The 63595-nt window shown below is 43.4% G+C and overlaps 1 protein-coding gene across 4 annotated transcripts; it reads left to right on the top strand.

The window, feature by feature from the left end:
- Positions 1-15079: 15079 nt before the first annotated feature.
- On the top strand, positions 15080-60915 carry LOC120048263 (ubiquitin carboxyl-terminal hydrolase 45-like). 4 transcript variants are annotated; one of them, XM_038994107.1, is made up of 18 exons: positions 15080-15332; positions 16390-16498; positions 16751-16920; positions 17126-17226; positions 17526-17626; positions 39696-39847; positions 41379-41474; positions 41779-41909; positions 48498-48585; positions 53077-53158; positions 53388-53479; positions 53910-53966; positions 54110-54235; positions 54331-54967; positions 55918-56015; positions 56229-56315; positions 56531-56678; positions 57914-60915. In XM_038994107.1, exons 2-18 carry the CDS (start codon positions 16396-16398, stop codon positions 58042-58044), a joined length of 2400 nt encoding a protein of 799 aa, XP_038850035.1. In that variant the 5' UTR covers positions 15080-15332; positions 16390-16395; the 3' UTR covers positions 58045-60915. The 4 variants fall into 4 exon arrangements, 2 of the variants coding, with proteins under 2 accessions (XP_038850035.1, XP_038850034.1); XM_038994106.1 differs by having other exon boundaries at positions 54328-54967; XR_005476996.1 differs by lacking the exon at positions 57914-60915 and having other exon boundaries at positions 54328-54967; positions 56233-56315; positions 56531-56565.
- Positions 60916-63595: the final 2680 nt, after the last annotated feature.

Genomic DNA, 63595 nt, shown 5'->3' with positions numbered 1-63595 from the left:
AAAGTATTCACACCCCTGGTGAGGCCAATGGTGACTTTAAAACAGTTTAATGGCTGTGATAGGAGAAAACTAAGGATGGATCAACAACATTGTAGTTACTCCACATTACTAACCTAAATTACAGAGTGAAAAGAAGGAAGACTGTACAAAGTACAAGTATTACAAAATATAAAACATGCATCCTGTTTGCAATAAGGCACTAAAGGGCCAAATTTTTTGGCAAAGACAAAAACTTTGTCCTGAATACAAAGTGTTATGTTTGGGGCAATTCCAACACAACACATCACTGAGTACCACTCTTCATATTTTCAAGCATGGTGGTGGCTGCATCATGTTATGGGTATACATGTCATCGACAAGGACTGGGGATTTTTTTTAGGATAAAGAGAAACGGAATAGAGCTAATCACAGGCAAAATCCTAGAGGAAAACCTTGTTCAGTCTGCTTTCCAACAAACACTAGAATAAAAATTAACCTTTCAGCAAGACAATGAACTAAAACACAAGGCCAAATACACTGGAGTTGCTGACCAAGATAACATTGAATGTTCCCGAGTGGCCTAGTTACAGTTTTGACTTAAATCTGCTCGAAGATCTATGGCAAGACTCGAAAATTGCTGTCTAGCAATGATCAACAACCAACTTGACAGAGCTTGAAGAATTTAAAAAAGAATAATGTGCAAATATTGTACAATCCAGGTGTGCAAAGCACTTAGAGACTTAACCAGAAAGACTCATAGCTGTAATCGCTGCCAAAGGTGATTCTAACATGCATTGACTCAGGGGTGTGAATACTTATGTAAAATTGGATATTTCTGTATTTCATTTTCAATACATTTGCTAAAATTCTAAAAACATGTTTTCACTTTGTTATTATGGCATATTGTGTCTAGATGGGGGAGAAAAAAATAAATGTAATCAATTTTTAATTAAGGCTGTAACACAACAAAATGTTGAATAAGTCAACGGGTACTAATACTTTCTGAAGGCATTGTAAATTACTATAGCTCTGCACGTCAAATTGTCCAAAAATATTTCTTACTTTCTGTTTTTGGCTACGTACCCTTTCATGAACAGGGTTCGGGTCAATGCCATTTATATTCAGGAAGTAAACTGAAATTCCTATTCCAATTTGCCTCAATGGATCTCTATGCGAAAAATGTGTATTTGTAATGACAATTTACCTCCTGAAATGGTATTGGCCCCAACCTTGGTGATAGATTAGTTGAAGATGGCAACGCAATTAAATAGAGAATGCTGAGCCAGGAAAATTAAGAAGACACAGACATTGTTGCTTCTGAAGCAATTCTAAATGATCTGCCTCTCATTATTGGCCTGGATTGTGTTTATGGTGGTTTGTTAGTTGGATGAAGTGGAGAACCACTAGGCGAAAAGATGCCCACGGCTATGTATTTGTGTACAAGGACTGATGAATTTGGCAACAAACTTGACACATCTGTCATTGATGACAAAGGAACTAGTGAATGCCTTCTGGAGGTTATGTGGCAAATTCATATGGAGAGGTATTGGTTATTTGAAGTGGTTATTACATACAGTATATCCCCCCAGTGCACCAGCTTTCTACATGGTAGGGATTACGTTTCCAATACCTTTGTCATAACAGACAAATATCCTAATTTAATTCAGTTAAATAGCATTTTATATGGTCATGTCTGTTATTTAATGAGAACCTGTATTTCCCTAGTAAATAATGTTCTTTGCACCTTGTTATAGATTTTGCCTAGTTTCCATTGCTCGATCCTCAGAAAACCTTTTTGACAATAAAAAGACACCGGTAAATCAATGTGTTTATTTAATTTCATACAAAGCTAAATAAAATAGTTTATTTGATCAGTATATGCAGCACCAACCTACCTAACTATCTATATTATATCCAATAAATTAGCCTTCAACGCATGTTGTATTCACCAATGCTCATATTTACATCACAGGAGAGACCTGGGCGACGTGGATTAGGCAAACATTATGGAACGTTGCAGATAGAAATGTCACGAATTGATGCAATTCAATATTTTCCATGTCAATCAAGTTTTTACAACAGCAGTTGTCACACAGTGCTTTACCAGAAGCCAAAACATATCGCCAGATTACCATATCAGCTACCTACAGTACCCTGCACAAAGTACAACGTTAACAGTGACATACTCCACCAATAGAAACACTAATTTGGAGTTGATTATTAACTTTATACAACAGGTGGGTCTAATCCTGGATTCTGATCGGTTAAAACTACGTTCCAGCCGGTGTCTATTCCACAAGTTACCAGCGGCTAAATCTATGACGTTGAAAAGCCTATTTACTCTGTTCAATCTGACTGTGCAATCCACTGTCTCATCAGCCCAGCCACACAATTTATACACTAGATCTACACTGTAAAAAGCATCTAGACATTATCTCCCATTTCTTTTAGACTAACAATTGGTTTTTAACAGTGGAGATTTTTATTAACCTTGCGGTCTCTCCAACATTTGCAACATTGTTTCAATATTGAAATTCGATCTCCAGCTATCCCATAGTAATGAACGTGTCGGGAGTAAGGACGAAACAAAGGCTGGCCGCTTTTCTCAGCCAGTCGAAATCATGAATCAACATAATTTTTATGGATATATACAAAGAAATGTCAATAGAAAAAAACTAAATGGAGCTGGCTTTCTGTCATTGCAGCTTCAGTTTGAAGTGAATGTTAGTTGGCTAACGTTTCACAGCTATCTCTTCTGAATAGTGGCCTGGCGAGAGAGCAAATACATTACATGACCAAAAGTATGTGGACACCAATACGGAGTTGGTCCCCCCTTTGCTGCTATAACAGCATCCACTCTTCTTGAAAGGCTTTCCACTAGATGTTGGAACATTGCTGCGGGGACTTGCTTCCATTCAGCCACAAGACTATTCGTGAGGTCGGGCACTGATGTTGGGCGATTAGGCCTGGCTCGCAGTCGGCGTTCCAATTCATCCTAAAGGTGTTTGATGGGTTGAGGTCAGGGCTCTGTGCAGGCCAGTCAAGTTCTTCCACACCGATCTTGACAAACCATTTCTGAATGGACCTCGCTTTGTGCACGGGGGCATTGTCATGCTGAAACAGGAAAGGCCCTTCCCCAAACTGTTGCCACAAAATTGGAAGCACAGAATTGTCTAGAATGTCACTGTATGCTGTAGCGTTAAGACTTCCCTTCACTGGAACTAATGGGCTTAGCCCAAACTATGAAAAACAGCCCCAGACCATTATTCCTCCTTCAAACTTTACAGTTGGCACAATGCATTCGAGCAGGTAGCGTTGTCCTGGCATTCGCCCAACCCAGATTCGTCTGTCAGACTGCCAGATGGTGAAGCGTGATTCATCACTCCAGAGAACGTGTTTACACCACTCCAGACGACGCATGGCGATCTTATTCTTGTGTGCAGCTGCTCGGCCATGGAAACCCATTTCATGAAGCTCCCAAATCAAATCAAATTATATTTGTCACATACACATGGTTAGCAGATGTTAATGCGAGTGTAGCGAAATGCTTGTGCTTCTAGTTCCGACCATGCAGTAATATCTAACAAGTAATCTAACCTAACAATTTTACAACAACTACCTTATACACACAAGTATAAAGGAATGAATAAGAATATGTACATAAAAATATATGAATGAGCGATGGCTGAACGACATAGGCAAGATGCAGTAGATGGTATAGAGGACAGTATATACATATGAGATGAGTAATGTAGGTTATGTAAACATTATATAAAGTGGCATTGTTTAAAGTGGCTAGTGATACATTTATTACATCAATTGTTTTCATTATTAAAGTGGCTAGAGATGAGTCAGTATGTTGGCAGCAGCCACTCAATGTAATGTGATGGCTGTTTAACAGTCTGATGGCCTTGAGATAGAAGCTGTTTTTCAGTCTCTCGGTCCCCGCTTTGATGCACCTGTACTGACCTCGCCTTCTGGATGATAGCGGGGTGAACAGGCAGTGGCTCGGGTGGTTGTTGTCCTTGATGATCTTTTTGGCCTTCCTGTGACATCGGGTGGTGTAGGTGTCTTGAAGGGCAGGTAGTTTGCCCAACGAACAGTTCTTGTGCTGACGTTGCTTCCAGAGGTAGTTTGAAACTCAGTAGTGAGTGTTGCAACTGAGGACTGACGATTTTTACGCGCTACGTGCTTCAGCACACGTCAGTCCCGTTCTGTGAGCTTGTGTGGCCTACCACTTCGTGGGTGAACCGTTGTTGCTCCTAGACGTTTCCACTTCACAACAGTTGACTCGGGCAGCTCTAGCAGCGCAGAACTTGTACGAACTGACTGGTTGGAAAGGTGGCATCCTATGACGGTGCCATGTTGAAAGTCACTGAGCTCTTCAGCGGTCATGGCAACGGAACATTTAGAATGAACGTGTAACGGCTGTCTAATGCCTCCTCCTCGGATGAGGAGGAGGAGTAAGGGTCGGACCAAAATGCAGCGTTGAATGTAGACATAATGAATTTATTTGACAAGACGAACACTGACACGAACTACACTTGATAATTAACAAAATAACAAACCAACGACGTAGACTGACCTGAACATAAGAACTTACATATAGACACGAAGAACGCACGAACAGGAAAGACTAGCCAAACGAATGAACAAACGAAACAGTCCCGTGTGGTGCAACGGACACAGACACAGGAACAATCACCCACAAACAAACAGTGAGAACAGCCTACCTTAATATGGTTCTCAATCAGAGGAAACGTCAAACACCTGCCTCTAATTGAGAACCATATCAGGCAACACATTTAACCCAACATAGAAACACATAACATAGAATGCCCACCCCAACTCACGCCCTGACCAACTAAACACATACAAAAACAAGGAAAACAGGTCAGGAACGTGACAGAACGTCCATAGACAAAAGGACTTAATGACTGGGTCGATACTCTGGCAATCGAACCGAAAGAACGAACGACCAGCCGACTTGGGTAGTAACCCTAGATTTGTGTCGGGACTATATCTCGTGGAATAATTAAATAGTATGAATAAATTCATCAAAATAATGTTTAATGAAAATATGTCAATCATTATTTGAATATGTTGGTAATCCGTTGTATACAAATGATAATGCCCTCGAAGCCGGTGTTTGGAGGATATATTAGCATGGTTTGCTAATAATACCTGTGGCAATATATCCTCCAAACACCGGCTTCTCTGGCATTATCGTTAATTAAAATATTATACAACTTATCAGTTTTATTTGAGAATCTATGTTAAGGAATATATACTGTATATAATGCTACATGTCACAGCAAATTCTCCAGTGTTAAATAAACTCTGACAGTGCTAAATTCAACAACGTGCCAGTGTCTATACGGGTCCACACTTTTTAGTGTTAAATTAACACTGTGCTTAGTGCTGACGCTTTTATACGTATCTGTCAGTGTTAGGGAATACAATAACACCTCATATAATATTTTTAACAGTAGGAAGTGTATATAGTTTACACCAATGGTGTTTTGCAATAACACCTCATATAGTATTTTTAACCATTACACGAAGAGGTCCATATCGACAGGACATTACAATAATATGTACTTTATTACTACATGCTCTTTCGTAAGCATTTATTTAGAATTGGCAGTAGACATGCGTAAACTTTAATTAACATAACCACAGACCACTTAAAATAGTATAACACTTCCACTCACGGGTTGCCAAAAATAATTTATTGAAAGCCACACCCCAACTAAGCCACGCCTACAATATAATTTCCCAGTGTGGCTTGTATTTTGAAATGAATTGTAGAGTTACCACCCATGACTGGATTTGTTAGTGGTTGTTGAATTTGTTCATTTTCAAGACATGGTTGTTGAAATCATTCATTTTCAGTCCTGTGCACTTCACCAAGTGAATTCCTACTGTCAGGGGAATGTTATCATTAAAATTGAATTGTTTATGAAAATACATTACATAATGCCTTACTTTTATGGCCAAGTTTTACACAAACACAGTGGGGTTAGGAACCTCCTGGTTTACAGGCCACACCAGGCCTGCAAGTCTCATTATGCTGGCTTACAAAGTGATGAGTAATTCCTATTCGAATCTAGCCAGAGTTAGGACATCCAACAGCTGGAATTTTTATTCACCCATTTTTATTCACCCGCAACCTGCATTCAGAATGACTGTCAGGGATAGGAGCATTAATAAAAGGAGACTGCCTATACCATTTAAACTGGAACAACCATTTCAGTAACAGGTGCAATAAATCAAACTGATTAGATTAGTTTAGTTTATTTATCTTTGTGTAGCATAAGATTTTGAAATTAATCAATGTACATGCAAAAACACTGACATTAAAAACAATCATTTTTTTCTGCAGTAGAGAATGCTGGGAAAAATGATAATGATGGGAGTGAATTTGATGGTAATGTTTTACTCTCCACAGAGTAAAACTGACACAATCACACTTGAAACTGGTTATTAACACCAACAATGGGTTTATTTTAAACCACAGATTCAATTTCACTCTTGAACCAACAGGTAACTGTGGTCAATTTGCTGTGTACTTTCCCTCTTTAATGATATAAAGCAAGTTGGCTATTTATGGATTACCTTCCATAATAATCTGAAATGTCAGATAATAGCTCAATCAATTGATTAAATAAAACCTTAAAACTTATCTGCTATGATTAAGCAAAATGACGTCCAAGAACGGCACAATTCTTGAGCCTCCCGGAGAATCAGCTTTCCTGTTCACATTTTGCCCAATCTTGCCACCCCCTGCATAGTGTTGTACGCTAGAAGAGATAAAAGGGTTGAGAATAAGTGAGCGATTAATGTTTTAAATAACTGATATAATGAAACAGTCCCTGTTTTTCATAACTACAGCATACATAATAAGTAAATATTTCCTTGTAATTGATCAGATGTTTTGGTACTGTATGTGGCACTTCCCCATGGTGCTGAGCATGCTGGGTAAAGCACTGATGTGTAAGGAAGTGAGATAAAACAAGGAGTTCCCTAAATGGGCCTTAAACAAAATTAAGTCAAGCTGAATTGTATTTTCTACAGCATGAAAAAGCCTGACATGAGGAAATCTCTAAAGTGAGAAGTTATTTCGAGCCTATGCATTTTGTCAATATGATATAGGCCTGCAATGTATAGTATGGTACTACTAGTAGTGTGTGGATAATGCAGTCTCTCACTCTTTATATCCTAGAGAGACGGCTTGGTCTAGGGCTTTTTGGCTCCTGATCCCAGCCAGGCAGGAAAAGACAATGTGGTCTGTCGGCTGGGGCATGTCTCCACCATACTTCTCCTTGAACTCCTCAGGGTTCAGCTGGAGGGCAATGTTCACAGGTCCCACTGAAATGGAAAAGAACAGTATACAACAGAATTGCGGCATAAAGAGTAGACTTTTTTACACAATTGTGTCCTATGTTTAGAATTTCTATCTGCAAATCTTATCAGTAGCCTATGTCCCTAACAGTGTCCTAGGAATGTCAAAGAGTTTGGTGGAAGTCCACGAGAGCTACTAGAAGTTGTCATAACGTGTTTGTTTGCATTGAAATGCATTTGTTTTTGTTCCAGAAAATCATATTGTAAAAGAAAAAGAAGAGCCGCACAAAGATGCAATAATTTAATAACCAACGTTTTGACAGCCAAGCGGCCTTCATTAGGATAACACTGCGGATCACTAGTTTATATATACTGAACAAAAATATAAACACAACATGCAACAATTTCAATGATTTTACTGCATTACAGTTCATATAAGGAAAATCAATCAATTGAAATACATTCATTAGGCCCTAATCTATGGATTTCACATGACTGGGCAGTGGCGCAGCCATGTTGGGCCCGGGAGGACATAGGCCCACCCACTTGGGAGCCAGGCCCAGCCGATCAGTTTTTCCCCACAAAAGAGCTTTCTTACAGACAGAAATACTCCTCAGTTTCATTAGCTGTCCGGGTGGCTGGTCTCAGATGATCCTGCAGGTGAAGAAGCCGGATGTGGAGGTCCTGGGATTGTTTGGTTTCTATGTGGTCTGTGGTTGTCAGGCCGGTTGGACTTACTGACAAATTCTCTAAAACAACAGACACGGCTGATGGTAGAGAAATGAACATTAAATTCTCTGACAACAGCTCTGGTGGACATTCCTGCAGTCAGCATGCCAAATGCACACTCCCTTAAAATGTATACATCTGTGGCATTGTGTGTGACAAAACTGCACATTTATGAGTGGCCTTTTACTGCCTCCAGCACAAAGTGTACATGTATACTGTAGTTTGAAAGGACACACACAGGTGTCTGTAATCGTGGCCGGTTGTAGCTTGACTTCATTGGTGGATTTACAGATATAAATAGAACATATAACAAAGCATGAATGATTGCATATGATCATAAGCAAACAGGAAAACGTTCATCCAGAGGCAGCGCTCCTAGTGGCCGGGGACTTAAATGCAGGGAAACTTAAATCAGATTTACCTAATTTCTATCAACATGTTAAATGTGCAATCAGAGGGAAAACAATTCTAGACCACCTTTACTCCACACACAGAGATGCGTACAAAGCTCTTCCTCGCCCTCCCTTTGGCAAATCTGACCATAACTATCCTCTTGATTCCTGCTTACAAGCAAAAAATTAAGCAGGAAGCACCAGTGACTCGGTCTATAAAAAAGTGGTCAGATGAAGCAAATGCTAAGCTACAGGACTGTTTTGCTAGCACAGACTGGAATATGTTCTGGGATTCTTCTGATGGCATTGAGGAGTACACCACATCAGTCACTGGCTTTATCAAATAGTGCTCCGAGGACGTCATCCCCACAGTGACTATACATACATACCCCAACCAGAAGCCATGGATTACAGGCAACATTCACACTGAGCTAAAGGGTAGAGCTGCCTCTTTCAAGGAGCGGAACTCTAACCCGGAAGCTTATAAGAAATCCCGATATGCCCTCCGACGAACCATCAAACAGGCAAAGCGTCAATACAGGACTAACATCGAATCGTATTAAACCGGCTCTGACGCTGGTCGGATGTGGTAGGGCTTGCAAACCATTACAGACTACAAAGGGAAGCACAGCCAAGAGCTGCCCAGTGACACAAGCCTACCAGACAAGCTAAATAACTTCTATGCTCACCTCGAGGCAAGTAACACTGAAACATGCGTGAGAACATCAGCTGTTCCGGACGACAGTGTGATCACGCTCTCCGCAGCCGACGTAAGTAAGACCTTTAAACAGGTCAACAATCACAAGGCCACAGGGCCAGACGGATTACCAGGACGTGTACCGCGAGCATGCGCTGACCAACTGGCAAGTGTCTTCACTGACATTTTCAACCTCTCCCTGTCTGAGTCTGTAATACCAACATGTTTCAAGCAGACCATCATAGTCCTTGTGCCCAAGAACACGAAGGTAACCTGCCTAAATGACTACCGACCTGTAGCACTCATGTCTGTAGCCATGAAATGCTTTGAAAGGCTGGTCATGGCTCACTTCAACACCATTATCCCAGAAACCCTAGACCCACTCCAATTTGCATACTGCACCAACAGATCCACAGATGATGCAACCTCTATTGCACTCCACACCGCCCTTTACCACCTGGACAAAAGGAACACCTATGTGAGAATGCTATTCATTGACTACAGCTCAGCATTCAACACCATAGTGCCCTCAAAGCTCATCACTAAGCTAAGGACCCTGGGACTAAACACCTCCCTCTGCAACTGGATCCTGGACTTCCTGACGGGCCGCCCCCAGGTGGTAAGGGTAGGGAACAACACATCCACCACGCTGATCCTCAACACAGGGGCCCTTCAGGGGTGCGTACTCAGTCCCCTCCTGTACTCCCTGTTCACTCATGACTGCACGGCCAGGCACGGCTCCAACACCATCATTAAGTTTGCTGATGACACAACAGTGCTAGGACTGATCACCGACAAAGATGAAACAGCCTATAGGGAGGTCAGAGACCTGACCGTGTGGTGCAAGGACAACAACCTCTCCCTCAACGTGACCAAAACCAAAGAGATGATTGTGGACTACAGGAAAAGGAGGACCGAGCATGCCCCCATTCTCATCGACGGGGCTGTAGTGGAGCAGATTGAGGGCTTCAAGTTCCTTGGCGTCCACATCACCAACAAACTAACATGGCACCAAGACAGTCGTGAAGAGGGCACAACAAATCCTATTCCCCTCAGGAGACTGAAAATATTTGGCATGGGTCCTAAGATCCTGGAAAGGTTTTTCAGCTGCACAATTGAGAGCATCCTGACAGGTTGCATCACTGCCTGGTATGGAAACTGCTTGGCCTCCGACGGCAAGGAACTACAGAGAGTAGTGCGTACGGCCCAGTACATCACCGGGGCCAAGCTTCCTGCCATCCAGGACCTCTATACCAGGCGGTGTCAGACGAAGGCCCTAAAAATTGTAAAGACTCCAGCCACCCTAGTCATAGACTGTTCTCTCTGCTACCACACAGCCAGCGGTACCGGAGTGCCAAGTCTAGTTCCAAGAGGCTTCTAAATGGCTTCTACCATTTTCTACCATCTACCCCCAATCCATAAGACTCCTGAAGAGCTAATCAAACTGCTGCTACTCTTATTATCTATGCATAGTCACTTTCAGAACTCTACCTACATGTACATATTACCTCAATTACCTCGGCACCGGTGTCCCCGCACATTGACTATGTACAGGTACACCCTGTATATAGCCCCGCTATTGTTATATAATGCTGAGGTTTCATTATTTGTTATTCATACCTCTTACCTTTTTTTGAGGGGGGGGTATTTTCTTAAAACTGCATTGTTGGTTAAGAGCTTGTAAGTAAGCATTTCACTAAGGTCTACACCTGTTGTATTCAGCACATGTGACAAATAACATTTGATTTGAGATGGAATTTGGCTACATTGGCCTACAAACATTATTTATAAAGACTAGCAAAAACACAAGAATCACAAGAATGGCTTCAGATCAAACTCTACGTCATATTGTACCATGTTGCAGCACATTTTACAATATGCAGATTTGTTCTTTAGAGGTTGAAGTCATGAGACAGGTCCTAATGAAAAAGATAACTCACGAGGTACGTTGATTGACCTCGGGATGTTTCCGTATTCTTGGAGTTCCCACGGCTCCCGGACAACTATTACTACACTTGTTCGGGTTGCGAGTAGTTTCTTTAATGTTTCGTAAGAGACATCAGTTTCTGGCATTTGGGATAAGCTGAAACTAGGTAACACGTACTCTTTGTGGGTGGCACGGATATCTGAATGATATAAAACACCGATTGTTGACTAGTGAGCAAAAATAAGCATTTTGAATTAGTTTTATAGTGTAAAAGCGTCAGTACAAAAGTTTAAAATTAAGCCTCTCATTTTCAACTTCGCTAATTACACAGCCTTAAGACTAGTTATTCATTTCAACACATGCCAAGCAGACTACATGATGCACATCGGGAGTGAGTACCCAATGTGTTTGACAGTGCTCTTCTTGAGGCTGGAATCGCTGCAGCAAGCTTTCTGAGCCATGTCAATATTTACACATGTAACTAAATCAAAGGTTTCAAAACGTCACTACTGTATTTTTATGCGTGTTCACTGCTCCAGCACGGTCGTTTTCTTCTTCTTTGGGTTTAATGACGAACTACACCACCAACTGGACGGGGGTAAAACATTTACAAAATAAAATTCAACCCCTCCTGTCTCAGCCTCCAGTATTTATGCTGCAGTAGTTTATGTGTCGGGGGGCTATGGTCAGTCTGTTATATCTGGAGTATTTCTTCTGTCTTATCTGGTGTCCTGTGTGAATTTAAGTATGCTCTCTCTAATTCTCTCTCTCTTTCTCTCTCTCGGAGGACCTGAGCCCTATGACCATGCCTCAGGACTACCTGGCCTGATGACTCATTGCTGTCCCCAGTCCACCTGGCTGTGCTGCTGCTCCAGTTTCAACTGTTCTGCCTGGGGATATGGAACCCTGACCTGTTCACCAGACTACCTGCTACCTGTCCCAGACCTGCTGTTTTCAACTCTCTAGAGACAGCAGGAGCGGTAGAGATACTCTGAATGATCGGCTATGAAAAGCCAACTGACATTTACTCCTGAGGTGCTGACCTGTTGCACCCTCGACAACCACTGTGATTATTATTATTTCACCCTGCTGGTCATCTATGAACATTTGAACATCTTGGCCATGTTCTGTTATAATCTCCACCTGGCACAGCCAGAAGAGGACTGACCACCCCTCATAGCCTGGTTCCTCTCTAGTTTTCTTCCTAGGTTCTGGTATTTCTATGGAGTTTTTCCTAGCCACCGTGCTTCTACGCCTGCATTGCTTGCTGTTTGGGGTTTTAGACTGGGTTTCTGTACAGCACTTTGAGATATCAGCTGATGTAAGAAGGGCTTTATAAATTTGATTTGAACTCCATGCGGGAAGCAAAGATTTACATAAATCCACACGCACTTGGATTTAAGAAAGGAACAATCATATACACATTCCCGTCCCTTCAGTCTTTGTGTTATGGCGTGTACTGGAGGCGAAGTCAGGTGCAGGAGAGCAGAGTATAGTTAACAGGCGCACATTTATTTTCCGTTCCAAAACGAGAGCACTACAATAATCAAATGCGCTCAAAACACGGAACATAAATAAAAGACAAGCGCATAAATCAAACACCACATAACATGAAACAATTACACACAAAGACATGATGGGAAACAGAGGGTTAAATGCATGTAGATTGATTGTGGAAATGAAAACCAGGTGTGTATGGAACAAGTCAAGACAAATGGACATATGAAAAATGGAGCGGCGATGGCTAGACATACGGTGACGTCGATCGCCGAATGCCGCCCGAACAAGGAGAGGAGCCGACTTCGGCGAAAGTCGTGACACTTTCAAAAACTGAAATACCCTACTCAGGCAGAGAAAGTATGGGTAAGTGCATACTTGGAGTGTGTCTGAAAGTGGGCGTTGCAAAAAAAAGTGGGTGGATCAACAGCCATGGGTGTAACATCAGTGGGTGGATCAACAGTGATGGGTGTAACATCAGCACTCCATTATTGGTTAGACCAGCCATAGCCAGGTGCAACGTGGCTTAATGTCACCCGGAGCGAGCGGACCACAGGGGAGTGCCATCACTTACCCCTGGTTCTAGGGCTCCTTTTGTGCCTGCTTGCTTCTCAATTTGTTCTTCCTCCCTTCTGCAGAACCAGAACCAGTCCCAGCACCAATCCAGATCCCATTGGCCGGTCCCAGCACCAGACCACGAGGTGCGGAGTAGGGAACAAACACCAGACCTTCACCCGGAGCAAGCGGACCACAGGGGAGTGCCACAATTGACCTCCAGGTCTAGGGCTCCCTTGTGTCTGCTTGCTCTTCAGGTTGTCTTTCCTCCTCTCTACAGATCCCGACCCAGCCCCAGTTCCCAGGGCCGGGTTCCTGTTTTCTCAGAGGCCCACAGTCCCAGCACCAACCCCTGGATTTCCAGCCCTGTTACGACCACCATTTCTAACCTGGCCCCAACACCAACCCAGGTTTTCCTGGTCCCAGGCCCAGCACCAACCCTGGACAGAGCACTGACCAACCAGAACTGCCACCTTCATCCAGCAACTGCCAGCTCAACCCTTCCCCTCCCCATAGACACATTGTGGACTGACTGACTGACGGACTGAATTGACTGACAGATTTTCCTCATTCCTGTTTTTATTTAATGATTGCTTTGTTTCTTTTCTTTTTTCCCCCTCTTTACTTTCGTTTGATTGGATGACTATTTGGTTTGCTTAATTTTAGTTGATTACTTATAGTTTGAATTGTTGATTATTTTGAATTTTGAATTAATGTTGGACTGAATTTTTACTTGTTGAACATTTTAAACTGTAATGAATTTTGGAATAACTCTTGCTGCTGGTGATTCTCTGATCCACCTCTACGCAGTCGACACCATTCTGTATACTTCTGGCTCTTTGGACACTGTGTTAACAAACCTCCAGACGAGCTTCAATGCCATACAACTCTCTTTCCGTGACCTCCAACTGCTCTTAAATGCAAGTAAAACTAAATGCATGCTCTTCAACCGATCGCTGCCTGTACCTGCCCGCCCGTCTAACATCACTACTCTGGACGGTTCTGACTTAGAATATGTGGACAACTACAAATACCTAGGTGTCTGGTTAGACTGTAAACTCTCCTTCCAGACTCACATTAAGCTTCCTATTTTGCAACAAAGCATACTTCACTCATGCTGCCAAACATACCCTCGTAAAACTGACTATCCTACCGATCCTTGACTTCGGCGAAGTCACCCAACTACCTCATCCCCATATTGTTTTTTTGCTCCTTTGCACCCCAGTATCTCTACTTGCATCTTTCATCTTCTGCACATCTATCACTCCAGTGTTTAATTGCTCAATTGTAATTATTTCACCACTGTGGCCTATTTATTGCCTTACCTCCCTAATCTTACTTCATTTGCACATACTGTATATAGACTTTTCTATTGTGTTATTGACTGTACGTTTTTTTATTCCATGTGTAACTCTGTGTTGTTTGTGTCGCTTTGCTTTATCTTGGCCAGGTCGCAGTTGTAAATGAGAACTTGTTCTCAACCTCCCTACCTGGTTAAATAAAAATGTTTACATAGCAGGTTAAAATAACTAATGTAGCAGGTTATGAGAATTAACGTAGCTGGTTATGATTATTAACGTGGCAGGTTAGGATAATGAGGATACGGTTAGGAAAATGGTTAGGTTTAGCTAAATGTAGCTCTTCAGATGCAAAATCGTTCAATCCCAGAAAGTGTTCAACTGCAAAACAATCAAGTACCGTCCTTCTGACTGACATGCGCAACATTGGGCGTTCGCCGAAGTGTACGTATCACACAAAAGACAGTAAAGCGAACTTCTCAAATCAAATATGTAGTATGTTTACACAAGCATACGCTGATCATACATATTTTCTTAAGAATTAAGCTCCATAATTTACTTTCCTACCATCATAACTTCGCCTTTCCTGCTAGCTGTGTTTAACCTGAACGAGCCACCGTATTGCGTCACATGTTGACTTCAGCAATTTGACCATGTGACTTTGTGGGTTCAGATGCTAGCTTTCGATGTTCCCGACAGTTTTAGAAAGTCAAGATTATAACTGAAACTGTATTTTGCGTTTTGGACACTAGCTACAAGTATTGTATGGACTTCAATCGAGTTTCTTGTCGTGTATGACATACAATAAAGTTCTCAATCGTTTGAAATAAGCTACGACGCTACAGTGTGTTGACATATTAGCTAGCTAGCTAACTTGCTAGCTCATTGGCCAGTTTAAGGGCAAAATCAAAGAGGTGAGTTGTTTCATGTTAGCAACATCATATTTTTTAAATCTTCAGAGGCATTGTGGCATGCCAGCTAAGTAGCTAGTAGTAAAAAGCTTTTAAAACCACGAACTCCCAAGTTAACTTGGCTAGCTAACGTTACAGTCTATATGGCGACCAATTTGACAGTACTAGTAGCTACCTGTCACGTTAGTTAACTTGTCATGCACTGCGTTAGCGAAACGTCACCGTGGCTTGACTTGGTTTTATATTGTTATATTAAGTGTAACCCAGTTAAAATAGATTTGGAAACACAATTAAACGTATTATTTTGTGTTTTTGTAGCTATGGCCTTCTACAAAATAGAGCTGTGTCATATGCTTTTACATCATGTAGAAATTGATGACTGTATAAATTAGTTGAATGAGCCATTGTCGACATCTTTACAGAACAAAACAGATTTCAGCTATTGTCGTTTATATTATTGTGTGTGTGACTGTGCCCTCCTAACGTTAGTTCACTCTGAAGACCAGGCATCATCAGTCTGGCCACTTTACAGCTCTTACCCACACTAGATTAAACAAATTCTAATTTTGGTGGCAATTCAAGACCATGACTATGTGATTCTTTGAATCTGGTGGTGTGTTGGGGCTGGGCTGAAACAAAAGCCTGCACATACAGCAGCCCATCAATGCCAGAGATGCCCAGTAAGTAAGTAACCTTGTACAAGTTAGAATAGATATCCTGTTTCTGTAGCGTGAGGCAGGTTGATGAACAAGTATATCCCCTGGACATGACGCTAGTCTATCGCAGGTCCTTACCCCCAATCTATCTACTTAATGCGGGGTGCCAAGCAGAGACACACTGGGTCCCATTTTTACTGGCTTTGGTATGACTCGGTCAGGGATCGAAATCCCAACCTTCCAATCTCAGGCGGACACTCAAACCACAAGGTCACTGAATTGGTTAGAGTTAACCAGCAAAGCTCTTAGATTTGCCTTCAATGTTTTCTCTTGGCCCGGTTGGTTTTGGGCGCTGCTTAAAACCCAGAGTAGTACTGATATTCCTATGTCTCTCCAATCTACAGCTACAGATGCGGCTAAAGGATCCCTTCTCCTTGAAAGCTGCCGACATGACTAAGCGGACTAACAAGCCGAGGAAGCCTCGAGATGAGGAGTCGTCGGACGAAGTTAGCGGTAAGATCATGGGAAGCTCATGCTCCCTGTTGTGATGAAAAAAACATATGTTTCTATATAGGCTGCCTAAATAAGTTTAATTGACCCAATAAGCCTTCTGCATGTTCTGCTCTAGTAATGGCTAGTCCAATCATGTCTGGTTCATTCTATGGCAGGGGATTCGTGTAGTTCAGATTATGCCTTTATTTGACATCTATTGTAAATCTTGGTCATTAAGGGATTTGTAAATCTATGTGACTTCGTGCTCCTCAGGGCTGACCTGCCAGCATGTCAGCAAGGCAGTGGACCTGAGCTCAGTCAAGAAGGCAGTGACCTCGAGCATGTGGTCGATGTGTTCAGATTGCCTGAGGGAAAGGACTATGATAGATGGGGAGCCAGCCAGTGGCCACGACATCCTCGTATGCCTCAAGTGCGGCTTCCAGGTGAGCTTGGACTTTGAAAGCTTTTATCTAAGGTGGGAGGATGAAGGTTTTGTCAATATTTTGATATATGAATTGCTGCACTTGACATGTGTTTCAGAAATTAAACACTGTTTGTTTCATTTGTAACAATCTGACCGGCAAAGTGTATGGATGGTGGTAGCCTATCTAAGAAATGGTGATCCAGTGATCTTTACCCCTTTCACAGGGCTGTAGCCAGTCAGAGAGCCAGCACTCTACCAAGCACCACCAATCCCTCCACCCTGAGTCCCACTGCATCACCATCAGCCTCGGCACCTGGAAGGCCTGGTGAGGACCTTACAGCAATACATGGAACATACAGATTATAACAGGACAACACATTTTTTTTACAGCCATTCTGCCGTTCCAAATAGGCTAATGTAGCACTATTCCTGTCCCTTTGTGTTCGTTGTAGGCAGAGGATCTTGAACTGAAAAGTTATTTGAATATTTACGTTTTGCCTCAGAATATCTCCAGTAAATGTTGTGAGCAGTAGTTATTCACACCACTTCAAAGAATGACAATTCCGTATCAGTAAGCTGATGGCTTTGTCAGCTGCTCTTTCTATCTCTCCAATTCGTTCACAGGTGTTTTGAATGTAATGAAGAGCTCTCCACTCACTGCAATAAGAAGGCTTTGGCCCAGACCCTGGACTTCCTACAAAAGCACTCTGTCAAGGCAGCCTCAGGTAACACATTCAACACACCTGACAAGGCCACGGGTTGCCAGCCACTCAATGAAAGGTGATCAATTTTAGGTATATTTGTGTAGACTAAGAGAACAGCAGGCTACCACCTGAAATGAAAAGGGGTGGGTAAACAGGGCTATACCGTACAAGGTGCTGCTACAACTCCCACTTCTTTTAAAATTTAATTATGAATTTTTCTTGGCTTTGACAAAGGCGCTGGACTGAATGAAAAGCTGAAGAATTGAATAAATGAGTACCACTATCAAAACAAAAGATTCTGTCTTCTAGGCTAGAGCCTAGATTTCCAAGAAGCCACTTCAGCTTCCTTTCACTTCTGTGTATTTTGAGTGCAATTGCTATTGTTTTTTTACAATATGTGCTAATACATAGAGATACAGGTTATTACTGAATGCAGAAATCCTCTGTGGAGACTCTTCTCCTCTTCTCCTGCAACACACCAACTCCCCCTGGTGGCCAAGGCTTTTTGGATTCCAGAATCCAGACACATTTTTCTTTGCAGCTGTGGCCTATAAAATTGTTAACTAAGGATGTGGATCACTACTTTCATGAAAGATTCGATACACATCTAGCTGCATGGGCTCCGATATGATACAGGAATGATGCGTTTTACTTAGAAACGATTTGGTTTGATTTGGGGTGCGAAATAATGTGAAGCGATTCGATGCACTAAAATTTATTGCATTAACACATTTCTATTTAAATTAATTTATGCTGCTGAAGGGAGCTCAGGAACTGGATCTGTCTGAGGTTACTTCTTTAAGCTGAGTGGCCCTCTCTGTGTGTGGGTGTGGGTGTGGGTGTGTGTGGGTGTGTGTGTGGGTGTGTGTGTGTGTGTGTGTGTGTGTGTGTGTGTGTGTGTGTGTGTGTGTGTGTGTGTGTGTGTGTGTGTCCATGGTGTGTGTAGGCAGCTGAGCCCAGACTGAGCATCTACCACCCCACTGTCAGATTAGGGGTGGTGGAAATGTATGCTTTTTGTCCCCCTACTTTTTATCTGAAATCACCATCACCCACTAATTAACTTGTCATTTTTACAGATTCAAAATGTTTTGAGCTAGTACTATGTCAATTAATATTATTTAGCCATCAAAAAGAAAGGAGGACCAAGGCACTCTTCATATAATTAATTAAAATGCCTTTATTAGTATGGCATGTTCAATAGAAACAAAGTTGTTTAAAAACCGACGCGTTTCGGCTGCATGGCCTTCGTCAGGGAGTACAGAAAAAGGAGAATACAATGTCCTCTTTTGAAAGGCTTTTCCAATTAGCCCTAATATTATTTAGCTTTGGATTTTACCCTGTCTCGAAAGCGAATGGTTTAGACAGGGTTCGTCAACTAGGTTATGTCTCGGGCCAATTTTTTTCTGAGCTAATAGTCTGCGGGCCAGAACATAATTAGTATATAAGTATATTAGCACAATTAGTTGGTCTACACTACAAATTGAACAACATTTTTAACACATCTGATTAGTACATAATAAATTCAGTGACAATAACATAATAATTTTGATCTGATCACGCTCATAAAATCACCATGCCTCTTCAATTATTATTTTTGTCTTTCTCTGTGTGTTGATTGGTGGGGAAAAACAGGTCTACGTAGCCTACTGTAGACTACACTACTTTTTCTAATGTCAACATTTGTTCAGAACAATTAGCTTGATAGCAAGAGAAAATGTCGCTCAAAAAGTATCAAAAGAAAAGTGGATAATGAAAATGGAAGTTTCAAGGAAGAATGTACAGAGAGATATGCGTTCATCTTACCATATTTTCCCAATGCCAAGCCAGTGTGTCTTAGTTGCAATGAAAATGTCGCTGTTTGCAAAGAATTCGATCTCAGACATCATTATGAATCTCAGCATGGAACTTTCAAAGTGGCCTTCCCGACCCAGACAGAGGCCAGACGCAGAAACATTGAAGCCTTAACTGCAAGTTACACACACTGCTTTTTGGGTATTCTGTCACTTAAACAGGTTTAATCTGTAGTTACAAGGAAGAGGGAAAACTGTTGTGGACATGGTGGATAAACTTGAGGCCTTTACTTCGAAGTTTGAGTTGTTCGATTTGGACTTGTCATCTGGAAGGCTACTGCACTTCAGCACACTGAAGAAACGACTGTAGGCCGCAGTATTGTCACAGAGGTGGTGGAAGATCTCATCAAGCACCTGAGGGACAACTTCTCCACCAGATTTGAAGACTACAGCATGCCCAAAGATATCAGTGCGTTAGTACGTGATCCTTTCACAGTCCGCCCAGGTGGAGAATCCTCCTCCCTTGCTAAGAAAACGATACTCTCGCTGGATGAGGCCTCAATTCAAACTGAGCTGATTTGAATTCCAGACATCCAGCCAAATCAGGGATGCACTCAGGAATGCCGAGTCCTTGTGTGTTTTGGGTGGGATGCTCAGAGGAATACAGCACAATAAATAAACTTGCATTTTATGTGCTAACAATGTTTGGATTGACTTACACCTGTAATAGTACTCATTTTCCTCTGTACGCAATATAGACTCACGACAGGAACCGGCTTTCACATAAGTCAATCGAGGTCAAAATCACATCCATCTCACCCAACATCCACAAGATCGTGACCGAGGGAAAATACTACTTTTCCGATTGAGTAAGTAGCTTAGTGGCCTATATGACTGTATTTAGTAAATACTAACATTATCGTGAGTGCTTATCCAGGGATATTTAGGTCTCAAGCTGACAGGATTTTCTGTTTGTTCTGTCGTTACGGGAACAGGCTATCCCGATACCTTTTCTTCTTTAAATTATTGTTTTATTTATGCTACATTTTTGTCCGTTTAGGCCATCATTTTTTTTTTGTGGAAGATGCTGTTAAGCGTCGTAGTCTAAGCCTACCTCAGCCAGTTGTTATTTTACATAGGCATAGGCTCGGAAGAAATAGACTCCAATTAAGCCCTCTTGTTGTTTGTGAAGTCAAATTAGAATGAAGATTATTGTTTAAATGAATTACTCGACTGGTGTAGTTTTTCTCTATGTTGCCGTGCAACACTTCCATAACAAGTTAGCTATATTATCAGCACCAGGCGCTGTTCACCTCCTATTGATTGCACTGCGGTTGCAGCTTTACGTTTCAGCAGCACAACAAAATGTTCCGCTGCCTGCTTTATTAGTTGACTGTCTCCTGCATTCTCTCCTTATGAATTAGGTTAAAATGTAACTTTTCATTATTTAGGTAGGGTAACTTCCATCTTGGGACATTGCATTTGGGAGTTTTTGCATCTCGGGTGCGAGATAAAAAAAAAATATATATATATATTTATTATTATTTATTTATTTTTTATTTAAAAAATATTCATAATTCATTTGGGGGGCCAGTTGGGGAACCCTGGTTTAGAACGTTTGGAATTTAATCTCTGACCAATGAATGCGAAATGATTGCTGTCCTTTATGAAGTTACGCGGTTCATGTAAAAATGACCAAATACACTGACACTTTAAAGCAAAACTATTTCTTATGATGAACCTGAACAATCTAAATAAAATCTGAATGATTGAAAACCCCAATCAGCAGTTGGATCGGAGTTGCTGCTTCCACTCCCGTAGGCTACACAACTCCGGTAAAACTCCTGTACAATTGTCTACAGCGCATTTGGTAACAATGACCTAACAATTTACATTGGTTGTCACTCAACTAAAACAGCACTGTGTGCACAGTTGTTATCTGACAGTTGTATGCACTTACATGCATAAAAGTTCGATAGGCTACTAACTGAAGGAGAGGACGCAACAGTTCAGTCACAACAGATTTTTTAAATGTTGTATTTATTTTTGGAATAAAACAATATGAGTAAAAAACATCCTTAGTGAAGGCGATTCTTAACATTTGAATGGGTTTTCTGACCAATGCATGCTTAATTTGGATCGGTTTGTACTGCAACAGATGCACTCATATCTTACGCATCAGTCCCCGGTTCAAATGTTTATTGGTGAGTCATTACATCCCTATTGTTAACCATCATGTTCCGCATGTTCTGTGATGGGTTCCCCATTCATGTAGGTCATGGCCACAGTATGGCTTAACTGCTGACATCACTGAAATGAAAAGCTGCTGTTTGGAGGCCACACAGGTGGCAACAACTGAAAACTTGTAAAGCTGATTCATTGTACAGCTTTTTCTCCTATTGAAATGATATGTAATAAGCGATTTGGTAAATTATTTTGTGAGGGGGCTTGTACAGGATTCATTTCCTTGGACATTTCTGTATTCTGTCTTTTCTGCACTCGCCATGACTGTTTCCTGATTCTGCCTCTTCACAAAAGTGGTTTTGTAGCCTAGCCATGCGTATCCCACACTGTACAGACCAAGCCAATTCCACCTTATCCCAGCCAGCTGAGCCACCCTCACCCAGTCCACCACATTCTCCTAGACCCCCACCCCCATCTCCCGTATGGTAGATTCACATTCCTTGTGATGCCCTGTTTAATAAAGTTCCCTGGCCTAAAGACTACCAACTGCCCTTACTGATCTGCCCTGTGGATGTCTCCTGCCTGTTCTGAGCCTCCTACCTCCAGCTCTGCTGCTCTTCCTCCCGCCTGCCCCATGTTCATGTCCAAGCTTAGGCTGGTCCACCACAGTCAGTCAGGCAGGCTGTAGTGTTGCGGGAGTGACGCTCCAGTTCCCCGCCTGTGCCGCATGGCCACACTCATTAGTGGCATTATTCGCTTGAGCGGCGCTTCCCGGCTGGGTTCCCTGAAGAACGAGAGCAGCTGTGTGGGGTCCGGCCACTGAGCTGAGCCCCCCCCCCCCCCCCCCCCCCTCTCTCCCACAATCCCTCCCACCTCACTGTGCCCCCTGTCCAACGCTGCATGTCTCAGCACCTCTGGGAAGGGCCTGTGGGTCATGCTTGTGGGAGCCAGGGTCCAACAACGACTCCAAAGTGCTGGAGATAAACAGCTGCTGCGCGTTCCCAGGGATGAACACACTCAATGACTGGACACACACACACACACACACACACACACACACACACACACACAAATTCCTTCAATTGACAAGCATTTCGCTTTACCCACAATAACATCTATTAAACACGTGTATGTGACAAATCAATTTTGATTTGATTAGAACTGTATAGAATGTGTGAATAGGTACATTATATATATTTTTTGGTATCTGAGTTTGTTTGTGTTGGGCTTTACAAGTCTCTTCCTGTGTCTTAGAAATCACAGAATGGTGCTGTACCTCCAGTATTATTTCCCCAGCTTCAAGGGCACTGCGGTTTGAACATACCAGTATCCAATTAGATTCTCCAGTCCTCCTCTCACTAGCCTTGACAAAGCGTACAGGACTACACAGAACTGAAATTCCATCTTGTTCCCTCATAAATTACTTTCACTCTGGTTGTGATGGCAGATCTGGGCATTCCTTTTCATGAAACATGGTGTTCTCTCTAGATAACTTCCTGTCACCCATCTACTCACTCAGTGGAATAGACAAAACCTGCACGATGCATCAGTCACATGTCGATGTCCCTGATCCTTTGTTTTTTGATCAGTCCCTTTGAGTCTGTGGGGGTGGCAGGGGTCCAGTGTTGAGGGGTCACAGAGGGTGAACACTGCTGGGCGCCAACATCCCTTCCCCTTTACCTTTACATTACCTGTTACCTTTCTTCCCACCTGATTGTTCCACACCGGCTGGGAGAGAAAACAGGCAGCCATTGTTGTGGTGAAAATGGACTGCTGCTGTCAGATGGGGAGCTGGTGAAATTGCATTTCTGCTTGAAGGCCAGGTTTTTAGGCAGAGTCTGTTTTTGTATTCTCTTTTTACCATAGACCCCAGGCACAAAAGAGCCCCAGCAAGAATTTTTCTAAATCCATAATAGTTTTTACAACAACAGCTCAGGGAAGAAAGAAAATCTATTAACTGTACTCTCTCACCAACAAGGCCTTCAGCTCAAGTACCAGAGTCCCACTAAAAGGAGACATGACCTCAGGGAGCTAGTCTTCGGCTTTTAACACAGCTGGGGTGTCTTTGTGGAGGAAATTAAAATGTTTCCTTTGAATAGGCATCAGAGCTTGGTGCTCGCTGCGTTTTGCCCATTATTTTCTGGTAGTGAGAAATGTTTCCCCCTCTCTTTGTTATTAGTGTACTTGCAAGGACACACACAATTGTATGGAATCTTTACTTATTACTATTATACTATTATATTTTTCTTCCACATGCCTTTCCTACTCATATACCGAAACCGATGGCTATACGTTTAATAGATTGCTTGTGCTTTTTGAGCTGATACTTTTAATTACATTTTTAAGACCAGCATACAATCTCATAACGTCTCTATGACCACAATATTTCAGTATTTAATGGTCAATAGAATTTTTTGAACCACAGCTCGATTTCTAAAGCTGATGACATAGAACTGGGGATTCTTCAATACCAAACGAGAGAACCCATGTCAACTTTGTTAAAGGGACAGTGCAGTCAATAACATGATTTTCATGTTTTCTTAATGATATTTCCCCACTATGAGGTTGAAATAACTTATGATAATGCCATTTTACTAGTGTAAGAGCTTTTTGTATTTGAATTTCAGCATGTTTAGGTGGGATGGAGTTTTTGGCCCACAGCATGACATTACAATCTGATAGTATTATTCTGACAAATGACCATGTCATAATTTATTTGCATAATGTATCCTCGTACTTTGAAGGGGTAAGCGGGGTAGGCTCTAGACTAGAGTCTAGTTGATCCTATCTGCCAATCAGGGCTGTGTATGTAGAAATATTGATATTTGTATCGACATACCGACGCGATCAGTGTGACGACCCTCCCACTCTGTCTGCCGAATTCTTTCTCTTTGCTCTTGTTTTCCTTAATAGGATGTCGGTGGGCGGAGCCGGGAGTGTCGTCAGAGAAATGGGACATACCTGGGCTCGGGTGTGTCCCAGGATAAATGCTCCTCTTCCCCATTTAATGGGGGAGACTCTCTCTCCATGCAGACACCTTTATAGATTTTGTTGTGGTATTTTTGTGGCCTTTTGGTTGTTTGCTTTGGCACCTTTCAACACACCGCATTATCACATTTATGCATGCAAAACACTCACCTACATTACTGATTACACACACCATTGTTAATTGTATCGAGTTCACTTTAATAAATATATTTTGTTATTCCTTGTCTCCACGTTGTCTCCCTTTTGTTACGAACTTCGAGCCGGTTCGTGACAAGCGGGGGCTCATCCAGGATAATATGGTTGGTTCCTAGACATTTTGGCGTATAGCATTTTGTTGCGTTATGATGGACTAATACTAGTGTTGTTTGGCTTACTAGTATGTGTGTTGTGTTTGGGAGAAAACGTGGAGTTAATGTTAAATTCTGTAGGTGCTTTGTTTGCATCTTTTGTTAGTTTTTGAGTTTGGTAGGCCCAGTATTGGTTGCCTTTGTTTGTTTTTTGGTAAACTTGCCACTGCGGTGGATAGTTGTGTGCTGCATTGGAGAGAGTACATTGGTTAGTTTCCAGGCCCCTGCCCAGCCTGGAAACTCTTGTGCTACTCGCTGTTGGGACATCGGTCTGAGGTGAGTATAGTCGGCTGTGTACCTCAGCGGGAGATTTGGATAGGGTAGTGATACTTGCTACCCAGAGCTCTATAGCCTTTTTCCCCTGTTAGGCTTAGCGATGTGTTTCATTTTGGAATACGTTGAGCATGGTTATTTTGTTCTATTTTTGTGTGATGTCTGTGGACTGAGCAGTTGTCTCGGGGCACATCCGTGGCTTGGGGGAATCTGCCAGCATGCTAGGTGGTTTATTTCCTTGCCAACGGGCTACAGTGCGTAATTACCCACCGCAATTCTGCACGAAGACTAGGGTTGAGTTACTGTAGGTTTTGGGGAAGCTCCATATATATATCTCATCTCTCTTCTGTTGTGCCCAGTGTGATTGTCACTTCTCTTGTGGTCTGGTCTATTAGGTTAATATTGAAGGCCAATCTGATGGAGAGTGTTATTCTTGAAGTTACCACTGGGGTAGCCTCTGCCGAGGACTCGCCGTCTCCCCGTAACGTTACAATGGCCACTCCATCTGTTAGTCCTAGTAGTCTTCTTTTTGAACAGCAGAAAGAACTGCTTCTGTTACAGCTAGAGCATGATCGTGAGAAGCTAGAGCATGACCGTGAAAAATATGAAAAGGATTTGGAATTTAAACAGGATTTGGAGCTTGCTAAAATCAAGCTGCAACAAGAGCGACTAGAGCTGGTTAGGGAAGTTAAGCTCTCAGGGGAGAGTTTGCTCTGGGAAGACCCAGATTTACCTAGGGGTCGTTCCTCTTTTGGTCGTGCCCGGGACACATTTTCATATCGTTGGGAACTTACGGTTGTTGCCTAAATTTAATGAGATGGACCCTGAGACATTCTTTTTGTTGTTTGAGCGTGTTGCTGACGCTAGGAGTTGGCCTGATTCTGACTGCACTTTAATGTTGCAGTGTGTTGATTGGTAAAGCGCAGGAAGCATATTCAGCTCTTAGTGTAGCCGACGGTGTCAGTTATGATAAGGTTAAAATGGCTGTGTTACAGATTTATGAATTGGTCCCTGAGGCTTACCGCCAACGATTTCGAACTTTAAAAAGGGATAATAAACAGACTCATGTTGAGTTTGCGCGAGAGTTATCTTCACAGTTTAATCGCTGGTGTTCCGCCTCTGCAGTTATGACTTTCCAAGGGCTGTGTGATCTGATTATGCTAGAGCAATTTAAGGACACAATCCCTGATCATATAGCCACGTACATTAACGAACGAAAAGTAAAGACTACCGCTGAAGCTGCGGTTTTGGCGGACGAGTATGTTTTGATTCACAAAAGTGTCTTTGCAGAGCCCCGTATTTGGAGTGAGTGGGGGCGTTTGGAGAAATTTGGGCCTCGTTCACCGAGATACTTTGGTTCACGGGCAGAGTTCCATTCAACTAGGGTTGAGCCTGACTCCCGTGGTAAAGCTGACTTTGGTCAAGTGTGTCACTACTGTCAAGGTTCAGGTCATCGGGAAAACGAATGTCCGGTTCTCAGGGGGTAAATTCAGTACGTGTGCTTACGTTAAATCTAAGCCTACGGCGTTGGCTGCGCCTGTTCCACATCAGTTCACTCCTGACACATTGTCTCGTGCTCAAGGTGATGTGAAAGTCCATATTGACCCAGACTATTTACCTTTCATTACGGAGGGTTTTGTGTCTGTTAGGAAGTAAGACCCTAATGCCAGTGAAGATCCTGAGAGACACAGGTGCCTCTAAATCGTTTGTGTTGGAGTCTGTTACCCTTCTCTGCTGAGACTGACTCGGGGAATAGTGTTCTAATTAGGGGAATAGTTTTGAACACACTGTCAGTCCCATTGCATAAACTGATGTTGGATTGTGGACTGGTGACAGGTGAGGTTGTTGTGGGGGGTGCGTCCTTCATTGCCTATTGAGGGTATCAACGTTATCCTTGGGAATAACTTGGCTGGTGAGCGTGTATGGCCTGTCGTTTTTCCATCTCTAGTGGTTTCCGCTAAGCCGTCATTTGTAGGGATTCCTGATGAGAGTGCGCAGAGTTTCCCAGAGGTGTTCTCTGCGTGTGCAGTGACACGTTCTATGAGCCGTGGCGACCTGGTTGTTGCTCCGGCTAAGGAGAATACCACAAAGAAATTTGTCACTACTGTCCCTGTTATCCCGTTATCTGTACCCGGCTCCGATCTATTCAAGGCGCAACGGGCTGACCACACATTAGAAGAGTCGCGTGACCAAATTGTGCCTGTGGAACAGTTGGGAGATTGGCTATTTTCTGCAAGAGGATGTCCTGATGAGAAAGTGGGTGTCTCATGGTAGTTGTCTTCTGGGGGAGGCGATTAGTCAGGTTGTTGTACCAATTAAGTTTCGTGAGTTGGTTTTGACAACTTCCCACAATGACGTTGCTGGACATATGGGTGTGAGGAAAACCTACAATCGCATATTAAGACATTTTTTGGGGCCTAGGTTAAAGAGGTATGTTTATAAGTTCATCAAAACTTGTCACACCTGTCAATTAACTGTTAAACCTAATCAAGCTATTAAGCCGGTACCACTGTGTCCTATTCCTGTACTCAGCCAACCTTTTGAGTATCTGATTATTGACTGTGTTGGTCCTCTGCCTCGTTCTTTAAAGGGTAGTAGTTACCTGTTCACTGTGATGTCAGACCACTAGGTTTCCTGCTGCCTATCCTCTCCGGTCTATCACGACTAAGTCTGTGCTAAAAGCTTTGACTCAGTTTCTCTTACTGTTTAGAATCCCTAAGGTCATTCAGAGTGATCAAGGATCTAATTTCACCTCTAATCTGTTTGGTCAGGTTCTCCAACAGCTCCATATTAAACACAATTTGTCTAGCGCCTGTCACGCGCAAAGTCAAGGAGCGCTGGAACATTTCCATCAAACACTTAAGTCTTTGAGAGCTTATTGTACTGAGATGGACTGGGAGGAGGGGTTGCCTTGGTTACTGTTAGCTGCTAGGGAGGTTTCACAGGAGAGCACGGGGTTCAGTCCAAATGACCTTGTGTTTGGACATGGGGTGCGTGGACTTCTATCTGTTTTCCAGGATGACTGGAAGTCTCCCGAGCCACCTCAGTCCCTGTTATCTTATGTGTGTGATTTCCGGCGACGCCTGTACGCCGCTGGTGAAATGGATAAAGAGAAGCTAATATCTTCACAGGAGAGGATGAAAGGCATATTTTTATCGGCGAACTGAGCCTCGTCACTTCAGTCCAGGTGACCAGGTTCTTGCTCTGCTGCCAATTGTTGGATCTTCTTTCAAGCCAAGTTTCAAGGTCCATATACGGTTGTGCGCCTGTGCACTGAGCATTTAAATGGCAAAAGGAGGCTCAGGGAAATAAATAATACAAATATATATTTTGAGTTATTTTAATGAAAAACACAGTGATGATTTAAAAATAAAGTGAAAACGACTGCGTACGGGCTCTAATATGGCTGCTCCCACCTCAATTTTGCCATTCATACAAAATATATTTGCTATTGTTTCAGCGAAAACTTTAACTTTCTAGTTACTGGTGTTATTTTTTGTATTTAGAAAGAAGAAAGCTTTCACCGGGTACAGCAAATGTTTTTTTTTCTCTTGACAAATAAACACAATTTGTACTATAGAAATATTTCCCTCCCAGAAGAGACAATAAATACCATATTGTGCAATGCATTCCATTTATGTAATGGAGCTAGACACTCTTTCTCTTTTTGACATTTTGGTTTTATGTGTTCAGCCTTTTTCATCTAGGACCTTCAGCCATGAGAAAACAATCTATTTATTCTATGTGCCCATATACATGGCATCTCTGAAAGGATACAACTCAACTCTTACCATGTGACATATTGGATAACCCTCTAACTCTGTAGCGTTACAGTTGACTAGATTTTCTGTTTTTGGGGGGCCCCTGGTCAACCCATAAGACCCTTGTTTAAATCCAGGGTTCCTGTTCTACATGTGATGTGGTGTTGGTCTACAGTCAGTCTGGGTAATGTCCATAAGAAAAAAGCTTTTACCCTGGTGGTCCCTTTTATGAAGCTAATCAAGGGTGCTTCTGTAGTTTTTCCCACCACTGCACACTAATGTAGGCAAGCTATGTGGCCAGCAACAGCTTGGAAAGTGTGTGTGTGTGTGTTTTGCATGTGTAGGTTTAACATAGCAGTGGGCTCTTTTGGCCTCAGATGGCAAGAAAGCAGGCTTTTCATGCCCTGCAGTCACAACAAATGTACAAATTAATAAGACATTTGGTGTTGCCCAGCCTTCCCCTTGACTGCCTGTTTACTGCTGTATGACGAGAGCAGTCCTTGGCTCTCCACTACGGTCCCATTCTAAATGGTGAAATTAATCAAACATGCCTCTTACAAGTATCTGCTTCAGTGTTTTAATGTGAGGACACTGCTTCATAGGCTTTTGAGGAAGTATGTCAAATGAGAGGTCATTTATCTTGTCTGTTGATAAGTTAGGTTTTGGAATTCAATTTTTCTTTAGCCTAGCCCTATGCTGTGGCTGGTGTATTCAAGTTTTCAACCATAGTTACAATACTCTGCTCTAGACTAATAGCTACTGTAGTGATTATTCTATGTCAACATCCCGAATATGTTTCATACAGCGCATCAATCCAGTGAGTCTTGTAAATTCAATTTATAGTTCAAAATTGTTTGTGGTGGAATGGCGGTATATTTGATCATATGAATAACCTCTATCGTCTTGACAGATTTGCAATTTATTTTGTGAACAATTGTTTTTATTAGATTACAAAGGCAATACAAAAATGTTTTTTTTTTTTTGCATTTTCCTCATTTTTAACCCCGCCACCCTAATCCCTAGCAACGCATACTATAAAAAATGTGACTCCAACATAACACGTCCTGAAAACAAGCCAACCATTTCCTTATATGAAGGTCATGTGGTGGCAACCAGTGCTGAACAAGTTTTTTGGCAGCAGTCAGCCAAATCTTGCACTGTTTGTTATTCAGCTGCATACCTTATCTGTCATTAACAGAGGAATTTGTTCAAGGGGTACAGTTTTATCAATCGTGTCAGAGAGAATACTGTCCTCCAGAACTCATCAGGACAATCCCATATCATATGTTTATATGTGCCAAGTGTATTGCGGGAACATAGGTCACAGTTTGGGCTTGGAGTCTGTTTTGCATGAAATCTTACAAGTGTTGTCAAGTATGACCAATGAGCTTCAAATGTATAAACTGATCGTTTGGGTTCTTTGAGTGAAATATATTCTCCTAGACATTCTCCCAATCAATAGCCACATCAGTAGTCATATCCTTAAACCCACGCTTTAACAATTGAAAGATCTTTCCGCTTTAGTAATTGAAGATAAGAGTAATTAACTGACACATCAGAATGAATTTTTACATTCCCGTCCAATCACAGGATGCCTTCCCAAACGCATACCCCATGAAGCAGATGCTAAGCTACATGACTGTTTTGCTAGCACAGACTGGAATATGTCCCGGGATTCCTCCGATGGCATTGAGGAGTACACCACATCAGTCATTGGCTTCATCAATAAGTGGATCGACGACGTCGTCCCCACAGTGACCGTACGTACATAAGCCATGGATTACAAGCAACATCCGCACTGAGCTAAAGGCTAGAGCTGCCGCTTTCAAGGAGCGGGACTCTAACCCGGAAGCTTATAAGAAATCCCGCTATACCCTCCGATGAACCATCAAACAGGCAAAGCGTCAATACAGGACTAAGATCGATTCGTACTACGCTGGTCGGATGTGGCAGGGCTTGCAAACCATTACAGACTACAAAGGGAAGCACAGCCAAGAGCTGCCCAGTGACACGAGCGAACCAGACGAACTAAACTACTTCTATGCTCACTTCGAGGCAAATGGCACTGAAACATGCATGAGACCAGCTGTTCCGGAAGACTGTGGGATCACGCTCTCCGCAGCCGATGTAAGACCTTTAAACAGGTCAAGATTCACAAGGTCGCAGGTCCAGACGGATTACCAGGACGTGTACTGTGACCAACTGGCAAGTGTCTTCACTGATATTTTCAACGTCTGTAATACCAACATGTTTTAAGCAGACCACCATAGTGCCTGTGCCCATGAACACCAAAGTAACCTGCCTAAATGACTACTGACCCGTAGCACTCACGTCTGTAGCCATGAAGGGCTTTGAAAGTCTGATCATGGCTCACATCAACAACATTATCCCAGAAACCGTAGACACACTCCAATTTGCATACCGCCCCAACAGATGATGCAATCTCTATTGCACTCCATACTGCCCTTTCCCACCTGGACAAAAGGAACACCTTTGTGAGAATGCTATTCATAGACTACAGTTTAGCGTTCAACACCATAGTGCCCTCAAAGCTCATCAATAAGCTAAGGACCCTGGGACTAAACACCTCCCTCTGCAACTGGATCCTGGACTTCCTGATGGGCTGCCCCCAGGTGGCAAGGGAAGGTAACAACACATCTGCCACGCTGATCCTCAACACAGGGGCCCCTCCTGTGCTCTGATGACTGCACAGCCAGGCATGACTCCAACACCATCAATAAGTTTGCCAATGACACAACAGTGGTAGAACTGATCACCGACAACGACGAGACCGCATATAGGGAGGAGGTCAGAGACCTGGCCATGTGGTGCAAGGACAACAACCTCTCCCTCAACGTGATTAAGATAAAGGAGATGATTGTGGACTACAGGAAAAAGTGGATTGAGCACGCCCCCATTCTCATCGACGGGGCTGTAGTGGAGCAGGTTGAGAGCTTCAAGATCCTTGGTGTCCACATCACCAACAAACTAACATGGTCCAAGCACACCAAGACAGTCGTGAAGAGGGCACGACAGAACCTATTCCCCCTCAGGAGACAGAAAAGATTTGGCATGGGTCCTCAGATCCTCAAAAGGTTCTACAGCTGCACCATCGAGAGCATCCTGACCGGTTGCATCACCGCCTAGTATGGCAACTGCTCGGCATCTGACCATAAGGCACTAAAGAGGGTAGTGCGAACGGCCCAGTACATCACTGGGGCCAAGCTTCCTGCCATCCAGGACCTCTATACCAGGCGGTGTCAGAGGAAGGCCCTAAAAATTGCCAGACTCCAGCCACCCTAGTCATAGACTGTTCTCTCTGCTACCGCATGGCAAGCAGTACCGGAGCACCAAGTCTAGGTCCAAGAGGCTTCTAAACAACTTCTAACCCAAAGCCATAAGACTCCTGAACAGCTAATCAAATGGCTACCCAGACTATTTGCATTGCCCCTCTCCCCTCTCCACACCACTGCCACTCTGTTGTCATCTATGCATTTAGTCACTTTAATTAACTCTACCTACATGTACATATTACTTCAACTAACCAGTGCCCCCGTACATTGATACTGTACCGGTACCCCCACGTGTATAGTCTCGCTATTGTTATTTTACTGCTGCTCTTTAATTACTTCTTACTTTTATTTCTTATTCTTATCCGTATTTTTTAAACTGCATTGTTGTTAGGGGCTCGTAAGTAAGGATTTCACTGTAAGGTCTACACCTGTTGTATTCGGCGCATGTGACTAATAATATTTGATTTGAGTTCAATACATGTATTTCCCCTAGATTATCAACCCCTTTTGCAGACCAGACTTGACTCAAATGCTTTAGTACCTGAAGTAACAGCCTGGTTATGCCACAGAGGGGTATGGAGATGCATCTTCCAGTTACCACCTATTCACTTCTCAACTCTCCTGAAATTATATTTTGTATTGGAGATAATGGGACCATAATATAACATGCATTTCTTAATAGTTATACCAGAAAATAACACATCTTGTAATCTAATAGGAAAAACGAGTTCCTCCTCAATAGTTCTCCGAGAGACTGATGTAGACTGATCGAACCATGATCTAAGTAGGCGTAACTGGAAAAACTGGTGGTAAATATAAACATTTGGTTATGCAATTCCCACATTTCCCTTCGGTCGTTGTAGTAACTGAAACTGAACATTTACAAAAGAGGTTTCAGTTTATGTGACAAAACAAGCAAGTATAGTGTAGAGGATTATTGTACCATCTAAACCACTGTGAAATATATATTCCAATAACCATAAATATTGTATTTTCATCTGTTTGGATGTGGTGTACAAAACCGAAAGTAAAAGACGCAAAAACAAAACTTAAGAACGGGAAGCATAGAAATAGCGCACATAGAACAGATCTATAACACACATTTCTATGTGAATTTGGCCGGGTCGCCATAAAAAGTTACATATTGCAGCTTTAATGCCCAAATAAGTGGACTGGGTTTTAACAGGATTTGTTGAGTGAAGTGACACTTTCTTGGCTGTTTCATTGATCAACATTTAATGCTGATTTATATCCTGACATCAATTTGTAGTCTTCAAATGTGGATAATAAAGATGAGATTGAATTCTCAATATCTATCATATCTAAGAGGATATCATACGTGTATAGAGCTATGAGATGATGATTTAATCGGTATAGGAGAAGCAATTGCATTCTGCCTCAAATGCGGCTCTAGAGAGAGAATGAATGTCGGGGATAAGCTGTCGCCTTGTCTACATCCACGAAAAATAGGAAATGGACTTTATTGTATGTCATTTGTAGACATCATGGCAAAAAGTTTAGCGTACGAACCATATCCATAAAATGCTTTCCCAAACCAAATTTCCTTAAATCCGCCAACAATACTGCCATTTGAGCCTGTCAAAATCCTTTTTGGCATCTAGTGACAGCACAGCGCACGGTGTGTCCAACTGTAGTTTCATGTATTCCGTGCATTAAATGATGGACTTGCGCTATTGAATTTTTGCGATAGTAGCTTGTGTCCACAAATTCCGATATAAATTAAACCTCAATATGAATGCAACATTCAGGCTTGCCTGCTTTCTGGTCCAATTCCTTTCAAGTTTTTTGTAGATATTAAAAATAAAATAAAAAATTCATAAAGAAAGCAAACAATAGCCAATTTTTTTTCTCTCACTTGTGTGAAAAAGAGCTGGGAGTCGAGAGAGTCAGCAGGAGGGGGGCAGACAGGGATCGTGATCGTTTAGTCTGCCCTGGGGACAAGCTCCACAGTGTCACTGCTGCCCATATTCGGTGGCTGAGCAAGGAGGGCCAGGTGGTGGTGCCGAGCGCGGCACAGTCAAGCGTGGACGCAGCGCATGCTGACATTTTGCCTTCCCCGACTGCTGCAGGGGGAGGAAAAATATGCTTTTCCATATGCTTGTGCTCGTTGCACCCCCTTCCCGGGTCCCTGGCAGATGGCTCCCTGAACATTGTTTACCTTCAGTGGCGGTCCCAGATGAAGAATGTGTCCATTGGCATTCCTATTCCGTCCAGTTTTCCCCTCTCTCTTTAGCCAAGGAGCCGGTCGGAATACTCTCTCTCACACACACACACACACACACACACACACACTTGTATAAACAGGTACATTCTCACAAAGCTACATACCCATCTCGTCACATATTCCCCATCGCTTACAGATTCCAGAAAAAAACGTATCGTATTTCTCTAACTTGTTCTCTCATTCTACCAGGAACTACACTGTCCACACTTGTTTGCAATGTGTTGTGTAGTGTGGCCATATGGGCCCCTCCCTGATGTCTGTTTAGTTCCAGACAGACAGACCTCCAGATGTTTCCAGTGTGGCGGTTGGAGGGACAGATGCTTTTGGCTGGACTGGGTTGGACCAACACTCTATTCAATGGTCCCAAGGCGGAACCCTGCCCCGCTTGGTCACAGAGACCATCACAGTGCCAGGCAAAGAACATCCATCTGCCATAAATCCGAGTAATTATCATCAATATTTGATGATTGACATTCTCAGTCGATGTTTTAGCTGGATCACTAACTGATTCTGGGAGACCGTTCACATCCTCAGCCTGCCATAGTTACACACTTGTCCTGATCTCTGTTATGGGTTTACAAACTGGGTCATACTCAATTGTAGTGATGGGGGGGGAATCATGATATTATATTGATATTTGACTAAGTATACATTTGTAAAATACATTTATACTTGGTAGCGGTAGCTAGCGCTAGTCGGCTGTACCTGCGCCAACATGTTTCATCCTATAGCTTGGTCTCCATCTTTTTAAAGTGAGCCAACATGTTTTCAGTACTTATTTCCTTGACTGATCAAAACTAATTTTCTCATGGTCTCTCTTGTCCCTCTGCAGCAGACATATTCTGTATAGTGAGCAATATGTTTGGAACATCAAATCGCAATAAAATCACAGTATCGAATCGCAATACATATAGAATCATGAGAATCGCAGGGAGCATTTCATCAGGGAGCATGTGCAAGGCCTATTTTTGTTTTTTGAGGAGAGAAAGGGTGGGCAGGAGGGTCGGTTGTTTTCACAATGAAAACTTTGGGTTAAGGATAATTTTGTCCATGTCTCTCTCACCTTGGCCTTGTCATGCTGGGTCAGAGCCAGAAGCGGACTGGCCTCATTGGCTTGGGGATCAGGGCAGCAGCAAGGGGTCCACTGCTAACTGAGCCGTCTGTCTGGAAGTGCTGTTGACAGATACCAGAATACATGATCCTGAGTCCTCAAGGTAGCTTAACCTCCTCTAACCAAGCACATGCTGGTTTGGTTTACTTATGGTACATGCAGCTATGGCAATCTCCATTTAATACCATTTATATGATGAAATAGGTAGGTACTGCAGGTAGCCCCGTATCCTGTCACCCAAATAATAACAATGTCATATAATTATAGTCATAAAGATAATGTCACATACTGACATTGAGGACCTAAGATGATCACATTTCTCATGTCTTCCCCATTTTTAGAAAATTTCAAATCAACAGAGAGAGACTGACAAAGGCATGGCCACCCACCTTTTCCCCTCTCTGGTAGTCGTGTAACACTGATTAAGGTACACATGAGAAGTGTGCGTTAATTCACGGTTAAGCAGCTTGCTGTCTCCCGGAGCATGAAAGAGAAGGGATAAATTGTGTAAGTGGTGTGAGTTATGAGTTAGGGGAGGGGGGAGGGGCAGGAAGGCAAACAGGCACAAAGGGTGCTTTCTCTCATCTCAACAGCCTTGGGTCCTCTCACTTGTTTTGTTCATTAATGCCTAATGTGACGGAACAGCACTTGTCTCTCCCTTCACAAATGACACTAATGACAACAGAATAGGAAAGGATGGCCTGTAACGTTTGTACTAGGTCCTAGCATGACAGGTGTATAAAATCAGGCGCACAGCCATGCAATCTCCATAGATGAACATTGGCAGTAGAACGGCCTTCCCTGAAGAGCTCAGTTACTTTCAACGCCGCACCGTCATATGATTTCACCTTTCCAATAAGTCAATTCGGCAAATTTCTGCCCTGCTAGAGCTGTCAACTGTAAGTGCTGTTGTTGAGAAGTGGAAACATATAGGAGCAGCAATGGCTCAGCCGCGAAGCGGTAGGCCTCACAAGCTGACAGAACGAGACCGCCGAATGCAGAAGAGCGTAGTGCGTCTGTCCTCTGTTTCAACACTCACTACCAAGTTCCAAACTGCCTCTGAAAGCAATGTCCGCACAATAACTGTTCATTGGGAGCTTCATGAAAGGAGTTTCCATGGCCGAGCAGCCACACACCATACACAATGCGAAGTGTTGCCTGGAGTGGTGTAAAGCTTGCTGCCATTGGATGCCAGGAGAACGCTACCTGCCTGAATGCATGGTGCCAACTGTAAAGTTTGGTGGAGGAGGAATAATGGTCTGGGGATGTTTTTCATGGTTCGGGCTAGGCCCCTTAGTTCCATTGATGGGAAATATTTATGCTACAGCATAAAATTACATTGTAGATTCTGTGCATCCAACTTTGTGGCAACAGTTTGGGGAAGGCCCTTTGCTGTTTCAGCATGACAATGTCCCCGTGCATAAAGCGAGGTTCGTACAGAAATGGTTTGTCGAGATCGGTGTGGAAGAACTTGATTGACTTGCACAGAGCCCTGACCTCAACTCCATCGAACACCTTTGGGATGAATTGGAATACCGACTTCGAGCCAGGCCTAATCCCCCAACATCAGTTTCCAAACTCACTAATGGTCTTTTGGCTGAATGGAAGCAAGTCCCCGCAGCATCTAGTGAAAAGCCTTCCCAGAAGAGTGGAAGCTGTTATATCAGCAAAGGGGCGACCAACTACATATTAATGCCCATGATTTTAGAATGAGATGTTTAACGAGCAGGAATCCACATACACTACATGACCAAAAGTATCTTCTGCGTGTGTTTGTGTGTTTTTGTGTTTGATTTCATCAAGACAACCATGTATACTTAATGATGTCAGATGTGTCAAGAAGAAGTATCTTATCACTCTTTCGCCTCTTAGGGGCCCGATTTGCACTGTGTTTCAGTGAGAAAGGTTCCTGACTTTCCTAAAGTGTTTCTTAGCATTCCATCCCCCTCGTTTTGTAGATAAGAATTTTGTAGAGAGATGTACTTAGTTTGTCTCAGCCAGCCATGCTTTGAGTGTTAGACTAGTGCACAGAGCTGTCAGCCTCCTGACTACTCCCCAACTATAATCCCTCAGTGCTTGTCCCTGCTGGCCTGCTCTGCACTGACGACTGCCTCCCTCCTTGCTGAGTTGGGACGGTCATGGAGGAGTAACAGCTGGACCAGAGAGCCGTCTCTCCCAAAACAGCGGAAACTTCTCCAGCTGTCATCTGCTCTCTCCCATATGGCCCATCGCTCCTTCCAGCTGCAGCCCTGGCCTCCCGCACTTTAACCCACTTCCACTGCAGAAGACCATGTTTGCAGTTTGCTCCGGTGTGTGTGTGTCTGTGTGCTGCTGGGACCGGGACCGGCCCCCACTAAGAAGCTACCCCAGCACATAATGGGTTGAATGCAACCCCTGTCTCCCTGAACAAACTATTAGGCTCTGGTCTCACAGGAGATTGAGAGACACTTTAGGTGTTGTTTTTCTCTGGCGACCTCGGAGAACTTGATTCGTACGTAAAGTTTCAAAATGCCTTTGCTGCACCAAGCTACATCGATACAGACAAACTCTCTTGCAAGGTGACACCATGCGGGGGAAAAAAACGTATCACATTTTCACTGCACTTGACATACTAAACGAACAGTAAGCGCATCTTAGCTAAAACATTAGTCAGTGCATATACAGTGCATTCGGAAAGTATTCAGACCCCTTGACTTTTTCCACATTTTGTTACGTTACAGCCTTATTCATAAAAAAATAAATAAAAAATCCCTCAAAAAAAACAAAGCCACGAGTTCGAAGCAATTGTCCGTAGAGCTCCGAGACAGGCTTGTGTCGAAGAACAGATCTGGGGAAGGGTAACAAAAAAATGTCTGCAGCATTGAAGGTCCCCAAGAACACAGTGGCCTCCATCATTCTTAAATGCAAGAAGCTTGGAACCACCAAGACTCTTCCTAGAGCTGGCCTCCCCACCAAACTGAGCAATCGGGGGAGAAGGGCCTTGGTCAGGGAGGTGACCAAGAAGCCGATGGTCACTCTGACAGAGCTCCAGAGTTCCTCTGTGGAGATGGGAGAACTTTCCAGAAGGACAACCATCTCTGCAGCAATCCACCAATCAGGCCTTTTATGGTAGAGTGGCCAGATGGAAGCCACTCCTCAGTAAAAGGCACATGACAGCACGCTTGGAGTTTGCCAAAAGGCAACTAAAGGACCATGAGAAACCAGATTTTCTGGTCTGATAAAACCAAGATTGAACTCTTTGGCCTAAATGCCAAACGTCACGTCTGGAGGAAACCTGGCACCATCCCTACGGTGAAGCATGGTGGTGGCAACATCATTCTGCGGGAGACTTGTCAGGATCGAGGGAAAGATGAACGGAGCAAAGTACAGAGAGATCCTTGATGAAAACCTACTCCAGAATGCTCAGGACCTCAGACTGGGGTGAAGGTTCACCTTCCAATTGGACAGCGACCCTAAACACACAGCCAAGACAACGCAAGAGTGGCTTCAGGGCAAGTCTCTGAATGTCCTTGAGTGCCCCAGCCAGAGCCCGGCCTTTAACTCGATTTGAACATCTCTGGAGAGACCTGAAAATAGCTGTGTAGCGACGCTCCCCATCCAACCTGACATAGCTTGAGAGAATCTGTAGAGGAGAATGGGAGAAACTCCCCAAATACAGGTATGCCAAGCTTGTAGCGTCATACCCAAGAAGACTCGAGGCTGTAATCGCTGCCAAAGGTGCTTCAACAAAGTACTGAGTAAAGGGTCTGAATACTTATGTAAATGTGATATTAGCAAACATTTCTGAAAACCCCCGTTTTTGATTTGTCATTATGGGGTATTGTGTGTAGATTGATGAGGGGGGAAACTATTTAATACATTTTAGAATAAGGCTGTAATGTAACAAAATGTGGAAAAAGTCAAGGGGTCTGAATACTTTCCGAATGCACTGTACATTTCACCTGTTTAACACGTGCATTTGAAAATGTCAAGTACTCATTAGCAATCGAATACAAAACCATGAATCGAGTGCTCGCGTCCAACTCTAATCTACAGTTGAAAATGTCAAAAACCTTTGTATATAGGAGTAAAACAACTTTTCCTTTTTGTGCCTTGCAGGAACAACATCGAAAATGATCAAGCTTAGAGAGGAGCCCAGCGACTATGCAGACCAGTCCAGAGGGAAGAGTCCGGTCTACAACAGCACACTGGTCCCTGTCAAAGGCATCAACAACCTAGGAAACACCTGCTTCTTTAACGCAGTTATGCAGGTGCGGTCATTATGAGATTGGTTTGTATACCGTAAACATTGATGAGGCTGCTTATGAAATGCAACCGTCGGGATAAGGTCATGTCGAAGAGTCTTTACCACTGGTGTAATTAAGGTCATTGCATACCTTAGAGTACTATTTATAACTTGTCAGTAATGTCCAGATCAACTAGCCCATGTCAGCTAACATTTTTGTTGCTCGGTTTGTTAGCCCGTAGATATTTTTGTAATGTTTGAGTCACTCAAATATCACATGAATAAACATTAGACATGGCAAAATGTATAGAATTGCAAGAAAATTAGCTTTAAACCTGCAAAATGTTCTCTGCACCTCATGACAAAATGTGTAGAATTGCTGGAAATAAGCTTTAAACCTGCAACATTTTCTCTCCCTCAACAACCCTGGTCTAGGGAACAGTGTACTGTAAACATGGCGGCTGGTCAAACTGGCATGTCAAGTGCTGCTCCTCCCTACAGTAAAATACCATAACATACCAGCCTGGGGCTCCCGAGTGGTGCAGCATTTCAGTGCTTGAGGCGTCACTACAGACACCCTGGTTCGAATCCAGGCTGTATCACAACCGGCTGTGATTGGGAGTCCCATAGGGCGGCGCACAATTGGCCCAGCGTCTTCCGGGTTTGGCCGGTGTAGGCCGTCATTGTAAATAAGAATTTGTTCTTAAAATCAACAACACATGAAAGGCTTGTATAAATGTCTTTACAATACAGCAGTATAGGCAAGAAGAAGTTATGCATATATAGTACACAGGTATTCTATATGCGTATGTGTGACTTCTATCCACAGGAGAATAGGACTGGTATGGAACACGTTCTCTATGTTCCAGTGTGTGTTGTCTGTCTGGTCTTGGGGAATTGAAACTTACATTCCCTTCCCGTTTTCCGCCATTTTGTTAATCACCTGGAGCTCTCTCGTGATTGAAACCAGACCGAACATTCTTCCTTTACATGTTTTTTTCTCTCTCTTTCTATTCTCATTGGCTCCTTCAAAATTACAATTTTGCTGGTGAAACAACATAATTGTCAGAGAAAAAGCTCACACTGCTGAAGCCATTGTGTCTTTTCCATAGCAACTGTCTTCATTGCCAGGATGTGACAAAACAACTGTCGTTTGAAAGGGAAGAAAGAGATGATGCAGTAATATGATGGGACAATGGTGGCTCTGGGCAATCCCTTCTGTGTTTCAGTCACAGCTCATCGTTTCTTTGGAAAGGGCTTTTTTAGCGTAATGATATTTAGGCTAACACCCGCCAGTTTCTCAGAATTAATCGAGATGTTTTCAATTGTAGACTTTCCAGTTTTACCAATCATTTTTTTTGCATTTGTAATATTTTAATGTTTTTTATTATTTTTTGTGAAGGGATGATGAAATAAAAAGGAAGAAGTGCAGGAAGATGTTAATTCATGATTCTTCTAACTGATAAGAAATGATTCTGTCCTGTCCATGCAGGTGAAAAACGATGATGACTAAATTAACGGTAATGGGTTAATAATGGCTGATTTCTGTCCATCAGAATCTGTCCCAGACTCACATGCTGAACGACCTGATACAGGATGTGAAGGAGAAGGGACACAAGCTGAAGATCTGCCCCCCTGCCGAGTCAAATGTGGTACGTTCCACACTCATGTGCTTGGTATAGTCCAGTCCACCACTATAGTCTTATACTGTACATGGCACAGGAAGTCACTTATTACTGTCTATATGGGTGGTTCTTTTTATTATTAGCATAACAGGCTATCGTAAATATCCCTTGAGTCATGTTGTAGCCCCCCACGTCTCCAGTCATCTGTAGAATGCAGTCAAGCCCCTTCAGGCTTTCCATGGTAGTGCAACACTCTGTATGAAATACATGCCTTGTCTAACACTCATATGTTCTCTCGCTCACTCTCTCCTTTCCTTGGGTTGTCCTTCAGGGGGCATTGATGGTGACTCTGCCCAGCCCAGAGCCCCTGACCTCGTCCATGTTCCTCTTCCTACACAACATGAAGGAGTCTGGGAAGGGCCCTGTCAACCCCAAGATCCTTTTCAACCAGCTCTGCCAGAAGTAAGACTATGTTCTGCATTAATCTTTATTTTATGTGTTGGCCGTCTTACAGCATTAGTGTTGATGGTGCCGTAACCCAGTATTGGCTATTGTATAGGCATGGGTGTGGACTTAACCTGCTTCCTGTGCTGGTCCATGCTAAAATATTTTGAATGAAAAGAGCATATGAGGGCTGTCCTGTAGAGTGCCAGAGGAGGCACTACAGACCTGTAAAAGGTTGGCTAAAGCTTTCATAGTTATATTCTCTTTAATTGTGTACTAATGACAAACTTGATCACCAAGAGATATCAATAGTTTTTATTACCATCAATTCCTTACTTGATTGATGGAATCACCACTGCGCAACATTGTAGAAACATTGTGCTGTGGTTGCGGCGTCGGCGATGCATCAATGTTAGACACACAGCCTCATATGCAGACAAGCTGCCCTGCTCCCTAGGTTAGAGGTTAGTGTGGCCCAACTGGTCTGGCACTTCTCCATTGCCGTGACAACAGTCAACCAAACAGTACAGGCAGAGGCCACAGCTCTTACCTGCCCTGTTGTCAAGCTGCCATGGCGACCACTTCAGAGAAGAGGTTGTCTCAACCTGCTGGACCCTACCATCACCGGGTCCATCCAGTCTTCAGTCCACCCTGCTCCCTAACGCTGCTCAACACTAAACCATTAACACCAACGCACTCCACACAGAACGAACCGTAGACCTCACTGCACAAAATGGCTCTGATGCGATCTGCTTCCAGCTGCAATCAAAACAGCATGGCATGTCCTTGTTCTCTTTAACACGCCGCACCACCTGTGTTCGTGTTTGAACTTGAGGATAGTAAACCGGCTGAGTGGCTGGCCCGGCCAGCCCTCCCAGTTTCATGGTGAACGCTTATGAACACGGTCACCTTTGAACATGCTGAACGGCTGGTTAGGTCTCTCTTTGAACGTGTGGTGAATGGTTGGTTGGCTCTTGTTGTTGGAACATGGTGAACGGCTGGTTTGGCCCAGGCTGGCTGTAGTGTGTGGGGCCTGTTGGGTTAGGTAGGACCAGGCTCTGTACAGTTGGCCGTGTCTGGGTGGGATGGGGAACGTTCGGGTGGCTGGAGCGCGGAGACGGTTGGCCGCCTGGGTGCCTCTGGTGTGTCCCGGTACCCGGGCTTTTATCTGCCCAGGTGTATGTTTTTTTTAAAACATTTTTACATTTTAAGTCATTTAGCAGACGCTCTTATCCAGAGCGACTTACAAATTGGAAAGTTCATACATATTCATCCTGGTCCCCCTGTGGGAATTGAACCCTGGTCCCCCCGTGGGAATTGAACCCACAACCCTGGCGTTGCAAGCGCCATGCTCTACCAACTGAGCCACACGGGACCGTGTGTGTGTGTGTGTGTGTGTGTGTGTGTGTGTGTGTGTGTGTGTGTGTGTGTGTGTGTGTGTGTGTGTGTGTGTGTGTGTGTGTGTGTGTGTGTGTGTGTGTGTGTGTGTGTGTGTGTGTGTGTGTGTGTGTGTGTGTGTGTGTGTGCAATGCCACCCCTCACCTGGTACCACCTCACCCTGCATTGCGTATGCACTCAGCCGGGCATACACATAGGCACAGCATGCACGTACACAACATACATTCACCCAGTAGACCTCATTTCATGCCCTTCCTCACGCTCACTTGCGCATTACACAGACCCATGCCTGTATTCAAACCCTTCTTCCATGCACACATTCACTCGACACATACAAGTGCACGTGCTACACACCTCATCCCATGTTTTTACGCACACATATGATTTGCCATCGTTCTCCCGTCCTTCGCAAACAAGCTCTACATCTCTCTCCTCATTCTGTCTGTAACTGCATGTCAGTGGGGCAAGGGTCAAGAGTAGCTCCTCTATACAGGAACATTCTCCTGATGCTGATAATGATATTTCTCCTGCCGCGTGTTGACCTTCGGGATGTCTAAAGCCATATACACACTAGGCTGTGTGCATGTCCAATCCTCGTCTTTATTACCCGAGGTCTCCTAGCTCAGTGGCGTGTTGCCGGCCCTGACCTGAGAATGTGCACCCTAGTGCTTTACAACACACTGGTTGGTTAAACTGGCTACTTGTGTAGGACCCCACAGTGTGTGTGTGTGTGTTTTTTTCTTTGGTATTTAAGACAGATTGAGCCTAGTGTGTTGTTGTGTTCACCCTTGACCAGCTGAGTCACTCCCTGTCTGGCCTGCTCTTCTGGTTGCCCCACTATACCCAACGCCAGGCCCCCTGTGCCAGCTGGACGAGTCAGGCTCGGACCAGCGCCAGTCCCAGTGGTTTGGAGGGTCAACACCACACACACTGTTTCTGGTGCCAGTGAGAGACTCGGCTTGTACCCAGACCCACCACTAGGCCTATGCTGCTGTGGTGGGGGATGTGTGTATGGCGCACGAGAGGGAAAAAGCTCTCCAATTTATTCTGATTAAAAAAATAAAATAAAAAATGTCATATGACTTTGGGCAGTCATTAAAGTTTCATCTAGAGAATCTTGCCTATGCTTACACAGGAACACTTTTACCTCCCTTTTTCCTTACACTAGCGTTCAGTTATGAAATAATACACGCACACACTTGCACAAATGCACTCTGCGAACGCGCGTACACACTAACTGACCTTCTTTCATGACTTGTAGGCTATTTTTTTTTTACCAACCTGTGTGTAAGTCCAACGCAGTAGGAAAATAGTAGGGTTCAACAATGAGCAGGCAGCCACACAAAGGCACATGGCCACACAGGTCTGAACATGCATGGCAGATCTCCTGCCGCTGAAGCGTTGAAGAGCAGGCGTTCTCGCAAGGAAGGTCACATTCAGCTGGTCTCACAATGCCTGATATAAATCATGTCCACAGACCTCCAGCTGCCTATGCAAGGCATTCATTGTATTTCTGATGTTACGTATCACGCTTTTTGTCTGTCCTTGTGAGGAATAGTCTACATGTGCATCAAAGCTGAGACCGAGCGATTGAGAAACAGCTTCCATCTCAAGGCCATCAGACTGCTAAACAGCAATCGCTAACTCAGAGAGGCTGCTGCCTACATTGAGACCCAATCACTGGACACTAAGAAATGGATCACTAGTCACTTTAAACAATGCCACTTTAAGTAATGCCACTTTAATATTGTTTACATAACTTACATTACTCATATCACATGTATAGTGTGAGCCTAGTGTGTTGTTGTGTTCACCCTTGACCAGCTGAGTCACTCCCTGTCTGGCCTGCTCTTCTGGTTGCCCCACTATACCCAACGCCAGGCCCCCTGTGCCAGCTGGACGAGTCAGGCTCGGACCAGCGCCAGTCCCAGTGGTTTGGAGGGTCAACACCACACACACTGTTTCTGGTGCCAGTGAGAGACTCGGCTTGTACCCAGACCCACCACTAGGCCTATGCTGCTGTGGTGGGGGATGTGTGTATGGCGCACGAGAGGGAAAAAGCTCTCCAATTTATTCTGATAAAAAAAAAAAAAAAATGTCATATGACTTTGGGCAGTCATTAAAGTTTCATCTAGAGAATCTTGCCTATGCTTATACAGGAACACTTTTACCAATGATGGTATCTTATACCATCTACTGCACCTTGCCTATGCCGCTCGGCCATCGCTCATCCATATACTTATATGTACATATTCTCATTCACCCCTTTAGATTTGTGTGTAGTTGTTGGGGAATTGTTAGATTACTTGTTAGATTTGTGTGTATTAGGTAGTTGTTGGGAATGATTAGATTACTTGTTAGATATTACTGCACTGTTGGAACTAGAAGCACAAGCATTTCGCTACACTCGCATTAACATCTGCTAACCATGTGTATGTGACCAATAAAATGTGATTTGATTTGAAAAGATTCAATACACTCATAAATGTAGGAAGGTGGGGGAAAAAAGCTGCATTCGATAATGTGGGTATGGCAGAAGAGCGAGACGTTGTTAAGAAATAGGCCTAGACTTATTAGAAGGAATGTCTTTCATAGTTGATTGCATGTGGCACTGTGACCCTGTGAATGTGATTACATATGAGGCAGGGTGTTCTGTAAGTCAGATAAGTGTTGATTTTTATGTTATAGATGTTGTTTTTTACATGCATGATAGATGAGTGTTTTTACATGCTTATGCTGGATAGATACAGTAAGTGGCTTTTATTATGTAAATATGTGTGTCAATGTGAAAGCGACTCAATGTATATGATTTATATGTTGTATTGAAAGTGTGTTTGTGTGTGTGTGTGTGTGTGTGTGTGCGCCCCTCTGCCTGTCGAGGTGGTGCAACGTGCCGGGGTTGCCTTGCGTCTGGTACTAACTCATCCGCTGTTAATTGTGTTAGCACCGCAGCTGTCTGCATTGGTCAGGGCCAGATTGGGAGCAGCGCTACAGGGCCCTTCTGCCTCTCTTCCACTGGGATGAGCTTCTAGACTGCACCGTTCCCACTGATCCCTTTGGAGCTGCTTGTCTGCCTCTCACCCGTCGCTGTTCCGTTCCCGGAAAAAATACCCCAAGACTGCTGCGTGCCTCTGTCTGTCTGTCTTTTAATCCCAATTATCACTGTGTGCCGACCAGATTCTGTACCAGTCCGACCCGCTTTGTGTTTGAGCTGTTAGATAAGCAGAGTTGCGGATGAGTGTGTTTGGCATGCATACAAGACACGATTTGCTTGATATAAAGCCATATTCCTACTGTAATCCCCATTTTTGTAATTTCCATTTTTTATATAAGAACATGCTTTAAAACACTAATTTTGTACACATTTGAAGGAAGATATTCTGTTATGTTTTGGCATCTTTAAAGGGGATGAAATGAGGGACACGTGATTCCCTCCGCCCCCCTTGCGTGTGGCAGAGAGAGGGCAAAGAGGTAGAGACAGAGGTAGAGAAGGGGGGCTGAGTTGGTCCTCTAGACCTCCTGCTCATGACCTGTGTTGGGGGCAGGTGGCCATTCGTCTCTCCCCCAGCTCCAGTCACCCATTCTGGGGCTTGACGTCAACATCCATCAGCACATGGCAGAGATGATCCAGACTGTAGGCCCATCCACTCTGCTGCCAGTTAGAGGATGAGTACCTCTGTTCTGATTGGGTCTGGGAGCTCGCCAGGAAGAATGGTTCACCAGTTCAAAGGGGTGAATCGTTTGGTTTCATTTGCATTGCAGGCCAATCTGAACGGGTCATTGGCCTGTATGTAGAGAAGATATGACATCAGATCAGGATGCTATACTTGGGACAATGAAGCCCCTACAATGCCTTTTAGGAGGACCCATTTCTCTGTGGAGAGCTGCTCAGGGGCGTTATAAAATAGGACATACAAACATATAGGCTAACGCCCTTAGAACAAGTACCAGTATTCTGGTTATCCAGTGATCAAGACGGTGATCATTGTTATAGATGGTCAGATGCTAAACTGGTATCAAAGAGGCAATGAATGTACTTGTCCTCCTCTATGACCCTGTGCACTCAGATAGCATTGGGTTAGGAGTGGTCAGTGGTTCTCTCAGGTCAGCTGCATGTTGTCCTGCCAGCCTGTCAGGCCAACCTGTTCTGTGGCTGGCGCTGCCCAACAGGTTGTGGTGGTGGCTCTGGCCCTGGCTGCCCATCTGGCCCTAGCATCTGTCCCTACATCTGTCCTGCTGTGGCCAGGGACAAGCTCAAGGAGAGCCCCCTTTACGAGAGCTGGGGCATGAACACGCAGGATGTCCACTGGCACAATCACCATACGTTTTCTCCCGTAGTTACATGTACTGCTGGGGAATGATAATGATGGGAGATATGTGTACTCTAGACAGTAAAGTGCTTTCTATTGAAGAAATTCAGAATTGGCTTGCACAGTAAGCCCTACAGCCATTTTCACCTGCAATGTCAAATTGAATTTGTAAATACTTGCACAGGTCTTAAAGTTAGCTACGAAATGAAAGAAATTCCATTAAATAATCAATGTGTCATTGTTATAGGAGGCGCCTTTAACAAAATCAGTCATTTTCTTTTACTTGGAATCTTGCTTAACACACGAAGCCAGGAGGAGGTCATTGTCTGGGTATGCATGTGTATGTGTGTGTGTGACCCTAACTGGTTTAATGAAAGCTTTGGGAATGAAACAATAGCTGCCTTTAAGCACCAGAAAGCTGCAGAGAGGAGAGGAAATTGAATGGATGAACCAACGAAAAGTCCTTGAGAAAAAATAATGGCCTTTCTCCACTCTCATTGATGTTTCTGTATGCACTATTGATACAGCTGATTGCTTTGTGCATGTGGTTGATTGCTTTGTGCATGCTTCTGAGTGTGTGGGTGGGTGGGTGTTTGTGTACAAATGATTTGTGTTTGCCTGTCCTAGATTTACTCATTTTATGAACTATAAACAACGCACATGTGACTGGTCTAGCTTAGCGGTAGAGCTGCCAGCTTCAGACCACATGTACCGACCCTGGAGACAGGGTTCGGTCCGCTGTCCACCTCTAACTTTCATCCCTCTCAACTCTCTCAAGATCTCTGTTAAAAAAACGGAATTACGTTTACACAAGTGTGTGCGTATGTGTAGACATTTGACATGGTTACTATGTGAGTGTATGTGTTCTGACTAAACTGTGTTCTGTCCGTCTCACCAGGGCTCCACGCTTTAAGGGCTACCAGCAGCAGGACAGCCAGGAGCTGCTCCATTACCTACTGGACTCCATGAGAGTAGAGGAGACTAAGGTGAGACTATAGACCCACATTACAAACACCACATCCTTCTTCCACTCAGCCTAGTACCATGGCTCCGTCTCTGTGCCAGTGGCTGTGTTTGAGATCCACACTTACTGAGCAGACTGACCGATCTACAAATCGTAAAGAGTAGTTATTTAGGAAGCCTTTTTTAAAATATATATATTTTTTAATGTAGATCAGTCAAGTGACTGAGCAGAATGTATGATGACATAAAGCCATTACTCTCTGTCTGTCAACGGTGTCTATGATGGCTGCAGCCAAGCTACATGTAGGGTGGTGTCCAAGCTAGTAAGAGTACGCAAAAGAACAGGCAATGTTTTGATTGCAATTGAGAAGCACACTTCAATCGCCAACGTAGAGCAGGCTGAAAGCCATGGGAGACGTTCACCTGTGTGCTTGTGGATGAAAGTGTGCAGGGTTTGGTCTTTGCCTTTGCTTCTCGGCCAGCCATTGTCTTTTAACCTTATGGTACCATATTGTCTGGCAAGTGCAGACTGCCCCACCCCCCCCATTCAGCAATTAGGGGGAGCCCACTGTGGGCCCGGCCCAGGGCTGAGTCAGTTGGCCCCTCGGCCCCACCAGCGACTCAGCCAGCCCCAAAAAGAGGGGAGAATAACGGGTGTGGAGTGGAGTGGTCAGCCCGGGGCCTGGGACAGGGGGACAAGGGTACAGGCTGGGACTCCCCCCTGGTTCTTTTTAAACTTGTGAACACTGACAGTTGTGCCACTTACGGGACTTGCAAGTGGCACGACGGGCGTCATTGTGTGATCTGGGAAACACGCAGCTGTGGGTCGCCCCATTGTGCTGGAGGATCACCCCCCCTCCCCCGCTCCAATCAGGGAGTCCGAGAGGGAGGGGTAAAGGAGGGAGCTGGCCCTATTCACACATTCATTATACATGCGCTCAAACGTAAACACACGCACATACGCTTATATGCATTTGACATCTACTGTCTGATGAATTTACAATAAATTTACCTGCAAAAATGTGCAATGGGTTCGCACTAGAGGTCGACCGATTAATCGGAATGGCCGATTAATTAGGGCCGATTTTCAAGTTTTCATAACAATCGGAAATCGGTATTTTTGGACACCAATTTGGCCGATTTTTTTTAAATATATTTTTTTTAAATATAAAAAATATAAAAAATGACACCTTTATTTAACTAGGCAAGTCAGTTAAGAACACTGGTGGGTTAACTGCCTTGTTCAGGGGCAGAACGACAGATTTTTACCTTGTCAGCTTGGGGATTCAATCTTGCAAGCTTACGGTTAACTAGTCCAACGCTCTAACCACCTGATTACATTGCACTCCACGAGGAGCCTGCCTGTTACGCAAATGCAGTAAGAAGCCAAGGTAAGTTGCTAGCTAGCATTAAACTTATCTTATAAAAAACAATCAATCATAATCACTAGTTATAACTACACATGGTTGATGATATTACTAGTTTATCTAGTGTGTCCTGCGTTGCATATAATCAATGCGGTGGCATTCGCGAAAAAGGACTGTCGTTGCTCCAACGTGTACCTAACCATAAACATCAATGCCTTTCTTAAAATCAATACTCAAGTATATATTTTTAAACCTGCATATTTAGTTAATATTGCCTGCTAACATGAATTTCTTTTAACTAGGAAAAATGGTGTCAGGGTATATGCAGCAGAGTCAGGGTATATGCAGCAGTTTGGGCCGCCTAGCTCATTGCAAACTGTGTGAAGACTATTTCTTCCTTACAAAGACAGCCAACTTCGCCAAACGGGGGATGATTTAACAAAAGCGCATTTGCGAAAAAAGCACAATCGTTGCACGACTGTACCTAACCATAAACATCAATGCCTTTCTTAAAATCAATACACAGAAGTATATATTTTTAAACCTGCATATTTAGCTAAAAGATATCCAGGTTAGCAGGCAATATTAACCAGGTGAAATTGTGTCACTTATCTTGCGTTCATTGCACGCAGAGTCAGGGTATATGCAACAGTTTGGGCCGCCTGGCTCGTTGACACAACATTGAAGGTTGTGCAATGTAACAGGAATATTTAGACTTATGGATGCCCCCCGTTAGATAAAATACGGAACGGTTCCATATTTCACTGAAAGAATAAACGTTTTGTTTTCGAAATGATAGTTTCCGGATTCGACCATATTAATGACCAAAAGCTCGTATTTCTGTGTGTTATTATGTTATAATTAAGTCTATGATTTGATAGAGCAGTCTGACTGAGCGATGGTAGGCAGCAGCATGCTCGTAAGCATTCATTCAAACAGCACTTTCGTGCGTTTTGCCAGCAGCTCTTCGCAATGCTTCAAGCATTGAGCTGTTTATGACTTCAAGCCCATCAACTCCCGAGATTAGGCTGGTGTAACCAATGTAAAATGGCTTGCTAGTTAGCGAGGTGCGCGCTAATAGCGTTTCAATCGGTGACGTCACTCGCTCTGAGACCTTGAAGTAGTTGTTCCCCTTGCTCTGCAAGGGCCGCGGCTTTTGTGGAGCGATGGGTAACGATGCTTCGAGGGTGGCTGTTGTCGATGTGTTCCTGGTTCAAGCCCAGGTAGGGGCGAGGAGAGGGACGGAAGCTATACTGTTACACTGGCAATACTAAAGTGTCTATAAGAACATCCAATAGTCAAAGGTATATGAAATACAAATGGTATAGAGATAAATAGTCCTATAATTCCTATAATAACTACAACCTAAAACTTTTTACCTGGGGAATATTGAAGACTCATGTTAAAAGGAACCACCAGCTTTCATGTTCTGAGCAAGGAACTTAAACGTTAGCTTTTTTACATGGCACATATTGCACTTTTAATTTCTTCTCCAACACTTTGTTTTTGCATTATTTAAACCAAATTGAACATGTGTCATTATTTATTTGAGGCTAAATTGATTTGATTGATGTATTATATTAAGTTAAAATAAAAGTGTTCATTCAGTATTGTTGTAATTGTCATTATTACAAATAAAAAAAATAAAAAATTACATAGGCCGATTAATCGGTATTGACTTTTTTTGGTCCTCCAATAATCGGTATCGGCATTGAAAAATCATAATCGGTCGACCTCTAGTTCGCACTCAAACAGATTATTTTCACTGCATCAGGGATGGCGTACACAGACGTTTCACTGCAGCAGGGATGGCGTACACAGACATTTCACTGCAGCAGGGATGGCGTACACAGACGTTTCACTGCAGCAGGGATGGCGTACACAGACGTTTCGGCTTTACAGCCTTCAGTGTGTAGATACAATTTTATTTTAATTCAAAATAGCATTTGTAAAGAACTGCCGATGAGCAGCAGTTGCTTCTAATCAGGTTTGCCACTCATCTGCCATAAATTTACCTGCACAGAATACACAACCCAACAAATATTGTATACACATAATTTTTTTGGTCTATGACACTTACACATTTGATTTATTCAAAACAGAATTGTAGATACACTCATCGTGTTTAGCTTGCACCAACTCAAATGTCCTCACCTGCATGGAATCAGCCCAAACAAACGTGCAATAAAGCACACACACACACACACACACACACTGAGTGACTGGCCATTTCTCCCATAGCCTGTCACCACCAACCTAGGAGTTTTTGTTTTGATTGCCCATTTAGTATCAGAAGTCTAAATATGCTAATTGCACACAGTCAATTATCACCAATTAGCTGAGACGTTGGGTACAGTAATGCTCCCTCTCAGGGCATGGCCTGTGCTTCTTGGCCCATCTTAATTTAGTTTACACCCCTCCAACCTTCCTCACCCCGCTTCTCTTACCCTGAGCCTACACACTACACATTGGGGGGTCCTGATGGTGATTCATTAGTATGGGGCTCAGCAGTGTCTGACTGACTAGGGAGAGGAGTACAGGAGGGGTGCAGGGGGGGGGGGGGGGCTGCAGAGCTGGGATTAACCAGGCTTTTGACCTAAATAGCCAGTCCAGTGCGTGGGTCCGGGGACAATGGGGGCGACTAGTCGGTTACACAGACCACGGCCAATTATCTATTGATTGGTGGTTTACTGTGTTGGTGCCTCTTCTTCTACTAGCCGACACACTCACTGACCATGTCACCTTCAATCACTGCCCACGGCCACGCCACCGAGACTGTCAGAGACGGCTGGCTGACACACTCCACACCAACACATGCGCAGTGTACACACACACACACATACAAAGTACACATACGACCGCTGTACACACCCCCACATGCAGTACATGCACATATGGCGCACACACACATAGAGAGAGCGAGATGCAAGTGCACATTCAGATGCTCTGGAAGAAGTTTGTATTTGTTTACTAATGTGTATTTACAAACACACTAATTGTTGTAGTGGTTTCAGTTCCTTGGCTTCCCATGGTAGCTGTTATATGAATCACCCTTTGTTGTATAAATCCTCCATTTTGTAGTCCTGCATTTTTCCATCTACTTAAGTTGCATTTATATGAGATCAATGTAGTGTTTGACATTCCCAGCGGATCAAAGCGGGCATTCTGAAATCCTTCAACAACCCCACAGAGAAGACTGCAGATGATGAGACCAAACGCCAAGTCAAAGGTTCCTGTTCCATTCGGACACTCAGTAGTTTTGACCTAAATCAATAGCGCCATCTTGTGGCAGCTTTATGTACTGTTCAATGGCTTACTATGGAAAAATACTACCTCAACCACAGGAGGCATGTTTCATGATTAAACATAGGCATTGATTAAAGTACATTTATTCTGAATGATTGTAGCTGAATGTTGTTGTTTTTACTTGCCTAACCTGTATCTCCTCCTTATGTCAGCATACGGGAAGGAGGGTGTGAAGATGAACTTTGTGGATCGCATCTTTGTGGGGGAGTTGACCAACACCATCATGTGTGAGGAGTGTGAGCATGTAAGTGATTCATTGCCTGTCTATTCTGTTTATGGTTACTGGAATCTGTGTGTGTGTGTGTGTGTGTGTGTGGTCAACCACTGAATAGTTTGGCTGTATTCCTTAATACTTAATGATTAATTATACAACTACAGTTATAATAGTAAGATATGCCATTTAGCAGATGCGTTTATCCAAAGTGACTTACAATCATGCTAAATACATTTTATGTACGGGTGACCCTGGGAATCGAAAGCACAATCCTGGTGTTGCAAGTGCCATGCTCGACTGAGCCGTATGTTTTGTGTGTGTCATACACAGTTAAACCATTTTAAACCACTTCTCAATGAGCAGTGTTCATATTTCCGTAAGACCATAGTTGTTCCCAGCTGAAAGCCATGCCGTACTTTGATTGTGAGTGTTATGGGTGCCTGTCCTCTGTCTCCCTCAGATCTCCACAGTGAAGGAAGCCTTTATTGACATCTCCCTGCCCATCATTGAGGAGCGGGTGAGCATATCTTGGCATTCGTTTTGCAATAGTGTCCAGTCCGGAATACTGCTTCTGCCATGTTGGTCATATGTGATAAGTGTACAGTACAGTGTACAGTTTGTTTCATCTCTGTCTTTGTGTCATGTCCTGGTGCTGTTCAGATGTCCAAGCCGTCCAACCCGGGCAGGACTGGGAAAATCAGTCGGGAGCAAGAAGCTCACGTCTCCCACGGTGACGAGACGCTTTCCGCAGTGCTCAATAAGAACAGCAGGAAACTTAGCGTACAGGTGTGTGTGTTCTTTGTGTCTGTGTGTAAGTGTAGTTTGAGTCAGTGGGTGGGTGTGTTTTGCTGACTGTGTGTGTCTACCTCCCTCAAAAGCAGCAGCAGGGCCAGAAGTCCCCTGGCTCTGTGGAAGAGAAGGGGGCAGACAGCCCCTCGGACCACCCCGAGGAGGAGTCCCCCTCCGTAATGGCCCGTGCTGCAGGAGGTTCCAAAATGGCCGCCACCAGCAGCCTATCTGATGGCAGCGAGAAAGACTCGGGCCCTCAGGACAGCAGCAATGACGCCGACAGCGAGGCCTCGGAGAGCGAGTGGACCCCCCGGCACTCCTCGGGCCACAGCCATGGTGGCAGAGGGTCCACCCCTACCCAGTCTCCCACCCCTGCTACCCTGTCCGCCCTCTCCCCCAGGACCCAGCTTGGTGGTGCTGTGGAGCAGCTGGTCAGTGCAGTGCATAAGATGAACCTGGGCCCTGATTCAGCGGACTCACCCTCTACACACTGTCCTGAGGACCAGGGGGAGCCCCAGCCTCAACATCCTCAACGGTCTCCTCACTCCCACCACCAGGGGGCATTCCAGGCCCTGTCCCACAGCTATACACCCTGCTCCAAGGAGTGCTCCGTTCAGTCCTGCCTTCACCAGTTCACCTCGGTGGAGCTTCTGATGGGCAACAACAAGCTGTTGTGCGAGAGCTGCACGGACCGCCGGCAGAAACAACTGCGGAAGAGCACCTCAGCAGGTTAGTTAGAACACATACACCGTTTGATAGAGAACTTGTGCTGGTTTGAAATATATACTTTTTTGTCTGACCTTTATTTAACTAGGCAAGAAAGTTAAGAACAAATTCTTATTTACAATGACGGCCTACCCCGGCAAAACCTGGACAATGCTGGGCCAATTGTGCTATGGGACTCCCAATCTCGGCCGGATGTGATACAGCCTGGATTCGAACCAGGGACTGGAGTGACGCCGCTTGCATTGAGATGCAGTGCCTAAGACCGCTGTGCCACTCGGGAGCCCTCGAGAACCACTGTTAAAGACAATTTGTTGAGATTCTGTCCTGATAGTGACAGCAGTAGGTGATATGGAAATGCGTGGCTATTCGGCACCTATCCATGTCATGCATTTACACAGATATTCAAATGCAGACATTTAGGCTACACTGACTTGTATCAGGCAGAGCAATCATGTATTTGAAAAATGATCATTCACAACGTGACATTGTGGTGTCTATGTGCTTACAGACAGTGGTGTAAAGTACTTAAGGAAAAGTACTTTAAAGCACTACTTAAGTCGTTTTTTTAGGGAATCTGAACTTTACTTAACTATTTAGATTTTACACAACTTTTACTCCACTACATGCCTAAAGAAAATAATGTATTTTTCACTCCATGCATTTTCCCTGACACCCAAAAGTACTCATTACATTTCGAATGCTTTGCAGGACTGGAAAATGGTTACTATAAAGAATGTGAAGTGATTTTTACTTTTGATACTTAAGTATATTTTAGCAATTACATTTACTTTTGATACTTAAGTATGTTTAAAACCAAATACTTTTAGACTTTTACTAAAGTAGTATTTTACTGTGTGACAGTCACTTTTACTTGAGTCATTTATTTTCGTTTTTTCTAGTCTTAGTTTTACCCAAGTATGACAATTGTGTACTTTTTGCACCACTGCTTACAGAGAAGAAGTCTGACAAGGTGTACACCAGCGCTCGCAAACAGATGCTGATCTCTTCGCTGCCCCCGGTGGTCACTCTGCACCTCAAACGCTTCCATCAGGTTAGCATATTACTTCATGCATTATTGTACACCTCTTTACGTTATAGTATATGATATATCATGTTCGTGTGAATTACGTTGTGTTCTCCTGTTTATCTAAATTGTTGTTGTGGTCATGGTGTAGGCTATTACTGTGTTTTATTGTGTGTTGATATCTTTGGGGTTGATTGTGATTTTGGTTGTGTGTGTGTGTGTGTGTGTGTGTGTGTGAAGGCAGGGATGAACCTACGAAAAGTCAACCGTCACGTCAACTTCCCTCTCATCCTGGACCTGGCTCCGTTCTGCTCGGCATACTGCAAGGTACTAACTCTTCTTCACGTGAAAACAGGGACAATATCTTTACTAAAAACCTTACACTGAAATGAATATGGGTCCTTGGACACTGTAGCTCAAGTACTTATCAGTATTTGTGCTTGTAATGAATGGTTGAAAAGATAGCAATAGCTCAGATGCTCCTGTATCTGTCTGAGCTCTTGGCACTGCTTACTGTCTCATCCTGAGTTCATTTTGGACAGAACCTGGTGGCGGGGGAGCGTGTGCTCTACAGCCTGTATGGCATCGTGGAACACAGCGGGTCGATGCGCGGGGGCCACTACACAGCGTACGTAAAGGTCCGCTCGCCCCAGAGGAGAACCGAGCAGCCACAGCGCAGAAACCTGGCAGGTAAAAACGGTCTCTTTTTAAAAACGGTCTCTTTGTCTGTCCATAAAATACTCTCTATTCCTTTACCGATTTTGTGTTAAGAGTCTATGTCAATACATTTACTTTAAAAAAAGATTTATATATAGACCAAAGCATCGAATTGTATGATTGTAAAAAGTATGTGTCGCCTGTACATACAAACGCACTGTATTTGTGTGAAGGCCTCACTCCGCGTAACCTTGAAGGCGGCATTTATGAGAGAAAAAGCGCTGTAGTGTATATAGATGTCCAGTGTTATATAGATGTATTTTCTCCTGTCCTTACTCAAGGAGAGCGCCTGCCATTCAGCGACTGTAATGAAAATGTCTTTTGTGACAGAGGTCTGTGTGAGTAGTTGTCCTCGCTGGTAATTAACTAGTATAGAACTTGAGGTGACATTGTCTAGGCAGCATTGGTGAGCCACCATAGAGAGGTCAAAAGGACCTCAGTAACCACCGCTGTCGTCCACCATCCATCTCCTCATGTCAAAACATCCCTTCTTACAACGCTCATCTTTTTTTCCTCTCATTTTCTTCTCACTGCTTTTCTTTTTCTCTTTCGCTTCAACACATGTTTTCCTCACCTTGCTGTAACCTTCCGTCAGGTAAAGGCTGAAATACACTACACGACGTTTGCCCGGTCTACGGGCTCTAACCATCAGAGAACCTCTGACATTTAACAATTCAGTCAAGCCAAATCGTAGTGTACACCCGGCGGCCTTAACGGCTGTACAATTAGGAAACTCGCACTTGGTGATAATGGACGATTTTACGGCCGAATATATTCAATATATTTGAAAATTGTTGGGACACCGTAAGTGCCCTTGAGAGCCATCAACCGCAAATCGAGTATGCGCTTACACTTTATGGGCCGTGGCGTTACGTTTTACTACGGTTTGCTCCGATTTCCTCCGATTTTCAAAAATGCGCCGGGATCCTGTAGATCAGGCTAAAAACCTAATGTCCGTCCAGTTTAAGTTTAAAATAGACTTAGCACAAACACTAAGTGTAGTGTTGTTACAATTATGAAATGTGCTTGGTCTAATTTAATTGTCTTACCTACGTACCAGTGTTGCTATGAACGTCTTTGTCCATGCTGCTCCTCATCCTGTCACCGTTTCTGTGGTAAGCTAGCCACAGTCGTTGGTGTCTCACAGTAATGGCTCCTAGAAAATCTCCATCTCTTCCCATTAACCAAAGACCCTTACTGTGTTTCAGGTCCAAGGGAAGCAAGCAGTGCTACACAGGGTCAGTGGGTGTATGTAAGTGACACCAATGTCCAGACGGTACCAGAATCCAGGGTCCTCAACTCTCAAGCCTACCTGCTGTTCTACGAGGAGATACTGTGACTGCCAGAGCACGGAGCTACCCAGAAATCGTTGGTCTCTCAGGAGACCGGGGAAGAGGGGGAAAAAAAGAGAGAGACCTGCTTTGGGTATACCACTCTCTAAACTTTGACTCCCAAGAGCATGAAACATGGCACGCACTACATGATGGGATTTGTAGGCCATCCGGGACATGCATTACATTGATGTATACTGGACTGCTCAGCATTGAAGGGTTACCACACTGTTCGTGTCTCGGTCCACTTACTGAACGTCCCCATACAGTCGCTCATACTTCTGTAGGTGAAAGAGACTGAGTGAGAAAGCGAGAGAGTGGCAGAATAGTATGTTTAATTAGCACAAATTATACAGAAAAAAGTGCTATGTTATTTATATTTTACAGCCTGCTGTGGTGAATACGAATTGTATTTTTTGTAGAACATGCGAATGTGAGACTATCATTAAATGGTGATTGCCAAAGAGTTTTTGGTAAAATAAATAATGTAAAATTATGGAAAACATACACAAAAGACTTAAGTGCCAAAAGAATGTGATCTCAAACTATTCCTGAAAGGAGAGGTCCATAATGTGGCAGGCCATCCGAGTGTGTTTCAGACCAATACATTACTGTGTTGGTTCGGCACAGTTTTTTCCCCCAAATCTATTGCACCAGTGTGCATATTTAAATCTCTAACCACACGGATACAAACACATTGCGATGTTTAACAAAGGGACATTGCTACATATATGATTGCCAGCTCGCCGGACAATAAACAGTCGTTTTCATTTCATTAGTCTTTTTATCCCATATTTTCTGCTGTAGTTAAACTAAAGGCAGTGAATGTGTTGATCAATCTTGAGATTCAAATGTGTCTCACCATTTATGTTAATCGTTCTGCAAATATTTTTTGGGGGGGATGAAATGGAGATATTTTATCTGTCGGTTGTTGGGACATTGCCAAATTATTCTGGTCAAGTGAAGGATTACTATAAGTAAAGATACGGTTTGATTCATTTCTTTCAAAACAAATAAATACTCAGTGCCTACACTCTAGGATTATTACGCTTCTGCATGTTAAGAACAAATAATTACAGTGAACACATATTTGCTTACAGACAGCTTGTGTGAAATGTATATGCAAAACCATGAGAATTTGGTGTTTTACCACAATACTAAACCGTATATAGATATGGTGCCTCAGGCTACAGTGTTTATCTTCAGGTGTTCTTTTCCTTCTGAAAATGTCATTCGATTTCAATAAGGAACTCGGTACACCGTTGGGTTATGTGAAATCATATATATATCGAAGAGAATAAATCTAATTTATGAAATGGGAAACCAACAAGGCTCAGCTTACATGTTCTTATTTTGGTTGGATGTTTGAATCCCTTTTTCCCCCAAAGGAAAGTACTTGTTAGTGAATGAGTACGGCTGTTGTTTTTGCACTGGAATTTGTATCATCCCTCTTTACTGCGTGAAGACGGTGCCGGCCATTAGTCAGGGGCTGTCACAGTGAATCCCATAGTGCCATATTCACTCTGTCGGTGGTGGCGATGTGCCGTGACGGGTGCAAAGCAGCGCTGTTTGAGAAACATGTCGTGAGCTGGTGAAGAGGAGGTGGGTGTGGAATCAGGAAAAGGGCAACGTCTAAAAGTATCCCATCGTCCACCCTCCTGGTCCCATACACTGTGACATCCCAATCACGCTGTTAAAACATTCAGAGTGTCAAGCCACCCACCAACAACACAGCACTTTTTTTAAATGTATTTTTAAAAGCAGGGGCCCTCGCTTGGGGACATTCTCTTGAAGGATGAGAGATGATTTTAATCTCAGTTAATGAAAAGGCCTCGTCCTCTTTCCTCTGTCACTGTGGTCATGGAAACCAGTGACAAGGGACCGCTGCAGTGTTCATCTCTTACAACAGTACAATACAAAGGGACAGTGCTCAGGCTCAGCGTAACATTTAGTCACTGTCATGGAAGGCCTGCGTGGCAGAAATAGAAGTGTATTGCCTTCAGGGCACTGGTCACATGATACCAAGAGTTTTGTTTCTGAGAACCATGTTCTCTGTCAGCATCTGTGTTAGGCGACCTACAGTACATGGGTGTTTATTTTAGTCTATAGCGTTATTGTCTTGACTTGTTGCCGTCTTGTGTTTCAAATGTTTATTTCAGAGGTTTTAAGACAGAATCCCAATACTGGACTGAATTCAATCAATTGAAGATAGGGGATTTTCGGATAGAGCCGATGTGCTCTGTCCCAGACAGTCCACCAGATGGCCGCATGCACTGGATACAGACAGCTGTTTGCCATTGGAACTGAACAGGACCGCGTGCAGTAGGAAAACATCCATCTTTTTAATAGCCAACCACAAAAATTACAGAAATGACAGGCTACAGATCTTGACTGAGATCAATAAAAATGACCTTGTCTTGAATGCAATAGCTTAGGCCTACTGAAAGAGGGTAGACACACAGATTGTATAATATGACTTCCATCTAACCTGGAAGAAAAAACAAAAAAATACTTTCCAGTGGCATTGACTGTCTCGTTGATAAAGATCATGCCAATAGCCTTAATTGACATCCTGTGTCCGCCGGTGCTCACTGGGCTCTTTCCCGCTCTCTCTTTCCCCTCTGGTCATGCTCTCTATTTGGGTGCACTACCGAAAGAGTGAACTGAATGGGGAGGTTCAATTCTAACTATGTCCATCTATAATTATGATATGGATGTATTTGTATTCATATTTCTAGACCCCCTTGTCCCCAGCTGCTTGCTAAATATTGCTAAATAAGTTCAGGTCCCAAAAAATATTCATGCAATAATTATTGATAAATTAAGTTATTTTTTTATTCCTTAAATGTTCTTGCCAAGCAATGCATGTCTCATCTTACAAACAACTGATGCAATATTTTATCAAAACAATTCCCCCTGAAAATAGATTACATTACATTGTTTAACAATATATATAAAATGTTCTAATGCAATGTTTGGATGTTTCAAATAAAATCAGTTGTTTAGTCCATGAGCCAAACCCCCAAATTTGGACCTTCAGGCTCACTTGGGGTGACGATGTCTCATAGTGATTTACTTGAAAGTCTATGTCCCCAGAGCTGGAAATGTGTGATAGCAGTGCAGCAATGGGAGCTTTCTCTGTGTTATCACTCTTTCATCTCGCCATCTTTATTTTCATTTCTCCGTTTTAAGACAATTCACTGTGTACAAATCTAATGAAAGAAACATGAAAAATAATATTTATGTCATTCTTTAAAACGATGAGACAATTTTATTTGATTTAACCTTTATTTAACTAGGCAAGCCAGTTAAGAACAAATTCTTATTTACAATGATGGCCTACCAAAAGGCCTCCTGCGGGGACGGGGGCTGGGATTAAAAACACACATCACGACAACACTACATAAAGAGAGACCTAAAACAATATAGCATGGCAGCAACACATGACAACACAGCATGGTAGCAACACCGCATGACAACAACATGGTAGCAACACAACATTGCAGCCGCAAAACATGGTTGCAGCACAAAACATGGTACAAACATTATTGGGCACAGACAACAGCACAAAGGCAAGAAGGTAGAGACAACAATACATCACGTGAAGCAGCCTCAACTGTCAGTAAAAGTGTCCATGATTGAGTTTTTGAATGAAGAGATGGAGATAACTGTCCAGTTTGAGGTTTTTTTTGTAGCTCGTTCCAGTCGCTAGCTGCAGCGAACTGAAAAGAGGAGCGACCCAGGGATCGGTGTGCTTGGGGGACCTTTAACAGGATTGGTGGCAAATCTGACAGCCGAATGGCAGAAAAACATTTAAGATTTCACCCTATGACAAACAATGGTAGTATACGAGTTATTGCTCATATATCCCCTTTCATCAGATATCATTGGAAAGCTTAGATTCCCAGCTATCCATCAGACACATTTTCAGAATGTTCAGGTCAACAGAACGTTGACCTTGAGTCTAGGGTACATATCAGAATTACCTCTATAAATTGCTTTAAAAAATAAATCTTGGTTCATTTCAAAGCACCAGCTACAACTATTGTTTAAAAATTGCCCACATTGACATTAGAACGTTAGAAGCTTAGCCATAGAATTCCATGTAGTGGGGCAGCTGTTTTTGGATTGTAACTTTGGTGATAGATACACCACATTTCACACACACAGCTAGATTTGTAGATACAGGGCCATCATAGGCTCTGACAAGGCTAATGCATGAATGCTATCTTCTGTAGCGTATGGCAGCTCGATATACAAGTACAATCCCTGTACAGGACACTATCGCAGGGCCTTGAACATATATTTCACGTAGAAATTCAGTCTCAAATCGTCACCAGTTTGGGGTCAGACACTGCTGAACATCTGAGCAAAAAAATCCACGTCCATGTTCTCCTGGCTGGAGTGAACTCGGGTGAGAATCCCAATTTTCAGTGTGGCGGTGCATCTGTGTGTGAGTATTGTCTGTAGCTTGTGAGGTGTGTAGACATATTCCCACTATTTAGGGAATAGTGTCATTTTGGATGCACCCAGAGATTCTTAGTTGTGCACGTTTTTTAGTCCAGGACTAGAGAATATAAAACGGTCACTGTGGTCTTGAGATGACAAGGGTAGGCTATACTGTACCAGTGGAGTTTAGGTGGTTGAGCACCCTGGCAGATGCTCCGAGGAGCATCATCATGGAATGCTCACTACTCTTCAGCTGTTTTGAAGAGAACACGCATGAAACCACTCTGAGACAAAGAGAATGCAGAGACAAATAAGAATGCAAACAAAGAGAAGTGGAGTATAGGTGGAAAAGAGTTGCAATGATTCATTACATAATCAAACATTTTGGTTTTTACCTCGGTGTGTGTAAACCCTTTCTCTCCTCTTCTAAAATGCTCCCTCTTTCCCACAGCTCTGTCTCCTTGTACCTATTCTCCGTACCTCTTTTATCTACACCCTGACTTATTTTCTCCAGTGTTCATTTCAAGTGAATATGTCTTAATCATGCCATAGGTGTGTGTGTGAAACTCACAATACGGTTCCACCACCATCTCCTCTTTATTGACCTATTCCAATACATACCTCTATTTCCATCCTGGCCTCGGATGTATGTCCTCTTTTCTTCAGTGTTAATTTCAAGGGAATATGTCTTCCAGTGTTGGGGAAGCTACTCTGAAAATATAGTTTACCAAGCTACCAATTACTTCACATTGGAAGAAGTTAAGCTACACTAATGCTACCCTTAAACATATATAAAGTAGTTAGATTTAGCATACCTATATCTGAAATGTCATAGAATACAAATTGCAAGAACCGATCACTCTGGTGTCAGATGTTAACAGAATGTGATATTTAGCCTATTTAACAACAACAAAAAATCAATTGAGAATTAGGCAGGTCTGATGCAAAAAAAGAATGGAAATTCTTGCCTACTTTACCCATATTTTATTTTTGCAAAAAAAAGGAATGTGTAGTTCCAGTAGTAAGCTACACCACTACATGGCAAAAAAGTTAACTACTGAAAACCTTACCAATATTTAAATTTAGTTCAACTACCACCAAGCTACAGAA

Source organism: Salvelinus namaycush, chromosome 5, assembly GCF_016432855.1.
Source record: "Salvelinus namaycush isolate Seneca chromosome 5, SaNama_1.0, whole genome shotgun sequence".
NCBI classification, from domain to species: domain Eukaryota; kingdom Metazoa; phylum Chordata; class Actinopteri; order Salmoniformes; family Salmonidae; genus Salvelinus; species Salvelinus namaycush.
The sequence above is the reverse complement of the archived record's forward strand: the minus strand, read 5'-3'. Positions and strand labels throughout refer to the sequence as shown.

Excerpts from the sequence above, each read along its gene's own strand:
- LOC120048263 (XM_038994106.1), top strand. The coding sequence starts at position 16,396 with ATGCGGCTAAAGGATCCCTTCTCCTTGAAAGCTGCCGACATGACTAAG. Across the intron at positions 53,159-53,387 it reads GACCAAACGCCAAGTCAAAG|CATACGGGAAGGAGGGTGTG; the intron begins GTTCCTGTTCCA and ends TCCTTATGTCAG. Across the intron at positions 54,236-54,327 it reads GCAGGAAACTTAGCGTACAG|CAGCAGCAGGGCCAGAAGTC; the intron begins GTGTGTGTGTTC and ends CTCCCTCAAAAG.